We start from the raw sequence: 72,089 nt of genomic DNA, 5'->3' as shown, positions 1-72,089 counted from the left end.
AGATCTCCCTAAGGGGTTTGTGGAAAGTGAAGATGAAGTATGACTCCAAATGAATGCTACTTTTTGATAACTTCCAACAACTTTATAATGTTATAATAATAATGTTATATATAGTCCTCTTTCCACAGGTCCAAACTTGTCAAGTAAAGTTAAGAAATGATTGCTGCCTAAGCCTAAATGAGCTATGAAAAGAAACTATTCTGTGCCTATACTAGTAACTTTCTGTCAGGACAAGCACGGCAGCTGTGACATCAAAAAATTCCCCAACTAAAATATGCCAAAATAAAAACTTCCTCTATTCTATAATCTTAAACTGTGCTCTGTCCTTAAGCTTCTGTCCTGTTTGCATTCATCCTTTAAATTACTGCTATCTTGTGTCTGCTGTTAGCTATTGTCTCTGGAAGCAGACTTAAATCTGCTTGACTGTCCCGTTAACAAAGGCTGAATTTGGGCAAGCTGACAGGCCGGCCACTTCTTCTGGGTGTTTGTGCATTATGGGAAACAGATGGAAGACCAGCATGCTAGACAATATATTGCTGGCTCTATTTTCACTGCTATGAGATCAGTTACAGTGTATACTGTGTGTGGAAACAGAGCTAACATTAGCAAGCAAATGAGCTTCTGTGCTTTAAAATCTTATCAACTGATAGGTTTTCTCTTGTACACCAACTTGGCCAACATGTGTGATGCTGAGGACATAGACTACAGTGTTAAAAGTTTTTTTGGAAACAGAATTTCCGAAAACAGTTTCCAAGCTAATCTTTTCTTCTTTTTTGTTTTAACTGACAAGAATACTCTAAGCAGGACACAGCACGAACTGCAGAATAAAATAAATGCATCCTCTTAATCTATGATTTACCTGATACGTCCACCAACTTTTTACAGTAAGGAAATAAGACTGTACAGCTTTCAGTGGTTAACTGAAATACAGATAGCGGCAGAATAATGTCCAACAATATGGTGGAACAATAGCGAAAGCTTACACAGCAACAGAGTTTCACTGAACTTCTCAGCAAAAAAACAGTCCGCAACTCACATCCTCTCGCAAAATAAACGATGTGAATGAAGTAAACGTTAACAGTAACACATGCTGCTAAGTGGGTGTAGAGAGGTGTGAATCCGCTAACTAGAGCCATAAGACATTACCAATGGATCAACACACGATTAACCAAGGAAAAACTCATTATCCTCAAACTACTCATTTGTCTTTACAGTCCCACTGCATATTGCCTACAGCAACAGTCAAAACAACAATTAAAGCAACAATTAAGTTATGTTATAATGAACAGAAGTGAACAACAGAATTTTTGATCCACCACAAAGCAAAGTAAAACCTGATGATGGAGAGGGGAACTCGTCTTTAATAAAACACACGAGTTGAACAGGTGGTGATTGCTCCACCATGATTTTCAGATTAAAATCTTGGAAAATTCACTCAAGCATTGTCAGCTAATAGTACATATTTAAATGATAACTGCAATATTTTTTAGGAAGGAGTGCAGAAAGGTGACAACATCTTGCAGAGTGCTGAAGTTGCAGCCAGCTGTCATCAACATAAATAAAAGACAGACATCACAAAATGGTATGTTTTATTTTGGTATAATTTATCTGGTTAAACAGTGAAGAAAGATTTTGCTATTGTGGGGGGGAGCTGGGTGCGAGGTAGGGGTCATCATCACTGCAAGCCTTTCTATAAAACTCAAACTCATGTCACACACATTCATATTCCACACGTCACATTTAGCTGTTTACAGTATTTCACAGAACTGTGCCAACAAAACACCAGCTTCAAAATTTAGCTTCTTCCTGGCAGTGATAATAGTTGTTGTGGTGCTCTTCGTAACAGGGTGGGCGTTACTATAGAAGGAAAAACGAATGAGTAAGACATCGAAGGCATAAATAAAAGTGTTCCAGAGTCTGTAGCTCTGCTACCAGAATCTCACCTGCAACAATAATTTTTTGGAATGAGAAAATCATACCTTAACCAGGGCAGCTATTCCTATTTTTCGACATACTTACAAGAGTTGACCTCCTGTTTACGCCTGTTGTTTGACTGGATATTTTTGCCTTGATACATCCCATTTTTGCAGTGTTAGAAAGCATGCTCCAGTGCAGATTCTAAGCTTCAAACAGATTAATAGCTAATAAATAAATGAATGCTTTGCATTCGACCACGTGTTCGTCAGTTATCAAGTAAGCTTGATGTGAATGACATGATTGTACACATGTAATTTTGCCAGCACAAATGCAATATGCCTGTAGGCACAGTGCACATTTGAAACACTGCTGTCAACGCTGCCTTGCTGCTGCTTGTCAACCATGATTAATGTGAAGTCCCTCAAAAACAGCAAAATACATCAGAGAAACTTTCATGAAAAAGGTTACAGAAAACACAATTCCAGTGAATGAGGACCTTGCTGAATTTCATACAGTTTTGCCCATCTGTCCCCAATCATACCAGATGCTTCGCTTCACAAGAATTATGAGACCTTTCTCTTATAAAGAAATTGCTTTAACAGCAACCTCATACCACTCCTTGGGCTTCTTAGCAGCCATCCAGAGTGCATGGATCTGTGTGTGTCAGCTATACAAGTGCTGACACAACTAAATACAGTGCCACTCCTCCTGGATCTAACACAAGGTGACCACATGTCCTGCCACACAATCCTTCTCTTCCAATTTATTTGTGTCATCCTGCTGCACCTCTTCATGTCATTTTATTTTGGAGATTTTAGTGCAAGAAGCTGTTTGTTCTTTTTATTTTCCCTTATCTGATCGGGTTGTTAATAACAAACGTTCAGCCAGCATCATTTGCCTGTGACATTGGTGTAATTAATATTGTGTCAAGGCGATGAGAAAGTTTCTCAGTGCCAAGGGAAATGGTGACTCCAGAATAAAGAGAATGGGAGATGAGAATCAGGACCTATTATGATAGGGAACATTAGCAGAACAGCACAGAGCTGCCATCTTTCTATGAAGTGACCTTTCATGAAAAATGTGGCTACTGTCTATCACTGACCCTCATCTTTCTTTCTCTCTCCCACTCTCCTTTCTACCACCTTACTTCTTGTTTTTTTAAGGATGATGGGTCTTTTTCCACTCAAGTGTAAATTTCGTGGCACAGTAACAAATCGAGGATTTGGAAGTAAAGAAAATGACTGAAAGACATTTGTCTGGGAGAGGCACAAAATCAAATAAAGACCTGAGCTGACCACTGGTGTAGGGAGTGAGCTGGGACATTCAAAAATCCACTATCCAGACTAAAGGGCAGCAGTACAGCAAGCAGAAGGATGCAATTGTATTGGTGTATGAAATAAAGTAAAGGATGCAGTCATGTGCAACTTGCTGAATTTTTTAAAAATAATTTATTTTCCTTGGCCAGATTAAATGGCTTAGATCTGTTTGTGATATGATTCCTAAAATTCAATTTTCAGTGGACAAAGTGGAATAAAATCAGAATAATCAGAGATTTATTTTTTCAGTCAACAACAACAACAACAACAGATTATAATTTTACATAAAAGTACTCAAACAGATATTCCTTTTCACAATAAAAGCCTGATGAAGACACTACCAACTATGTATCTAAGCTATTAGATACATAGTTGGTAGTGTCTTCATCAGTTCAGTCTGTGATTCGAGTATATAATATATAGTATATATAAGTAGTGGCAAATATAGCCTTAAGCTGGTTCGCTGAGCAGAAAAGAGGACTTACCTACAGAGATCTGGTAAGCTCACTTTATCCTGAGCTCAAAACCTCAGATTTTTATACTTGTATAGCCCTGTCAGCCCTATCTGACACTGACTCATATGACCTCACTTGAAATAATCACAGACTTTATTAACGACGGACATGGTGCAGGGTCTGAAAAGCAACGTCAGTGTGGAATTAATGCCTTAAAAATGCTATTCCTGTAATGGCCAGCAGGGGCAGACTGCAAATAGACGTCCATGAGAAAATGAACCTACTTCTCTATTTATTTATAAACCTAAATCTTACTTAATACAAATGGTTATTTTGTAAATCTTGGACAACATGATGATGAGAAATCAGGATTTATGTTGATGATGATGATGATGATGATGATAGCCAAAATGCATCACATGCTTTTTCAAACGGAACAAATTGAGTTTGTGATGAGAAACAAACCTTGACACAGAAGTCGGATTCAAGCATTACTGTTTCAAAGCTGCTGTAATCGATATTTTAATATCAAGAATGGATTAAGTGTGAGAGGTATTGTCTTAATAACAAAGTGAGAAAAATGACTCTGCAGCTCCTCTGCTGTTGTTTCAGCTTTGGTTAGAGCTCTTAGAGTTTTCATGAACTTTCAGAAAGCAGCGGTCTTTAGTAAAATTCATAAAATAACTCACTTGCACATTAGTATAAATGACCTAGTGACTCAGAATTAATGTTTATATCAGTGTGTGATTGCTGTGTGTGTAAATATGCATCCCTCGTCTACTGCATTTGCCAAAGAATACAAGATTTATGTGTTCGGAACAAGCTGTGGCTTTGGAAATTGTAGGGGGAGCATGTTTGGCACATAATTACATTGCTGTTAAGCTTTCGCAAAATGAACAAAGTATTGGTACACTTTGGTGTTCCTATGAGTCGTCATTTGTTGTGTGCGTACATGCGGCCAATTGTCAGGGAACTCTTAGTTCTGCTGCAGCGAGGGAGAGAGACCAAGCCCACAAAGCAGGCCACAGGCAGCGCCATCGATCGGTCTCGTCAAGGTTCAGGGATATAGATGAGTTACAAAACCACCATTAATTACAAATCACTTCTGCCATGAAAGTCGATTAGAGTGAAGAGCAGCAAAAAGTCTGTATCAAACAAAGAAAAGTGATAGGGCGTGCACATTTCTCATCAATGGCATCTTTGACTTGGCAGGCCAGCTTACTTCGCCTTTCCTTTCCAGCTCTTCTTTCTGCAAGTCGTGTTTAATTAAAGCTGCTAGTTCCTTTGTGGTTATTTGCTGAAAGTAAATAAATTTTCCATTTTCAATATGCATGTTCCACTGACTTATCACCGAGCACATAATCAATACACCAAGACACATGATTTATTACAGCACATAATGGTGCAAATATTCAGCATGTGTTGGGCTGTATGCTAATGTGCATAAAAGCAGTAGAGCAGTGATACAGTCATGAGCAGGTGTAGAGTTTACAATGATCCACTGGCAGGTTCACAGATGGTCCTTGTCACTGCCACTTGGGAGAGTCCCTGCTGTCTCAGACAAGTTGCAGTAGAGCTGTGCTTTGCATTAAAATTGCAAACATCGCCCTCTTCATCCAAACGCAGTCTCTCCACTGCACTATTTCTTTCTTCAAGGAAAAATACAGCATTGATTTACCTTACACTCCAAATAACCTGCACCTCATTGTCTCCAGGTGTCGTCCACTCTTAGTTTTCTGTTCTCACGTCATCCTGCCCTCTGTCTTTCAGCTCTGCACCTGCCTCTGATCCTCCAGTGTTTTTTATAGTATTTTTGGAACGAGACCACTGTCTGTGATTAATGTTTGGTGTAGCTGTATATGTAAGCAATCACAATTCATCCGTGAATTCTACTCTTCCTGGGTCCGACAGGCATGCCCGGGCACATAGTGGCAGCGTCTTTTACTCTATAAAGCTGATTTCAAATACAGCCATTTCAGAAGAGATGTACTGCAGTGGCATGAAGCAAGCAGGCTAAACAGATCAACAGCTCTCACTCTCTCTCTCCCCCACCCGCTCACTCGGTCTCTGCCTTGCACTGTCTGAGCCTCTGCTTGCATTCCCTTTGTTTTATTGTGACAAGGCACAGCAAGTCATGGCTTGAATACCAACATGATAATTTCTTGACAGTCCCCCTTTATTCGTCTGCTATCGCCCTGATAAGATGATTTTCACTCTCTGGGTTTGTTTTGTCTTGGCAGAGATGGCCTGGAAGACTAAGCTCATCCTCTCTCGCTCATTTTGTCTTTCCATCAATTGCAGTTCTCCTATCTTCCAGACCACTCTGCACACACATTGCTTTGTGTACGAGAAAGAGTCCTAGCGCATAAGATGATTATAGCAAGATGCCACGCAGAGGAGAAATGTGTCCAGCCAAGCTCACGCCAAAGAGAGAATTATGAAATAATAATGTGTGAATGGTTGGATACCTTCATGTTTCTTCATCATTTAATGAAAGACAGTAAAAGTCCAATGTCCATTATTCTGAAATTCCCTGTTTCCTTTCCTATAAACACACCCCTGAGGGATATTTAGAGGGTGTTTTGTTGTTTGCTGCTGTCTAGTGTAATCACTCGTGTGTAATATGAAATAATAATTAGTATAACAGACAATAGGCTGTGGTCCGAAACTGAATGCAAAATGAACATGCTGGAAATCACTGGGTAGAAACTCAAAGATGACTCATACAGAAATTAAAGTGGGTCAGGAAATGAATCTGTAGAAGCTTATTTCAAAATATGGCCATGTTGTGTTACCAAAGCCCTCCATGCTCTCAGCAATGTGTGGTGAGCTGAATAAAACACTATAACAGGTTAGTAGTAGCCTGAAAATTGGATAAATTTTGCTCGATAAGATTGCACAATAGTCCATTAAATTATTGTGGGTCACAAAACAAAAGGCCTCACTGAGAAGTTTAAAAGCCAGTGTAGTGGGCTGGATACAAATTCAGAGCGCACCTGAAAGCAGTGCCAGGCATATTACACATAGGGCTGCAGAATAGGATTTAAACTGGATATTTTGGCACACAAAGCAGCACTCAGCACAAAGCCTACGTAGCCTCGGTACAAGCATTCCCCTTGTGTCTCCTTCCAGGTCCAGAACAGGAGTTAGCCGTTCTCATGATGGTGTCAGGTGCCTAAACTGATCAATGTTAGAAGATCATTCCCCGGGACATTAGCTCTTTGAGAAGGACAGAAAAAAATGTACATGAAAATGTACTCTGTTTACATGACTTCTGACAAGGTAAAAGGACGCCCTTCGATTGCTTTTTCCTCCTTCGGAATAACAAAATCAATAGTGCTGCACTGCTCATATACTCATCAGGCTTCATATTAAAGTATACAGAGTTATTAACCCCCACCACTTCAGTGCACAATTGATGCTCCTCGGTATTATATTATCACAGGACTTCCAGTTCTTACTCTTGTTCTTTCTGCTACTCCCTTTAGAGAACAACAGAGGATAATCTGCCTCAATTTCACCCTATCCCTTGTATCCTCCTCTGTCACACCAACCAACCAAGTTGTAAATTACAAATGCAATCTACAAATGAAATGCAAATTAATTTTCAAGAAGCAGCACTGCTAATACTGAAGGCCTAGAAAGTTGGCAGAAACTAGATATAAATCTGGTCAAAAGTTTACACACACACACACACACGCACACACACACACACTTACATAATGGGCATGAATGTGTGTAGTGGATTGACTGTGCACCATACACAGTACATTTGTAATGATTTAAAAACAAGAATTGAGAGCACAAATTTATTTTCGTTTCTCTCTAATCCACACAGCTTCAAAAGTATGTATAGCCTCATTAATATTTGGGTCTGTCTCAAATTAACATACTTAATGGTTGTATAAAAATGTTATGGTCCAGAGGTTGAACATATGTAACATTTTGAATATGAAATATAATTTGGGACAGATAAAAAAAAAAATGTAAGTACTGGTTAATTAAAATGTTTTTGGTTTTTTTAGATCCTGTATTTGAGTGCATAATAATAAATTAAAAAAGAAAAGAACAACCAACACCAATTTAATGCTGCAAGCAAACAATTAACTACTGACAATTTATGAATGGTGAACAGTTGAATTCCATAATACTGTAAAATAAGCCATGTAGAATCATTTTTAATATATTTTAATTTTGTTGTCCCAAATATGAAGAACATGCCATTCATCCTCATGCTGGATTAAGTAAATATAAAGTTGTAACACAAAAACAAATCTAGCAGATTATCCTTTCCAAAGTGAACCTAATATTGGAATTTGTGCATATTTTTTAATTTTCAAGACCTACCTACCTACTTATCAGGTTCAGTCCTATTCCCCTTGCCCTCAGTTATAACTAGAATAGTTAAAACAATGTTTGAGAAAATGGACTGAATGCAGGTCGACTGATTTAAACAAAACAAAACAAAACAAATAAAAGACGATTTGCAACAGAGTGACCCACATCTCAAAAATGAAAAATATGCACACATTTAACAACATTATTTTACAAATTCTAATTAGAATACCAAGTAAGAAAAACCAGTGAAAATTTCAGGCTTTTATCTTTTATCTAGTTTTGAGATGTTCATGTTGATTGCCACAGATATCTGTCCAGACTTTGTACCATACAAGACTGTCGATGAGCGAATGTTCTGCTGCTTTCAAATGGAATGACCCATTTTGTTAAAGGTCCCTTAGCAGCTCGACTAGAAGCTTTTGGTAGCCATCAGCAAGTTTCTGGCATATTTCTGACCGAATATTTGACCAGTTCTCCTTTCAGAATTGGGAGATTTTTAAGCATAGTCTACAAATGTGCTCAAATAGCCTCCAGAGTCACCAGATCTCAATCTAATAGTGTGCACATGACATGTGGTGGAACGAGAGATCCATAATATGCAACCAACAAATTTCTCACAACTCAAAATCCAAAATGTCCGAGTTACTGTACTGGTTACTGTAAAATTTCCAGCACCTTGTTGAACCTAAAGTAACTTTACAATGTGCTAAACTTCCATCAAACTATTTCGCTTAAAATATTCACAGTAAATCCTGTTATTGCCTGATACATTCTCAATTTTACTACTGAATCCTTATTCCATCACTATATGAATATACTGTACAATCACAATTCATTGAGCATTTTAAACTGTTTAGGCCTGCTGCAAAGTTTCAGTTAAGAGAATGTAAAAATCTTAATGTCAATAAAAATAATACAAAAATCATACATATTTGATTAAGTTACATTTTCCTTAAATATCAGGGGAACAACCTGGTGAAAAGTAAAAAAACAAAAACAACACAAACAAACAGACCAGATAAATAGTGTGAAAGAAAGAACTGCATGAAGCCCATATGTAATGAGATATTCCAATAGTGTGGCATCTGAGGTAAATTTTACAGATGTTACCATCTGCTGTGTTTCCCTCTGTTGTCAAGAGAGTGCAAGGAATGAAGAGGGAAAATGGTGCACTGTATTAAATGAAGATATACTGTTAAAAACCCAAATCACGTACTGTCTTTGACCTATTTTGATAGAAATGCTGTATTTCTGAGTACAGACATAAATATCAGTATGAAACAATTATGCGCTGTGATGTGCTAAATGCATCATAGGGTCTGTCATCTGTGTATAGATAAAAAAAAATAGCTCTGTGATTCATACAAAGGTTCAAAGGTGAGTGTCAAATCCAAATCTCTGATACCCATAAAACTGGTATGACATCCTGCAGTCGAGTTTTTCAAATCAAACAGAAGTATACATGTGTGGCTCATAAGGAATTCATGGAAACAAACACTCAGATGCAAGATTGCAGACTACCCTCATTCTGTTGTGTGTGTTAAAAAAGAAGATTTTTGGTCACAAGCACTCTGAAATCCAATGAGGGACTGTAGCAACGTATCCGAAAATAACTCGGTGTCATGCTTTGACCTGTCGAATAACAACAAGAACAGTTTATGGCTAAAAGCATCTCTAAAAAACTTTTATTCTCTCTCAAAACACAATAGAGGTAACAATACTGCAGAGTGGAACCTGGCGATGCAGAAAGAACCTGGCATTCCCTGTTCATCATGTTGATTGGAGGGATCAATTCACATTTGTTCTTTCACTGGCATATTTCAGGATTTTGTAATGGGGCTTTTACATTTAGCATTTCACAATTATCCTACAGAGAAAACTACTAGTTACAGGCGCAAACAAAATGAGGCTTTTGCTGGAGCTTCGCTTTTAGAATAGAGAAAATAGGACATTATCAGAGCCTGCAGCCCAGCCTTCTTGCAGTACCTCTCAGACCTGTTAGAGGGCAGTGTAACTCTATGATATAGCCGGGGCCACCAATGGGGAGAAAAGATTGGTTTCTCTAAATTCTATCCCTCATTAGGTTCCATGCAGTGCCTGAATTACTTGCTGCATCTATCCATTAAAGTCCCTCTTTCTGTATACTGCTCACATTAAACACAGGTACGGTGCCTCACTAGATGAATGCAGGAAGAAATCTGACCTCATTCCCAGTCCCATTTTGCTGTGCTCATTCCTGTGGAGGCATTCAATGGTTGTTTTTGTGTGATTGAAATGGTATATTCATAAAGTTGCAGAAGACTGACAGACTGAACGGTGTGTTTTTGTTTATTTTCACCAACTCCATTTGTGTCCACATCACATTGTTAGGACTGTTGCCATATTCAACACAGGGAAATCGGGGAAAATACATTTGGAATCTAAATATCCAGATATTCACTCGCTAATGTTGTGACAACTTGTTAGCTTATTCATTCTGGAGCAGGCTATGGAAGTTGATAGAGCAAGTTGAAGTTCATGTCTCCAGGCTCTAACCCTGTCCAGTTGGCTCCCTGCTTTGCCATGAAGACTTAATTCATAGAGATGCACAATCATCTCTGCAGTGAAAGTGCAGCAAGTGCACTGACCCTTTGGTTGACCTGTGCCACAGAGATTTCTTAAACCCATAACCCTAATCTAATCTCCGTAATGGTTTTGCTTGAGGGCAGCAAGGTGACAATGGTTAGCACTGCTGCCTCATAACAAAAAGGTCCTGGGTTTGAATCCAGCCTTTCTGTATGCAGTTTGCATTTGGTCTCCCTGTGACTGTGTGAGTTTTCTCTGGGTACTGTCATTTCATCCCAAAGATACGCAGTTAAGGGGCTTAGGTCAGTTGGTGAGCCTAAATTAGCCGTATGTGTGAATGGCTGTCTTCTCCAAGGTGTAGGCCTCAGCCTGAATTACATAAATGGATGGATGGTGTCTGATGAGCAATTTGTATGTGTTAATCAGTTTCCTGTTATATCAAAATGTATTATCAGATATGCAATAAAAATATATTTATTCTTAAATGAAGCAGCCAGCATTTTTGGCTTCATAAGCTGTATTTAAGCTGTATTTAGGTCTCTTCCATGCCCTTTTCAGCAAGTGCTTCAGAAAACAGTTTGGCTCCACCGTAAAGTAAACTCCAGCTGATGTATTGAGATTTTAATTTAAGTTATTTTTCTGGCAGTTCTCCTTCAGGAGGGAGAACAAAAGGCCTCCATGTTGTCCCTCTTCTCTTTCCTTGCAGTTGATAATCAATGAAGGGACAAAGCTGCCAGCTATTGACTGAACTGAGATGAATGACACTGCTCCCAAAGGGTCCATTTGAATTTTGACAGGCAGGATTCCGAAGTCCTATCCCTTCTTTCATGGTGCCAGGAAGAGGGCTTTGCACTGACACACTGAAGGTAATACCAAGTGCTGATACAGGGCTATGACAGGACCGAAATACATTAAGTTGCAGAGATCATGTGTAGGCAGTTTAAATCACTGAATATTACACTTATTGAATCCCACTTTTGCAGCTATATCTTTTCTACGGTAAAGCTGAATCGATGGTGAATTGGACTTGCAGCACAATGGTAAGCACGTGAACTAAATGTCAACAGAGGAAATACAGGACTCTCACCTGCCTAATAGCGGGTTTCCAAAAAAGAAAAAAACTGCCAAAAATCTGACATTCTCCTTTCTTGTCGCGGTACATCTGCTCATGCTTCCTCTCAGTTGTGACAATGTGAGTCATCTTCAAATGTCTACTGCCTTGAACACACACAGACATTCCTCCCCCTCTTTAGTTCAGTGTGACCTTTGTAAAATCAAGATGAAAGCTTTCAAAACATGTTTTACATATGTCATACACCATTTGTCTTACCAATGACATGGCCAGAATTATGTGGTTGCATATCAGCTTCAATCGGCAGTGCTCACCCTCTTGTGTCTGATGTTCTGTTTGGCTCCCATGTGAGGATCTTGTTAATGCTGTAGCAGGCTGGAGACTGGCAGATACACCTGCTTCTCATGGATGATCACCCTATTCTGGGCAAACAAACTAAGCTGCCTGTAGACCCAGTAATCCAGCAATATTACACATTAATAAAACTGCGTGGCACCCCAGGATTAAAATGATTTCTCCTTTACTGCACATCCCCTTGCTAAGTAAGCAGAATGGTTGTCAGGTTTATATCACAGACCTAAAAACTGTTTTGCAAGAAAATAACTGTAAAATGTATCTCTGTCTGTTCAGTGTACTGTTAAAAAGGGAAAAAAAGAAGCACAATTTCCAATTCCCTTTCTTTGGTAGTTCAGTGTATCTGTTGCTATTAAATCATTAGTGAAAGAAATAAAACATTTTTATTTTAGTATTTAGCTAAAATATTATATCAGCCGTGAAAGCTAATATTCTCTTCTAATTTACCATGAACATTTTAATTTTTTTGATTTCTCTTACCAGAGTCCTAGATCATTATTCTTAGATTCAGTAATGTCTAAAATATTCCAACTTCATAACTGGATTATAGATTAAGCTCAGCTTGGAGACTTATTGGCCTGGTTTTGAGAATCACCCTGAAAGTAGAAAGTAAGATGTCAAATGGCCAGGCAATGTATTAGTGTTGAACTGCAGTGATAATAAGTATTCATTATTACAGCCCAAACGATTACACAGAAATAATTACAATTAATTAAAATGCACATTTCCTTGCATTTCCTGGACAATCTGACCTCATGTAAAGTCAAAAGCCCACTATACCCTAAACATCCGTTTTGTACACTGATGGTTTTCTCTCTACCTGGTTGTTACATCTGATGCAGCTAACTGCTTCCTTGTGCAAATACTCGTTTGGCTCAAAAACTCCAGCAAACTGTAAAGCACCAAATTTTTTTCAGCTTCAATAAAATGATCAGTATGGCTTTCCTCCCAGTTGTCACAAAAAAGTTTAAAGTCTAGGCATCCATGAAAAAGGGCATTTAGAAGGTTTAGCAGCATTAGAAATTAGCAAGACGTTAGCAAGCTAGTTTCCATCAAAAGATGATATACTATGTTTGTCCTGAAGTGCCTCTAAAAAAATAAAACGTACAACTCTGATGTAACTTTGGGTGTAAACAAAGACCGAAACCAAAACCAGTGATGTTTGTAGGTTTGTAGGATTCGGCTAGCTGACATATGATGATGTGCTGCCTGGCAGCTAGCTATGAAGCAGTAATTAGCCATATGATTAAGGAAGGTTTTTCCCAATTAAAATTCAGGGTCCCCAGTGGGCAGAGACAAACACCACCATATAACAGGAAGAAAGTGCCAAAAATTGGGCCGAACTTCAGCCAAAAGAATATCTGAGATTATTCACCCACAACATGAGGTTTGTCTTTAATATGTTGCTGTGTGGTTCAGATTGCTTGCAAGTGAGAAGTTTGATCTTAGTTTCAAATATTTAATATTCAGGAACCCACCCGATGGGCTGTAATTACACCGTGATATGTTAAAAACGTACGTTAAATACATGCTGCACATGAACAACCACTGAGCCTGCAAATCATTACTGTTTTTGGATGGCTTGTTTCTATAAAATATAAAAGGGAACAACATATTACAACATGTTAAAAAGACAACATGCTTGGACATGGAAACAGGGAGTGAATAGTGCAAAGAGGAGATGAAAATTATATGTAATCATAGAGTATGGAAAATACTAGAAGGAATTCCTTCAAAAACAGTAACAAACTTGAAAAATGCTTAAAGTTGAGGAATCTACAAATACATGAAATTATTATAGTGAAATTGTGGACTAGGTAAGATAGAATTATGGTTCTGACATATTTGTAAAAATGTGTGATGTTGAAAGCGTCCTTCCTTTAGGATAGCCTGCTGACCCTAATCTGGACTCAAGAGATGGTCCACAGTTAAAAGACAACACACCAGAGTTTAATCACCGAGGGAGTCGATGAACAAATTTAATTAGCCTTAAACAACAAGCAGACAAACTGTTGTGCCCCCCCCGCTCTACACCTAATATGGACTTGAGAAAGGTGACACTGTTTGCAGGGTCACCTTAAATCACTCACTATTTTCCAGATGGTTGCAGCCATCTCAGAGAAGTAATTAGCTTAAATACTCCTCTTAGTTAAAATGGATTCCTGTAGTTCAGTATGGCTCACTACCTGTCTCTGAGCTTCCATAAAAGAGGCAACGTATTCCTCCTGAGATTTGGTACAGACACAATGTGATGTTCACTTAACTGTTAAGGAGAGTAGAGCATTGTCTAATTGTTTATGAGTTGGTTTGACATCTGATATCTAGCATATGAGTCACATCGCTGTCACACTACTCATACTTCATTTATCCCTTGTGCCATTTGGATGAAGCATTGTCATCCAGAAAAGAGACCACTTCCATCAAGACAGAAATGCCTCATCATAGGATAAAGGTAATCACTCAGAACAACCTGATTTGCAATGACCCATTCTTCTAAGGGGGTATGTGGAGCGTAACACTGTAGATCCCCTCACTGGACATGCCTACTTGGATGTAATCATCCAAGGTCACAATATGAACACAAACCTGTGTTTGGATAATTCAGTTAACAGAGAGAAACACAACATCAGCTTTCCCTACATTTTTCCTCTATTCCTTGCAGGTATTTGTTACAGAACCCAGAGGTCAACAGTTTTAACCTGTTGAACTAGACACTTTTGCTTAGTGCAGTGAGAAATCATACTGGGACGGTGATAGCCATCACCAGCTGATTTACATGTGGAAGCCTCAGAACCCCAACAGCATCCCAATGACATTTCAATGCATTACAACTCAACTACTGTTGATGTGTATGTGTTTAGGAATAAGAACACACTTTGTCACACTGTAAAACGGAAGATCAAAAGGTGCGATATAAGTGCAAAGCATTTGCTATTTTCATGTTGAGTCTGAAAGCCCTACTTTCCCTTTGAGTTTAAATTGAATGCTTCATATGTTGAGTTGTGTTGTTAAGGGAATCTAGGTTAAAAAAAAAAGACCTACCAACACTTCTAATTTACATCTAATGTTTGCAAGCAAATTAAACATTGGGAACTATCTATGTATTTTGTATCAAGACATTTCCTCTAATATAAAATTTATAAATTTTGTTGATCCAGACTGACTAAACTAGTGTTTGATTTTGTTGTTATGAGTTTGGCTTTGTTGGCAGAATAGTGTTTTTCATTAAAGAGGTGGTTACATTTAGGCATTACACGTATCACCTCTTTGCCATGCTGAAAATGAATTACAGCACATTTATATTCAGCTTTTGCCCTCAACCTGGGAATCACATTACAGGTCCTTAAAGATGATTCTGTACACACATCAACATACACAACTTGCCTGGGTAATAATGCTTATCAAGCATATGTAATTGGAAGCCAAAACAAAATTTCTCTTGGTGATCCTAAATGGTTTTGGCACTTGTAACTGATAGCTGACTAATGTTCTTCCATCTGTGCTGACAGTGTCACTCCATCCGACTGCACGACATATTGCTGTGCTTAGCATTGCAAAAACAACACTCAGAAGCCAAGATACCAAAGTAAAAAGGTCTCAGATGTATTTTCAAAGGAAACAATATCTTAGTATGCATATTTTCCCCCAAAGCAATGTGTGTCCTCTGCTTGTTGTTTTTGTGACAGTTTGAGAAAATGTGAGAGGCGTAATCATGCTGCAGTGTGCTATTTTTTCAAGGTTGGGTGAGTAACAATTCAGAGCTGTTGCCAGACACTTACTTCCTAATCCCCAAAACTCACTAAAACAGAACCATTTTGAACAGATGAGGTTTCCACTCCCTTTATAACAATGCATTGTCCTGTCTTTCATCTCTAATGCGAGGGGTAAATAGCCATTAATCACAGTTAAGATAAGATAACTCTTTATTGTCATTGCACAGTCATACATAGTACAGTAGTACAATGAAATTGGAAAAACTGTCCTACGTCGGCACTACATATAACACAACACGACACGATATGACACATCACAACGTAACAAACAACACAACATAGTATATTAACTTAGTATAAAAAAGAAGAATAAGTGTTGCACTTATTGCACATTAATTATTATTGCACCTTGTTATAAATATAAATATTAAATATTCACAGTGTATTCCTGCATTGTACAGAATGGGCTGTAAAGAGCATGCATGGATAAAACTGATTTTAATTTTCACCGTCTGGCTTATAAGAATAAGCGTGGGGGTATAAAGGTGAATGTCTATAAACACGATAAACAAGAAAAACCAAGAAAAAAAACCAAGAAAACAGAAATAAAAATAATAATTAAATATAAATATATGTATGGATATGTAGAGCAGGGGAATGCTTGCAGTATTCCCTTATTTCCACAGAGTGCAAGACTCTAATTTCTGTCATGATCCATTTCAGGGGAAATAATTATGCAGCTAATGCAATTTAATCCCTGCCCTTGCATCCTCCTCTGAGGAAGAGGCACATACAAGCTAACATGAAGTTGGGGCTGTTGCCTGATTACATGCAAAGTGCACAATATTAATTGGGTTAGAGGAGCAGAACTGTACTGAGGAAAAAATTAGGACATATTTAATCCAAAGAAACTGGGATTACTGGTAGAAACCTTGGGCAGAAGTATTTTGTAGGTTCACTCTGACTGCTCATAAGATGCCCTGAAGATATTTGTCATCTAAAATTTGTATGTTTTGCCTTAGTTCACATCTGTGTTGCTAATTTTTTATTCCTTCACTTTTGTTGTAACTCAGTATGATATCTATATCAAGTTTTTTCATCTTATTTTTTTGTTTAGAGTACATTTTACCTTCTATAGTGACTACACAGGAAGAAAGCATTTTATCCTTAAACTGTATCTTCTTTCAGTAGACTCCAAATTCCCCAGCCTTGGTTGGTTTCTGTTATGTGGTCTGATTTCTCTTTACATTTCAAGAGGCTTCTGTTTCCCTCCACTCAGAAGCAGATTAGGTTGGTATAAAACCTGAAAGAATGAATCAATATTTGTAGTGTGTTTCCAGCCAAAGCCTGCAGGATGGCTCTAAGAAGCCAGTGCCATTCAGTTCACTGGGCCCATGAAGTTTTGTGCAGACACTTATAGTCCTTCTTAGGGCACAGACTTTTCCTTTTGCCCAGATTGAAGACAAGATTTCTGTGTATTTCAATGAAATATCTCAACTACTACTGCTATTACTACTACTACAGATATAAAATAAACAAAAGTTTTAAACATTTTTAAGTTTGAGATTCTTATCCTTCTCACAGAAAGGATAAGAAAGATTTTTGATTGGTTCAAATCATAGAATAATAGAATAGAATAGACCTTTATTTTCATTGTACATGTCCAACAACATTGTGAGAGCTCCACACCAACTGTGCCAGAGTAAGGTATACATAGTAGACAGCAGGAATAAAGAGCAAACAGAAGAAATCTATACAATCAAGTAATATATATACAAAACAATAGAAAAGCACACATTAGAGTACATACTTTATTACTCATAGGGAGCTAACCTTGCAAGAGATGTTTTGGCCCCCATAAAGCCCTAATGTCGTCATCATCTGCTCAAGTTACAGGCATGCATGTGCACTTTCAGCCCACTTTAGCTACTGTATTCTTCTAAATGACAGGTGCTTTTGGTAAGAGAAACAGCAATAGGAATGGTAATGCACAGGTCTCTCATTCAAGTATTATAGCTGCTGTTTTTTTTTTTTTCAATTTTCTGCTGAATATTTTCAAATTGTTGCTGCAGCTTCCTTTCTTTAATTCTGTGTTACTGGAAATCCTTTGCTGCTGCATTGATGGATTGTAGAGTCCCGTAGAGATACACCTGCTCACATACCCATGCCCCAAGCTCATCCATTTTGCATATGCACCAGCATCACTTACTGAGTCATGCGTGCCTTGTTACAAAAACTGGGTGGTGTCTGAACAAAGCACACTGGCGGCATCAGTAAAGGCACGAGTTTTGGCATGTACCAACCTGCGCAATTGTGCCAACAGCAAGCATTGTCTAAGATTCAGTCTAGGATTACAGAACGAGAGAGAAGTAACGGAGACAACCTAAATCTAAAGAGAGCTGCTGCAAATCTCCCAAGATGTGAAACATTCTACTAGAGCCATACGGTATCGGTATTTTATCACTCATGTTATATCAGTAATGTCTAGAAAATTAATTACATTGTTGATTCTCTATTCACCCTGTGTAATCACAAGATCAAGTGTTTCTCTCATTTTGACATCTGCAAGATGTGTAGTTGCAGTCTCTACTAACTTACCAGTTGAAGTCTTGTCTGTTCCAGGATAAATGTAAATATATTTTGATCACCTGGTGACATTTCATTTAGCTTCAACTACCCCACAGGCCACTAGTGTGGTTGTAGACTCTGTCATGTTAAATATGAGATTTTACCTCTTGATATATTTTGATGCAGACTGTGTTCACCTTTCAAAACAAAATTTGTACAGATGAAAAACTGCATCTTTTAAATTTTAAACTCCCATAGCTTCAGCGCACTTATGCACTTCATTTCCCAACTCTGTGTGTACGATTTACTCGTCTCTTTGAAACATACTTATTTCAAGGATTGGACTGTTTATCCATCCCTTCATACTCATTCCTATTTATCCATTTCAGCCTCTGATCAAAAACTGCTCCCTTTTGTTGGCATTAATATCACCCTCTAACCCCTCCATGAAAAATGAATGCTATTATACAAGTCTGGAATATCATGGGTAATTGCTTTTTGAAAGTTCCCCCAATTTTCTTTCTGTTGTTGATAAACATGTAATGGGCTTACTTTGATTTATATATTTATTTATTAAACCACATGACCTTCAGTATTAGCTTTGGATAACTGACTGTAGAGGGCAGAAACATCCCTGTGGACCCATCTTTGAGTCTGAAGAGTGCCAGCTGTAAACTAGTAAAGAGCTACTCAAATCAGGCCTACCAGGAAAATGAGCTGTACTGATAGAACAGATGCATCAGTTTGTGTTCAGTATTTGTTCTGCTTTTATGTGTGTGTGTGTGTGTGTGTCTGTTCCAGTGTGGAAGTCTGTGCATGCATGTACTGAGAGATTGTGGTTAGAGTAGAAGGAGCAGTGAGTGTTGCTGGGTTGCTAATGTTATTCCCATCCCAATTTGCTGCTTTTGCACGTTCATTACCACTGCAATTATACTGTTGGTGTGTATAGGAAGCATGGGTAAATGAATTAGGCAGGAGCATGTTTTCAAATGGGAGTGCATACTGGAAAGTGGTGCAGTATCTAAACCTTTTAATGAGGAAGAAATTTTGCTGAGGACAGGGCTCTGCTAATGGAATTTGAACTTGATTATAGGATAGCAGACACACATTCAGTCGTCTTTATCCTCTGATTCCTGCTCTATTTACAGTATTTATCATCAAGGCACTGGCAGCGGTTGCTGCCATCTGTATAAGCTCGACTTTTATTATCGGAAATATCTAATCCTCTAAACTTGTTTAGTCAATTATTTTGGCAGAGAACACAACGCAAAAGTAATTTAAAAAGGCTAGCTGCACCTGATGATCATCTGAAAGTCAAATCTTTACATAATTTCAGGATTTTTAATGTTTGATGGGGACTACTGAAAATATTAAAGTTAAAAAGCGAAAGAGACATGAGGAAGAGAGGAAGTGGGGTGAGGAAGCGAGATACCTTTTGATTGAAATGATTCCAACTGGGAGAAGGAGGCTCTTATGTGAAATTAAATCAGCCGCATGGGTAGGAGGAAAAGCAATTAATGACCTTTTTTGTTTTGAAAGTTAAAAGTTAGAGTGAGGGTAAAAGTTAGTACGTTATCTCAGTTAATTACTGTGTCGATGGCCAAACCTTGAAGTTGAGTGGTTTCATTATTGCACAAGCTTTAATTTTGTCCAACTGGACAGTTTCATCACCCAAAGACACATTTTAACCATGTGCACTTTTTAAAATGAAGCATGGTTTAATCAAACAACAGAAAAGGGATCACCAACACTACAATTTCTCTATTTATTTTTCAATATATATATATATATTCCTATACAGCAATATGTGCACAAACACATATATTAGATAATACTATACTATGAAAGCCAGGCTCTTCACTGTTGACTTTAACACTGGTGTTTTGCAGGTACGTAATAAATATCAGCTGAGGATCTTTGGGATGTCTATTTTTCAGAAAAAAAAATAATAATAAAAAATAACATACAAACAAAACATACATGCATACAGAGTTGCACACTGGGGGGTCCTCAGCTAGTTTACAATGTCACTTGAATTTCTGAAGAAAGTTAGGTTTACTACTTCCTGAATCCGAAGTAATTTTCAGTAAGTAATTTCGGGAACATAATTGGAAAAGAGTCAATTACCCATAATAAACTTACATGAGGTAACACAATGTGCCACTGAAACACAGCAGTAATGGAGTCATTTGCTTGTTCATGTCTACAAAACACAAATTCACTGTAATATTTTTTAAAACTTTGTAGTCTTAATACATGTTTTTCTAAAGTGACATAACTCAGCCCCGTCTGTCTCTGTCTGTGCTGTTTTTGACATTCACAGGACATCTAACACCCATCAGCAGTTTGACTCACCTCTTCTACTGATCCATGACATTTAGCCTATGAACATCCAAGGATGGAAAGGATGTTTGTAAAAGACCGAAAAAGAGAAAACAAAAACACGACTACTGAATAAATGACAATCTTCAAAACACTATCATCCCTCTGTAGACACATAAAACAAGCAACATAACATACTGCTAAAAATTCCAAGGATGAATTTTAGTTGTCAGCATTGTTGTAAATGTCAGTGCTATATTGCGCAAGGGTTTCTCCTGAACAGCCAAATTGTTGACAAACTAGCTCTATCAAAGTGACAAGAAATACTCCACTTAAAAGGTTTATGCAAATGAAGGGGAATTTACTGCAACAAAGAAACAAATAAACAACTCACAAAACGTATCAGTGTAGTTCATAAGTAATTAATATGAACAATGCAAGAATTAAGTGGTTGGTTGTTCAAAAGAGACACCAAGTGATCACACCTGCTAGCTTTTATAACTCATACGGTCCAGGTGTGCTATTTTTGGTAATGCCAGTCAATTGCCCTCCAAGACATAAGGTAGGTCTTGCTGCAATGTAGACATAAAAGAAAGATTATGATGAGAGGAAAGATTATTTCAAGAAAGAATCATGATGCCATATACTACTTTGAAAAATCCCAATGCAATTTTGTATGACGTGTTTTGACTGTGAAAGCGGTTAAATATATAAATCAATATTAAATGGTGACATTGACTCACTAGAACTAAAGTCAAATGCTACTGGCTGTAAACTTATTGAAGAGTTTCACCAAGTATTTCAACCATGAAAGCTACTATAAACAAAAAAGTTGCTCTAGAAACTCAAGTTATGTTATGCAGGCCACAATAACACTATAATCTTCTTATATATAATATATTATGTATAAATAAAACGTTTAAATAGTTAATTCAACATCTTATCCAAATTAATGAGGTTTTGCTTGTATGAATGCTCTGAAAGCCTGTGGCTACAGATGGAGAAAGACATCAAACAATACTCTTTGCGACTATTTAATATAATCTCTATTTGGTGTTTGCACTACTTTAAGTGTTCATTTATCAAAGGTTATCTTTTCCTCTGACCGACGTAGTGAGATAAATTTAGGAGAAAAGAGGAAGCAAAATCCTATTAAAGGAATTAATTGTGAGTTTTCTGCAGGATGAGATCTGGGTGCTTGAGTCAAAGATGTGTGTGTCTGTGAGTGCGAAAGAGAGAAACAGAAAGACGGGTGAGTGTGTCAATGCTGACACTCATTGTATCTTACTGTAAGTGTCATTTTCCATATTTTTTTTTCTCAGTTGATTTGCTAGCAGCAAGGTTATAATGTCTCTGTTGGAATGAAATGGACTGTCAAAAGCTGTTCATTGATACTGCACAGGTTAATTTGGGTCCAGGACAATGTCTCGGGCCATCATTCACAAGGATACACACATTCATGCGATTCACAAAAAGGAGGTTCTATATTTCTTCTTGCTGTCATTGTACACTTTGCACTCCATGCTTTCAGTTTTCACGTGCTGAGATGGAGGAGCAAACCATCAACAAAAATAGCCTACATATACTAAAATATGCAAGTGGATCTGATTTAGATGTATTTGACAGTGTTGCCAGGTATTGTATAGCCATCGCTGTTCATTTGTATACCGATTTTTTCCGGGAACATGTGTCGTCTGCATTAATATTCTACAGTTGCGGATGAACAGGAACATTTACTTTAGCATGCACTGAAACAGCCTCGGGGATGCTGTGATTAATGTATCCCACTTAACTCAGTCGCATCTACACTCTCTAATCATGTTTTTTGACAGGTGGAATCATGTCATTCAAATTCATGTCTTAGTTTAACTAATATATCATATGAACGTGCTCCATTATAGGCGCTTGGGGACTGCAGTCATCCATTTGAGCCAAGGTTAAAAGATTTGATAATAAATACAGACCCGTGAAAGTTGGCAGTATAGCAAACTGGGCGTGGTGGTGATGGTAGTGAGAACAATAGGGGTGGGATGAAGCACTTTCCCTATGAGTTTGATGGCATGCATCATTGAAGATGACAAAATGTAAAAATTGTTTAGACGACCTTATTAAATATGTATGAAACTGGATTTTCAAGGAGGGTATAGACAGGGAAATCCATCACTGCATTGTAAAATGTCAAAATACTATTAAAGTATGAATATTTAGTATCATTTTTCCTGCTGCTGCGCCGAGTGCTACAGACAGGAGAACACTGAAAACACAATTTTAATATTACATGTGACTTACAAGCAAAGTTATTTTTCTTTCTTTGGTTTGCATACATTAATTATAGCCATGGTTGCCTTATATCACATGGAAAGGGTGTCATGTGGTGCTGGATCGCTTCTAGATAAATAGATCATCGTAATACCTACACTCGGTGAGACCACTTTGAGATTCTCTGCAAGAACTCATCAACAAACATGAGCAAATTGACATTGGAACAGATTTGGAACAATAGTGTTTACAACTACTCAATTAGAGAGATTAGTCAACCTCTCCAAGGTCACCAAAACAAAGGCGCGTTCATGTTGTGTAATCCCTCTAAGTCAGCTATTAATTGCTTCATGAATGTCTGAGGACTAAAGAGCATTGTCATGGGCCATGGCTCATGGAAATGTCATTAGGGTTGTAGAAAAATTTACCAAACCATTTTCTCAAATCCTTACCAATTAAGACTCTGCAACCATATCTTGCAAGCTTATTACACCACTCTCATCTTGTTTACTTTGCTTCCTATTGAATGCATATTGAGAACATTGTAGAATCACACTCTGTACTTTACTTATCAAGGCCATACCACAACCACCAACAAGAGGCCAAGCAGTCATAGTTTCACAGCAGCAAATATATATCACCTGGCACAATGAGAGTGTTCTGAAGCACGGCTATAGTACCTCTCTGTTGCGAACCTGCCAGCATGCTGTGTTGTTGTGAGTAGGGAGCCCACACTGCAGCACAGCCTGGCTTTCTTTGGGTTATGTGAGCAGGTATGGGGGCGTATTTGCAGAGAAGAGAGAGAAAATGAGAGATAGGAGCCACAGCCAGAGAGCTGTCCCTGAGTGATGCTGCTCCACTCCCAGCAGCACCCCGTCAACTCCAAATGAGAAATTTCAGACATCCAGTGAGGTAACTCTTGAAAGTGGAAATGTTTTCCCACCACTGCTGTGTCCTTTTTTGGACAATAACTTTAAAAGTTAGTTGGCTGACCTTCAAAGCCAAGGAAAGATAATGGATTCCATTCATCTCAAGGCATGTGTTAAGTTGATTGGTAGATGAAACAGTGTGAAAATGCAAGATGAAATAAGCTATGCTGGCAACCTATCGTTTGGCTTCTGTTCTTCTTCTTCTTCTTCTTTTTTGCATTGTGGCCTGTAGCTCTTTAAAATACAAAATATCTAGCATTTGTTAATGTGGGAAATTAAATATGCATAATAATTGGGTTGTGTTTCAGGCTTGTCTGACTTAATGATATGATCAGAGACATCACCAAAGCATCTTTGCTAAAATTAGCTTCTTGTCATGACCACATTTGTGTAAGAATACTGAATTGGACTAGACAGGCTACAGAAAATCACTGAAACAGCAAAAATAAAACACAAAAATCATAATAATCACAATAACCTGCGCAAGAAATCAAAGTCAGTGGTGCTATCTTGGTCACTATAGGCAATGCCTTTTGAAGCAAGCATGAAATAGTTTATTTACTGCAATCTCAAAATGTAATAAATAAGCAAAGAACCCACTGCACAAAAACGAAAGCTTACTCCCACTCAGAGATGAGCACCATCGTGAATGGTCGGGAACGGGCAGAGCAGGGAGAACACTACAGATATATAAATTCCTAACAGGAAGAAAATGAAAGTGAAAAATAAATAGTTCAGGGCTACTCCATGATGCTGAGTCATCTCTGGTAATTGCTTAAAACGAAGTTAGATTATGAGGTAGTTAAATTAGATACAGAAACATGTGGGTTCCCAGAGTACTCCATGAAACAAACTTTTCCTATCTGAAGTTGTTTTTTTGTTTTTTGAATCTTTTTGACAACCAAATGGAAAGCCAAGTGAGAAAAGTTTAAGTCTATATAAATTCATGAAATGAATAAATAATAATAAAATATTCAACCCTTTTAATGTACAGATTAACATAAAATGAAAGCTCCACTACTGAGAAAATTATAGTTACTTTTCTGTCAGTAGCCAATTTGACTAAATATGAAATACTCATATTACTGTACTATAATTCATTTTCTCATTCCCCATTTATATAGTGATTAATTAAAAAAATATGGGCCTATGCTTCTACAACGCACAGTCCAACAGTCCAACAGTAAAAGAAAATACTAAATAAATTATTGAATTCAACTACCCGGACAGTTTAATTTGATTTGTATAGTGGGCTGCTTTAAATGGCCACACTGGACTCACAGACTGTCTACTAGAAATCCTTTTGGCACTGAATGTCTCACCAAGGTGATTCTTGTTGAAAACAAGATCAGTAAAGATGTCAGTTGCAATCCTCTAAATTTGGATCTGTTTTTCTATAATGAAAAAAATGAAACTAGAGTCTGCACAATTACTTAGTTACATCAGGTCATTAAACATATACCAAATATTCCAAAAAGCCCACACATAAAAAGAAAGTCCTCTTATCATTTTAAATGGACTTAAAAGTGTTTAGTGTGCAGTTTGTGTCTTTTCTTAATTGCTGAGGAGGACGCTCTTGCTGAAAGGGTCAGCTGTCATATTAATATGTTACCTTTGAAACAAAGCCACTTCAGAGCTGCTGAGTTGGCGATTAAATAATCTGAATGTCTTTCATGCCACTGACCTACTGCGGAGACAGGTGTTGAGCATAGAAATGATTCAGTGAGGTGCTCTGAGCATGCAAGTAGTAGTAGTCAAAATCCACGTTGTTAGTCTGACTCAAAGGTTGTGGGCATAAACCTTTTACTGTACTGTGTTGGTTGCAATTTTTTTTATAAATAACCCTTTAACTAGTACATTTAACATGGAATAGATATTGATTACAGTAATATAATCCTGCAAGGAACCATCCTCATACTGTTAATTTATTTATTGTGGTGAGTGTGGCACTACCAGATTTTCCAGTGGCACTGGATAAAGTTGATCATAATCGTTTATTGTTGAAGAAATTATTGTTTGTAGTAGTGTGAATGAAGAGTTTTATTAGGTATCTGGAAATACAGTTTTTATATGGGGAATACTCAGATGTCAAGGCTGTAAAGTGCGGAGTGCCACAAGGAAAATGTTTTGGACTACTATTATGGACTATTTTTTATAAATTACATACAATAAAATAAAAGGCTTACAGCCTTTCAGTGGACTTTTGGTCTCGTTATTACTCCACTGTCCAGAAAAAAAAGGAATGATGTTCAAATTCTTGAATTCACTTTCCTGAATTCTGATAACACTAAACAAAAGTTAAAACATTAATAAAATAAAATTTAATGCCATTTACTGAATGAATGTTGCTTTTAACATTATATGGATGGTTGCAAAATTTCAACTAATGTCCATAAAAATTGTAAATGGTTACTAAATACTGTTTATTACTGTGTAAAGATAATTTAAAGTTGAAGTTGGTTGGTTGGCTGGTAATCGTGGTTCCTGTTGAGTTTTCCTCTGCTCTGTTTTTGTTTCTTTTCACCTGTGATACCATATGCTGTACAATATATCATTAACACTTTTTTAACATATGAAAAATGGGCACAAATTGGCAGAGTGCAGATGAAAACAGTGCCTCTTTCAAAATGACTAACAGACTGTGCTGGCACAACTTCATTATAGATGATACTATAAACTGGGACTCATGGCAAATAACAAGGAAACTCCAACATCATTGTGAAGTTTGCGGACGACACTACAGTGGTGGGTCTTATCACCAAAGGTGATGAGACGGCCTTCAGGGAGGAGGTCAGCGCCCTGACCCACTGGTGTCAAGACAACCATCTTACCCTCAATGTCGCAAAGACAAAGGAGTTGATAGTGGACTTCCGGAGGTGCAGAGAAGTACACACCCCCATCACCATCAACGGCGCTGCTGTTGAGAGAGTGAGCAGCTTCCGGTTCCTTGGTGTACATCTGGCTGAGGATCTTACGTGGTTGGGACACATAAACAAAACAGTGCAGAAGGTGCAGCAGCGCCTCTTCTTTCTCAGGAGACTGAAAAGATTCGGCATGAGCCCCCACATCCTCAGGAGCTTCTATCGCTGTGCCATTGAGAGCATCCTCACTGGATGCATCACCACCTGGTATGGCAACAGCACTGCTTACAACCGCAAAGCTCTCCAGCGAGTAGTGCGGTGCTCTGAACGGATAATTGGAGGTGAGCTTCCCTCCCTCCAGAGCATCTACAGGAAGCGGTGCCTGAGGAAAGTGGGGAGAATCATCAAGGACTCCAGTCACCCCAGCCATAAACTGTTCAGACTACTTCCATCAGGAAGGAAGTTCTGAAGGATCTGGTCCCGTACCAGCAGACTGAGAGACAGCTTTTTCCATCAGGCCATCAGACTGCTGAACACGTCATAGACACCTCACCTTCACTTACCAGAACTTCAACATTATGCACTCCATACTGTATATAAATGCCACTTGTTTTGCACAATATCCAACTGCCAACCTCTGTATATTTTATTTTATTGTTTATTCTATTTAATTTTTAAAATATGTATGTATGTGTACACACACAGACACACACACATATATATACATACATACATACATGTATATATGTATGTGTATATATATGTATATATACATACATGTATATATGTATGTGTAGGGATGGGTATCGAAACCCGGTTCTTGTTGAGAACCGGTTCCCACTGTTTCAATTCCTTGGAATCGTTTGCCATTTTTGCAAACGATTCCCTTATCGATTCCAGTCACCCCGAATGACGTCACCACGTTGCGGAGCGTCATTTACCTGGCAGGAAACACGGCGCCAGCGGCTCAAATGCTCAAAAGCTTGGTTACACTTTACGAGAACGGATGACAACAGGGCAACTTGCAATCCTTGCAAAGTAGGTATTTCATTTAAGGGAGGAAACACTACGAATATGCAAAAGCATTTGCTCACAAAACACGCGATAACCTTAAATGAATGTCGTGTTTTTAATTCCGCTCCGGACTCGTGAATCTCAACCCAGCAGCAGCGGTAACGTTTGCACGTCCTCTCCCGTTAATGCGGCAGGTAAATAATCAACTAACAGTGCATATTATGTTAGCGCGATCTGCCTTATTACAAAACCTGCCATTACTGTGCATTTAGGTGACCATGATGAGACAGACAGAGTCTGGCTCAGATGCTGGCAGTTCTCACTGCAGTCTACCGGTAGCGTCTCCTTTCAGGCCAGGATAGACGAATGTCACCGAGCAGTGACTCAGTTTGTGGTCAAAGGCTTGCACCCATTTGCCACAGCAGATGCCCCCGATTTCACTTTGGTAAGTGAATGTGTTTAATTGTAGGCAGGGACATTACTGGATATTCTTGTGTAATTGCTACAGAATAATTTATGTTACACTTTGTTATTGCTACAGAAGAATATTTTATTTTATTATTTTACATTTACATTTTTTTTCCTGGGGACCCTGTGACACCCCATTGAAGAGCCGTAGGCTGGATCTCTTAAGATCTCACTGTTGGGTTTGTAAGGCCAGGTTACTCCTAAATTTCTATCTTGTTCAAAGAGAAGATAAAAAACAAAGTTCTAAGCTAATCGACCTTAGTGTTCTCCTTTTTTAAAAATAAGAATCGATAAGAGAATCGATAAGGAATCGAATCGTTAAACAGAATCGAAAATGGAATCGGAATCGTTAAAATCTTATCAATACCCATCCCTATGTATGTGTGTATATATATATACACACATACATATATACATGTATGTATGTGTATATATATATATACACACACACACACACACACGTAGATATACATATTTAGTATACACATTCAGTAATGCGCATACACTCTTATATTGTACATATATTTATTCATATAATTCTCAGATTTAGCCATTCTTATATTTTGCTTGTTCTTATGTTATTGTATTTTTACACACCTCTGTTGCTTGTGAAGCTCGCACACAAGAATTTCACTCGCATGTACTGTACAAGTGTACCTGCACATGTGATGTGACAGTAAAAGTGATTTGATTTGATTTGATCAAACTGCGCACTTCCACCTTAGGGGCAGGGATAGCTCAGTAGGTAGAGTGGTGGCCCCATGATCGGAAGGTCGGGGGTTCAACTCCACTGAACGGCTACCCTGAGGTACCCCTGAGCAAGGTACCGTCCCTACACACTGTTCCCCGGGCGCTGCATTGGTGGCTGCCCACTGCTTCACTGATTTTTATCATTGATGTTTATAAAAAAACACAGAATAAAAACAAAAACACTAAACGATGTTATAAAGTCCTGAAAAATAAAACACGTGTTGAATTTGACAAAACTATACCTCAGGAGTGTGTAGGTGTTCTGTAGGTCAGTAGGATAAGTGTTTAACTAGTAAAAATGATAAACTGGTCAAACAGCTTTTCAAATTCATTGCATGTTTGTCAAAATATGGAATTACTTTTTAGATTGAGAAGTGATTAATTACCTGTTAATGTTTACTTGTTTGGTATATACACAACATTGCAATCATTATAAAAGCTGTATTTGAGGACCTGTTATGACACTGTAACTTAACATCCTGTTTTCCAATTAGAGCAAATAAAATAATAATAGGACTTCTTTTGGCAATGAGTTAATTACTTGATCTTACTCAGGAGACAAAGTAAAGTCACCATGTCCCCTTAATTTGCAGTGCGATTGCAATTAAATGCACATTTTATAAAATTACAACATAGTTAATGCACTTTCACACTAATGCACTGACATACATAGCTAAAGCTATTCATTTTTAGGAGGGCTGAGCAAACATAGATCCAAAGCTTCTCTGTGTTTGACTTCACTTTGTGTAGTGCCTGCATTCATCTACCTGTTATAGAGTGCGCAAACAATGAAAAAGCTGGAAAGGATTTCAGATGCGACTGAAAAGGTACCCAAGAGGCACGCTTTTGTAGGACTTTAGGAACTCTATATCCAGGCAATTCTCTACCTCTGTATGCTCTGAAATTGGATCAATAGCATTTAAACCCTGATTTCTGGGGTTGGATGACACTCTGAGAGAAATTTTATGCATCTATACATTCTTTTGTGAAATTCTGTATAAATGGAGCATGTTCAGGCAATATTTTTCACATGGATATTTTCCAATATTCTGGAAGTGCAGGTTCCCTGCATTACATACACCAGATTTGCTGGTTTGTTTATGATCATTGTCATGTTGTATGGCTCAATCTCTGCACAGCAAAATCTCCAGTGTTAAATGAAAAGTAACCTAGTCAGTTTTGAAGATTAACAATGGCTAACACTGAGCAGTGCTGATTTTCTAACACTGGAAAATAACTCAAAATGTTAGAAATATTCCAGTGTTAGAAAATCAGCACTGCTCAGTGTGAGCCATTGTTAATCTTCAAAACTGACTAGGTTACTTTTAAACATATAACACTGTCAAAAGTGTTAATTTAACACTCAACAGTGTTGTATTTAACACTCAGAGGTGTGGACCCATATAGACACTCTCCAGTGTTAATTTAACACTGGAGATTTTGCTGTGTGCTGTTTGTCAGGTGACCTCACATTTTAGAACCCTTTGCTATTTATAGGAGTTCATGGCTGCATTGTGCCCAGGTTCTGTCACTACAAAATAAGTCAACCACTGGCCTTGACAGCTGGTATGAGGTGTTGTTACTGATAAAGTGGTAAGTGGTTTTTACCGACCTATTCATTGCTATATCTTCACTTTGGTCTTATCTGTCCAAAGGACATTGTCCCAAATGTCTATGTAACTTCAGTTCAGTTCAGTCTTTCTTTTAATTGTCTTGTCACAAACTTTAATATTTAATTTGAAAACTTACATGATCTGTAGATTCTGAGATGTAACTCATGTGGCATTGTGTTAACACATACCTGAATGGGCCAGCTCAGCACACCTAGCTTTTATGGAGGTGGTCACACTAATGATCCTTCAATCAAAGGTATTTGATTAGCAGCACATGACTGTGACTTAACCTCTTAATTGCTATGGAAGTAGTATGATAAAAAACACCTTTTTCATGGCGTTATACTGTAGATTTACACAAACTTTTCCTAATCTAATTCCTAATCTAGTTACATAACAGGTAGTTTTTGGGTGGAAGTTTCAATTTTTCAAGTATTTCCATCATCTCACTGCTGACACTAAAGTTGTGTTAAAAAATACTTCTGTTTGACTCGACTGATATGCCTATAACTTGTGATTCTAATAAACTGCATTTCCCTATTACCCTTAGATGCAGAATTTTTATTAACCCTGAACCTAACAGACTTTCTTTTTAATCTCTATTTGGACTTTTTGTAATGATAAAGTTTTCCTGACTGTTGACTAAGTTATGTATTTAAACAGTTTTTTTTTTATCTCTTTTAAGCAGTGCGTTAAAGGCCTTGAGATTTCGGCTTATAACTGGCAATGCATCATTATTTTGTGAGAGTTAGTTTTTGTTAGTTTTTTGACATGGCACTCTTGAATCAGATTATTGCTACTCTTCTTAAAAAATCATGAGCCCTTTGTTCTTGTGGGACGTGCAGTAAAGACTAAATGGTTCCATGCTATTTCCAAACAAAAGTTTACAAATGCTCATTTGGGATGGAATTTCATGGTAATTTTGGACTTTTAATGATGTCTTTGAACTGCTCTTTTTCAGAGTAGAATGACTGTACAGCATAAATATTTAATGACTTTAAAACAGCAAGAATTGGGTGCACGAGATTGAATTTATTTTGGGTTCTTTGAAAACTTCATCTACACTTTGGTTTGAGGCAGAAAGCAAAAAAGTACAGGTAATACTTGCTAAACCCTCCCGAAAGCCATCCATGTAATGCTACCAAGTAGTTAATTCTGGGAAAAAAATATTCTAGTTTTCACCAGGACACAAAACATTATAAATGTAGAATAACTGGTCAAATATTATTTTTAAATTTGTGAATCATTTCTTTTATTATTATTATTATTTTTTAAAGGAAATAGTCCCAAAAGTTTAAAGATCATTATCTGAGTAACATTAAATGCCCAGCAGGATGTAGCAGGATGATGCCTGCTCTTGCCAAAATGAGTAGAAATCAGTGCTGAAAAAACTATTATTTAGTGTTTGTACAAAAGTACAAAAGTCACTATGAAGGATGGATTTAAATAAGTTGCCTACTTCTTTATCAGACTTATTAACAGTGATTGTAACAAAAGTACTGACACAACCAGAAAATTGTTGTAGTCGTAATGAACTGAGGAAGTGATGGCTTTGATTGTACTTTTGCATTAATATTTTAAGGCTTACTGGTATTTGGTATGAGCAGTGTGAGCATGAAACCACAACAATGAAAGTGGGTGTCTCACCGTTTTGCAGAAAAAAAAAGGTCGAAAGTTGATAGCGACATCAAAAGTCAATTAATTTAATATTAGTTTTGCATAATCATCTGATGCTGACATTTTTAAATCAAAGCTTTTGAAAACTTTATTTTAAACTTGTAAGACAATGCCTTCATAGTCAACTGTGCCCAGTCACTGCTAGGAGGAGACAATGATGGATTCAGTAATCACCACAGTAATGTTGACCTTTTAAGGGATCGCCTCCTTGTCGAACAAAAATAAAACTACACACAGAAGCAAGCTTGTCTTCTGTTAATTGTTAAAGTCTAGGCTCAAATTAGTAATTAAAAACTCACCAAAGCTTGATAATGTTGTTGTATCTTTGGTGCTCTAATGAAAAGGCACCAAAGAGAGAGACAGATTCAACAATGAAGTGGAAAGATCCTGCAAGTTAATAGTCATCTCTTAAGTGGTTGATTATAAGTACTATCTTAGCTGTAAATTCCATCCTGAATGCTTTTCTCCAGTAATTTTGCCTACTCTTTTTTATCTAGTAGCTAAACACGTACCAGTACTCCCCATTAACCTTAAGATTTCCATGTTAGATATTCCTCCCTGATACTCAAATGTACACACCTTTTATAAGTTTCTAGGATAGTAAAAAGAGAACGAAAGTTAATAGCGAGAAAGAAAGAGAGAAAGAAGACTGAGTAGGCTTTCATGGAGGAAAGACTATTCCCTAGAGGAGACGTGGACTGAATGGCGTAAATGAGGGAAGCATGGCGGCCATTCCTGTAGCCTCATTACAGTAATGGAGATCCATCCGTTCTGTCAAGGCCCCCAGAAAATCTTCTGTGACATAAATGCCTTCCTTCTCATGGTATTCTACATCAACAGGGAGAAGAATAAAGTAGAAGCACCTTCTAGTTTCATGATGCACAAGAAGATTTGTGCATTTGGTTGAGTATTAAGGCCCTGATTAGGGTCTTGTAGTCTCTGTCAGAGTCCATAACGTTTTGTAGGGGTTGATACTGTGGCCTTGGTGGGAAAATTGAGATACATATGCTTCCGGTAAAGACTGGTCTCATCGCTGTCGAGTCTCAGGCAACAACTACGCTGATCATCTTGTCTGTGGGGGGAAAAAGGAAAATCTGTAGGTTGATTTCACATTCTTTTAGTTGATATTATCCACTTAGAGATACCAGGACTCTTACCAAAGTAATCCATTGCAAGATTTTGAAAATAACTTGTTACTGGTGGGTTGGGGCGTGGCTCATGCAGTGTACATGTGAAAACAAATTTGCTAAAGTCTCAGAAATATTGAAAAGAAGATTATTTGCTAAAATATATGTATGTTTTTCTCATTTGACAATCAGGAATTACCTGGATTGCTCTAATACTGGGGAGCAAGTTACGATACAATGTAAGTAGTACGTTTTTTTATTATTTAGAAATACATTTATTGGTTACAAACTTGGTCATCATACTGTATGATAAGAATGACTCATAAATGGATCATGGATCCATCTGATTCCAATTTAGTCTTCTTCACAAATGAAAGTTAGTTATGCTTTCATCTGTTCTGGGACCAATACTTTTAAAATTATACATGCTTCCCATAGGGAATATTATTAGAAAAGACTCCATCCATTTTTATTGCCAAGCCGATGATACTTAGTTATATGTATCCATGAAACCCAACAACACACATCAATTACTTAATCTACAGGCATATAAAATTTTCTTCTCTTAATTCAAATACAACTGAGGTTAATATATTTGGCCCTAAAAATATGGTGTCAGACTGGATATTTACTCAGGATCTTTTTTTTCATTTGTAAAATATAGTTTACATTTGAAACATCCTGTCTAGAAGTGATGCTCAAAGAATTGTTCATGCATTCATTAGTTCTATGCAGAATTATTGTAAATCATTATTATAAGTTTGTTTTAAAAGGTCCATAAAAAGTCTCAGTAGATGAAACAGATGGCGGTCATGTCCTGAGCCTGGTTCTGCCAACGGTTTCTTCCTGTTAAAATGGAGTTTTCCTTACCACTGCTGCAAAGTGCTTGCTTATTGGGGTTGCTTAATTGTCAGGGTGTTCTTCAATACTGTAGGGTATTTCCTTCACATTATAAAGAGTCTTGAGGGGACTGTTACTGTGATTTGGTTCTATATAAATAACTCTGAAATTAACTGAATTGAACTGAATATTGGATATGTAGACACAGAACATGTCTTTGTGAATCACAGTCATGTATGAAATGTGTTTACATGTGCACAAGCCTGATTTCTGCTCTTGCAGCTAGCCACAAATTGATGTCGACATAGCCTTATCACCAGGTTTGCATATGAATACTCCTGACTGCTTCATTAATCTGTCAACGAAAAACTGTAAAAGATGAAGCACAATTCCACCTCTTCAGATTAGTGAGGTTCTCAGAGCAGCGATCCTTTTGCATAGCCATTACACGTGGCTGTAGCTATTTATAGCAACCACCCTGTCCTTTATTATTTAATTACTCATGCACCTGCCAACTATCACAACCCATTATACTTTATCTCAATCAATGTCATCACACTTTGGAAACATAATCAGTAACAATTTGCGTATAAACACTTTGAATAAGCCAGAATTTAGAAAGAGGTTCACAACCCCCCCCCCCCCCCCCCCCCCCCCAAAAAAAACTAACCCAAAACAAAACAGAACAGTAAATGAAACCTAGGATGAACTGTTGAGACAATGAAAATACCAAGACTATACACAAACAATAGTAATAAGACTGATTTTACAAAAGCCTTTTCTAATTAACAGGAAAATACTGTGTGTGTAAACAGCCTAATTTCTACTTCAGGTCAATTCACATTATTTTAATCAAAAGGAGAAGACTATTGTCTTTTTTAAGCCACTGAACTCATGGTATTGTGTCTGGGTGGATGAGTGACACATGTATTGTTAGGCAGCACTGTTTGACTTTTTTGTAAACCAATAAATCCTTTGCTGGCTGTATAACTTCTCAAGGACAAGTTGTATGGGACTTGAGGGAGTGAATATCACAAGTTCAGATAGGACCCAGAAGCTGCCTGCAAAAGTAATATCTTGCAGCAGTAAATGGAAAAAAGGGAGCATGAAGAGGACCACGGATGCCACTTATTTGGTGTCTTTGATAATAAATGCAGCTCTCTTCACTCAACAGCTCTGTTTTCATGCTCACAGGAAGGTCAGAACTTTGAGTAATACACAGTAAAAGAAGAAAATTGCGCATTGCAGTTTTGTTCTGCCTTATTCTTCTTAGAAAATTAGCCATGAATATCTGACCAATTCATAAATGCATCCGAAATGTACACGTGCATATGCATATGTCTTTATCACTCGGGCTCCAGGGATGTTCTTGTCTAGAGAAGTTAAGATACCAATTCAGTCACGTTTAAAGCTTGGAACTATTTATTTTTCATTGATAACTAACACCCTGTATTCCACTGAAAAGAAAAATGCTTTCAAACTGTATGCTGATTCATCCTCTCCAAGCCTATCCATACCACTTCAGCGTACTCCATCCTATCCCACACCTCCTCCCCCGAGTTCACCCAGCTTGCTGTACCATTTCCATACTGTGTTCACATTCCTTACAGTGTGGCATTATCATCAATAGTCATTTAGAAGAGGGCTGCTTTCCACTCCACCAGATGCAATGAAGATTCATAGCTACCATTTCACAGGGTTGGGGGAGATGGAAATTGTGCACATACACCACTGGCTGTTGGGTTACTACTGTTTGGCCTTGCAAGTCCTGTGAGGTGGATGGGGACAGAAATTGAAGACAAATGCTCAGAACTGTAAATGAGCGGCAATTCTGAAAGATAAGAAAGTGAATGCTGTGCATTCCAATATTTGCACTGAATATATATGAAAGATGCATTATGTATAATAAAGATATATAATAAAGATGGAGATGTAAATGCATGCTTTGGGAATCAAACCACTGATTAACCTGCAGCACATTATAAAAGCTGGTCAAGCTGGCAAGGGGGCCATATAGTTAGAGATGCTTGAGCTGGTAAATGATTACCATACAAATCAAAAGTCTGGACACACTCACCAATTCATATACTGTAATTAAGATGATATAGGTCTTAATATGTTCTCACTGACTCCCAATAAAAGAAAAGAAAATGACACTAATTCAGACTCAGCACCAAAAAACTTATTTGTTCAAATATTTTTTTAAAGAAAAAAAGTATCACATAGAATATCAACAAAAAGATTAGATTCAGTCAATGTAATTAAAAATATTCCACACATTAAAAGAATGTGGGTGGCATGTCACAGTTAAAAGCCTAAACTCTATTATCAGAAGTAAATAGGTTTACAGTGGCTCTCACCTTTGTCATTCGCCATTTCTGTAAGTGCCTTTTTTAAAAATATCATTTTAACTCCACCTGATAATGAGGTTATTTTGTGAAATACTAATTCTTGGTCATTGAAGGTTCTAATTAGATAAGCTTGGCAACTGTTATCCACTTCTATTAACCTTTGTACAGACACCGTATCACTGTTGTAGAAGCTTTAAAGTAGCTAACATCAACTGTTGATAAAACAGCACTTTCATTAATGGTATGGTTGCACTGAAATAACCCAGACAAGACTTCAATGCACTGTTGAGGTTTGCATTATAGTGTCTATAGTATGGATTTGAATGAGAAAAAAGAACCTAGAGCAATGGGAATGATTGAGCATAAAGACACAGTCAATAACCTGTTTTATACTCTAAGTATGAAGTACATTTTGACAGTGATATGTAGGATATTCCTTTAAGAGCAAATAACTTTATTTCCATAAAGAACAAGTAGGTTATAGCTAATTGATGGATGAAGGACGTTTTATCATTTGTTCGTTATTTTTTTTTCACACTATTTCCTATCATACCCATAAACTTTGACCACAGATTTGGACTCAGCACATGGGTTTTTAGCTGCCACCGCGTTGTTTTTGTGGAACCAGAAGTTACCATATTTGGGCCAGATAGTGACTTGCTATGTTATAAGCTATGTCTAAAGAGCTTGGTTGGCAAGCTGTATTCACAATATCCATAGACAGACAAATCTGCTAATGAGTTCTAATTACTGCTAATTAGTATACCAAAAAATTATAGAATTTCACTTGCCAAAACTGTAGCGCAAACACCTTGGATGGGCTGTACGACACAGCAGGCTAGAGTCTTTGTCAGATAACTCTATTAAAATGCTCTTACCGGCAGACATCAACAACACAAATGCCACGGAGAGCTGGAGTTCAGTAAGTTGAATTAGAGGAGGTGAAGCCTAGCCAACAGCAATTGGCTACAGCTCCCTACATCAAAACATGTATCAGTCAAAGCACTCACATCCCTAACTGTAATCGTTACTAGTATAATTCCTAAATGGGTTTTAAAAATATTTATCCACTTTGAAGTCATTGGAATAAATAATATATTCAGAGACCCAAAGGCTTTTTTGTAACAGGCTGTAAACCTGTTTTTTTTAAAAATGCCATTCATTTAAACATGGAGCTCTATGGGGACTGACTCGCTGTTGGAGCCAGCCTCAAGTGGCTGGCTCCAACAGCGAGTAACTGCAGTTTTTGGCTTCATTTTTTCGTCCTGGAGGTCATTGCTTGATCAGACTTAGATGTTCACAGGCTTAACATCATAACTCGGCAGAGACAAATCCATGAATAAGTTTAAGGATTGCAATGCACGTAAGAAAGTAATGTTACAGTAATTTAAGTACTAACACAATGGTAATTATGTTTTTTTCGTATATAACATAGTTAATATGAATTAAACATTAAAAATCAACATTTGTTTCTCTTTTCAGAAAACTAAATGTGAACTGAGTTAAGCTGTTGCCAGATATGTTAGTGTACATTTTTTTTGTTAATCCACAGAATCCCATGTTGCAAACTATTATTTATATAAAGTTGAATCATGATGAACTTCAATGGGACTGAGCTACAGAAGTTTAGAAGGGCAGCAGCTGCCCCATCTCTCCTTTCTATTACTGCAGCTGATTATAATGCTGACCTTGGTGGGAAGTTTGTCACCATGTTTAGAATGAAAATTTCTAGATGTATGAAAAAAGCTTTACTGACAAGCTTGGTTTCAAGTAATGTAATGACTTTTGCTCTATTTTGTTGGTTTGTGAGAGTCATTTGAGACCTTCAAATCAGGTCTCATTGCTCCCCAATTTTACACCGATCAATTTAAAACCCCCAGTGACCACTGAAGAGGTGACAAAGCTTTTTAACCTACCTAAAATGTAACATTTTATAATATATTAAAAAGAAATTATGCTCTTTGCAACTCTCCTTCACTCTAGGTTCTTAGAAAAATTAGTTCTTGGAGCCAGCACATGGTTAAAATAATGAGATATGTATCTCTTGTCGTTGATCTATGTACAGATAAACGACAACAGAGAGTGTGAGTTTTATTCTTGTACACACAAGAGTGTTTGGGATATGAATTATGACCAGCTTTCAGGAGATGCTTTACAGCATGTGCTGTGTAAGTGCACTGGACTGTCAGAGTGCTTTATCATTTTCAGTAAACGCAAATGCAACTTACAATTTTACAGTTTTCACTTGATCATTTTTTGAGGATACTTTATTAGCATCAGAGAAAACTGGGTGGAAGATAAAATGACGTAGTGTCAGGAAATAACTGAAAACTTTTCAAAGAGGCAATTAAATTTGACGAAGATTTTAATGTGTAAATCTCCAGTGCACCGCTTCAAAGCTGAAAGTTTGGTATATCTAAAGCAAAAGCACTGTCCAAATAGTGTGTGTGAATTGATGCCTGCCTCATCGTTCCACCTTCAGGAGAGTAGAAGAAACGAAACAAGAATAATAAAAATGAATGATAAAATGCTAAAGAGGTAATTTACCTGGGTAATGACCTTTCCCTGCTTCTGATGATTAAGGATGAGGTATGGTGATGAGTCCTGATAAGGGAAATGTGAGCCTGATTCTATGACTGTGCATAAAGCAGAAGGAAAAGGATACCACCCCAACTATCACCCGGGTTGGAGAACAGAGGACTCTCACTTGAGATCACTTTCACATTTTCACCCTACAGCATTAATTAATAGTCCTTTTTCATGGGTGTTGTAGCATGCAGATACAAAGATCACTCCATTTGCTCTTTTCCTGAGACCCACTGTAATAAGTCAGCTCCAGCCCTCTAATAAATCTCTTAGAGAACTGAAGACTAAGTAATGACTAAAACTGGTGCTCTAGCTCCATAAGGTGTTGCATATTAAACTGTTATACTTACTGAAATAGCGTGAAAGCTGTGTTACAAATGTCAGAAGGTGGAAATGAATTGGCATACAATCGTCTCTTCTGGACAGCTGTGTTAACAGACATGAAACAATATAATTATATCCTTAATAGATATACTATACTAACAATAAAGGCAGGTCTAAACTGCTAAGCCTGGAAATGCATAAAAGAACGTGAGCTTCTTATTTTGGAGGGAGTGAATAGCATTGCAACTTTTTATATGGAGCTACACTTCGTTCTGGTCATCTGTGCAGCGATAGCATTCACTGCTCCACAGGGAGAGTGGCAGGCTTCACCTTTGACCGACCTGATTTGATTTTGTCAAATGTGTTCCCTCGCCCCGCCGAGACCAGACCAGCTGCTCATCTCTCCCCTGTTTCTGTTCATCATGTTTGAGCCACTGAAGAAGAGGGGAAGAATGCAGGAGACCAGCGTGAGAATAACAGGTGGAGGTTGAGTGCGTGTGGGGGTGCGTGAGTGGACCGAATCAAGTCTATCACAGTTGCCTGTCTGAGAGAGATGGTTTTATCATCCCTGGCACATCAGCATGTGTTTGAAAATCTGGTGTAACTTTCTTAGTCTCTCCCCTCCCACTCATTCTCTGTCACTTTGTTTTGTCTGCTAGAGCCTGTTCTACCAAATCCCTTGACAGTATGGCTGGAATATCACTGAATCAGTCTATATTAAGCTCTTATATATATATGAAGCTGTTAGTGAAGTGAAACCACAGCATATGAGACTGATGTGGGTGAGCTGTAATGCCTCTGGTAAGGCACTAGCCTCTCTGGTGGAGATCAGCATGAGTTACTCTGGAGAGTTGCAGCTTAGACTTCATTTATTACTGCACAATAATTAAGAACAGGAAATGCACAGCATGGTTCAGAGGTTTACTCACAGGAAGGATAGCCAAAGGAGAATATATGCTATAAAGATCATGTAGGTTTTCTCTGGGTAGGGTGAAAAAGGAAGCAACACAAGGAGAGAAAGAAAGACTGAGGAAAAGGAGGTTTGTTGGGAGGCGGGAAAGAGTCATTGAAGTCCAGTGGAGCTTTACAACACAGCCTGTGGGACTGGAACACCTCTGCACAGCATCACATTTCACACTGAATTCTTCTCACCAAGTTATTTAAACCTCTCGAGGCTGCCACATATAAAGCAGAGTGCACAGTTTAATGTGGAAACACTTAAGACTAAACTATTCAAGAACTATTCAAGTCACAGATTTTTAGAATAAACGCTTGAAGAAAAATGGTAAAAATTTAATCTAAAAGCTATAATTTCAAAATCGATACTTCCATAATACATGTACTTCTTCTGATAATCTTTATAAATATAAATATGTAAGAGCATAGACTTATCTTAGAACAAATTTATTGGATTAAAATCAGATTTGGCAGATGAAGGGACTTTAATTTTTCGTGTAGCAGTACAGCGGGAAACACAATGAATAAGCCCAATAGTAATTCGTATTGTGAGCTCCAGTAGATTTCATTTCATTGTGCATGGGCTGTGGTGAGCTGACCTGTGCTGCCACAATCTTTGTGAAGCAACCAAGTGAATTCTATAAAACATAACCAGAATTTACATGCACAATCGTGGGTGATTTTCAAACCACCAACCAATATAAAGCTGGTATAAGGGTGGAATTTGGCAAATGATACTAAATAACATCATTAGTTTAAATTCAAATTGACTCCTACCAGGGTTCTTCTAGAAGCAAATCAATTTACTAATCATTGAAAACAATCTTTTTATAATTTTGAAGCATGACCTGAACTTTAATTTCATTATTTAAACACGAAAACTGTACATACAGAATATCTCATTTTAGTGACTTTGCCCAAAAATAGCATTTAAAAAGTTTTAAACTTTCAAACCATCTTTTCGCTTATATAACTTATAATTTAGAATTCTTTGAGTTCTATGTCTTTTCTTTACAATTTCAGTGCTGCCACACGGTACCTAACCAACTGGAACAGTGACGATGGATAGCACAGTCTGCCCTGCACCGCTGCAACGTCTAACATCTACATCTTTCTTCATCTGTAAGACTGAAGTCATCACACAGTAACTCTTTTCTCCAATTGTGTGCCAAACTGCACAGAGCAGTTTGTGTATTTGCTGGTATTTGTTGAGCTGTTTGAACTGTTACATTTCAAAGTACCTGACACTTAAAAATAAAATAAACAAAGTTGTAAATACTAAAGTATGCGACTGCAACTGTGTCGACATCTGCACACGTGTCTGACAGGGATGCGTCAGGGTGGTACAATGTAGTGACTTTACTATCTACAAGTCATTCGTTGGAACGACTGCCAGACTGTAACACATGAAAAATAAACTTATATATAAATAACTTATATTTTTTAAGACATCCATAACAAAAGCTGTCATAGTCTTAACATGTATGATCCATTTCAAATTTGAAGGTTTGAACTCATTTTGAATGCCTTCTGTCTGTTGGGTATTCAAGTCAAATTTAACGACAATACCCCACATCGTACCCACATTGCAAAAATAAACAAGCCCACATCTTGATGTGGATAACATTAAGCACAGTAAAATGCATGGTGTTAGAGGTGTACATATGTGGTGCAGGAAGCACACTTGGAGGCAGAAATTCTCTTCACCCAATGAGCTAGTTTTTTAGGCTTATAAACCTTAAGCCCCTCCCCAAAATAAGCCATGCATTAATTTGTGGCACCTGGTATTTTAAGTGTTAAAAGCAAGCTTCAGAATTCTTAGTAACGTCAGTCAAGGTAATTATAACTAACAATAACACAGAACTTCTATTTTGTCAGGTTTCGCTTGGACGAACATCGTCTTCCTTCAATGTGTAGCTCATTTTTCAGTTAACTCAATAAATGTTACGTACAAATACACAAGTTTGTTTAAGAGGTATAAAAGCGTATTTGAAAGAATTAACAAGCTCCACTCTGTTTTTTAGTAGAGCTCCAAACGCTAATGCAAGAGCAGCTCGACTCGCTTGTCAGGCTCCTGCCATAGAGTGCAGGTTTAGCCAAATTGCACATTCGAGAACTACCAACACATGGAGCTCCTCTCTCATGTTCCCATGTTACAGCCTTTGTCAACAGGAGACGTCCACAAAACGACAAAAATTACAGATTCAACAGCTTGTAGTTAAGCTAGCATCTCGAGATGGCAGCTCACTGTGGCCACACGATGACAGCAATTTACAGGATGGAAGGAAACAGGCAATATGAGATCCTTTATAGGACAGAATGGGGAGAGACTGCTTTTTCACATCCATGAAATCACATCACAAAAATGATTTTCTGTCTCACACATACAAAATTAATGTTTAGACTTCGAAGAAATACATCAGGTATTTCTACAAATTTTAAACATAGAATAAATTATGTGGGGCTTCACACAAAATAACTGCAGGTGTCAGTGTGCAGGATTAATGCGCCAGACAATGTTAAACACATTTAAGGGATATTTTGATCAATTTTTATTTATTTTATGTGGGGATTCAGTGGTGCTCATATGTCATCTGATTCTGTTGGTGGGAGGTTGTAAGATCACAGATTTATTGATTGGCTGCTGTAGAGTTGCACATTCCCTTATCCATATAAGCTGTAATATTACTAAGAACCATTAATCACACAGACAGAAATAAAATGCAGCCAGACATCCTTTCCATAGTACTAAGAGAGGGGCAACACTGAAGAGTGAAGGTCTGAATGAACTACTTCATATGCTAACATCCAAGTAGTAATGTTCAGTATATATTTTTCTTTTCTTTGTCTGACGTAAGTGAATTATCTATTATCTGGTCTGGGATCATGAGCTAGCTTATGGATAACATGCTGAATCATTTGTAAATAGGCATTTTTTCTTGCCTTTTCATACAGTGTTTGATGCCCTAAATCAGACCTAAATCCATACAATGTGCAGACTGGATTTCTCTGACTGAAGTGGTGCTATTTATATGCAATCACATGATATTACAGCATTCAAACCAAATCTGTTTCCCCTCCCCCAACTGCTGTCAACTGTTTTGCCGATGAGATTAAATACATTTAAAATAAATACATTGCCATCATCATTATTTAGACTGAATAATCTTGTGTTTATTTTGGGAAAACATCCCCAAAACATTGCTTTGCATTCCTTTAAGAAATGTATTTAGACAAAGGTTTTGGGCATATTTATTCATGGGATAGAGATGAGAAATCTTTGAGGTGTTGTTGCAGCATTGCTAAGCTGCAAAGCTCTGAACTTTTTTGCTCTCTGTAGAACACACAACTAATGATTTGTGTTGTTTTGCCAGCAGCACACTATGCTCCAGATTAGTACTGCTCACAAAGTCATTGAAACTACAGCATATTACATTGATTGTTGTGTTATAATTTTTATAGATTTTTTTTTTTCACTTGTTCAGTTCAGTCTTTTGACAGTTAACATTTGTTTTGATCTCATGGCAGAGTCACACTGTTATGTTGTACTGCTGCTCGTTGATCTTTCAGAAAGATATGGATCACGGAGTCTGTCTTGTCAACACACAAGAGCCTTCTCTGTCTCGTTCTTCACCCATCCACTTTACTCCTTATGGTTTGAAAATGTCATTTATTGCAGGCTCTGATTGTAATTTCTGAATTTTAGCTTGGTTTCTGAAGATACTGTCCAGTATGTGTTAATTTTATGCAGGGTAAACACAGAGACTGGGCTATATATGTGAGGAAATTGGTGTGAAATCAACATATCTGCAAACACAACTCCCCTGGAGCCTTTCTGTGATCAATTATTTATGTACTGAAGAGAGCCAAGAAACTATATTTAAAGATCAACTTCTTTGCATTTTTAGTTTTTTATCTTTAAAGGAAATATGTGTATTGAGTATTTATGTTGATGCTTGTGATGAATGTCAAATGAGAAAAGCAATGCAGTTCAGGAAAGAGGAGAAGGAGATCAAATGAAAAGGAGAAAAGCCTCAGAGAGTTGCCAGGATGTGAGGTTAAGGTGGTACCATGCTGACTGAGCATGTTGAGTGTGTGTGCTCCCGTTTCCAAACTCATCATCTATCTGCCTCCTGTCGTTCACTCGCTGCTGATGGACTACAGTCATCTGAAGAGAAGGAGGAAATGTCACCCTACTGTGGCACTGGAAGGCAATCAAGGATTTTTGTAACTGGATTAGAGCAACCTGGCAACAAACAGAAATAAATTACTGAATGTGCAGCATTTCACTGGTGTCACAGTGTGTAGGATAACGATGATACCCAGTAGCATTCGATAATTTTATACTATACACGAGGACAATAAAGGTAAACAAAAAAAAGAGTGGGACAGGTAAAATGTAACGTGTGACGACCATCATCCTAGTATACACACTCACCTAGACAGTACAAATAATGTGTGAATTCAACAAGAAACAGTTTTTATGAATATCCTCATGCCATTAAAGAAAAGTCCATATACATTTGGAAAATAAAACTAAATGTTTCCTTGATATACATTTTACACCAGGGAGCACAGATGGGTTTTTTTTTTTTAGCCATGCTAGAAACATGGCTCTTGGGATTTCATTGTTTGGCTGCCAGTCAGTCAGTCAGTCGAGACTTTGATGATTCGCTTTTGAAGTCATATTCTTTACTTGCATTATTCTTTGGTTGGTGACCTAAAAAAATTGTCTTCTTACCTCCAGCTTTTTATAACCTTAACATTATGATGCTGATGCTAACGATAAAGCTAACAATAAGCTAAAAGCACAGCTACGTCTATGTAAACCTTTTTATATGTTAACTTTTGATCCTACCTGTCTTTAAACAGACTTGCTGAATTAAATTAGGGTATAACAGCGCTTTCTTACGATGCAGATGGGGGGAAATGTTTGTTTATAAAATAAAATATAAAATTTTAATATCAACTGTTGATTCTAGTTTGTTATAGATAGATTGTAAAATGCATTCAAGCTGACATTATATTGTAAGGATAATTAATTGAAATATAGTGTAAACATTTTTTCTATAACGTCAAATGGTGGAGAGTCCCAGATATAAACCTAGTGGGAGTATCCCCCCACAGAGGGACAAAAGGACCCCCTGATGATCCTCTAATCGCCTGAGCCAAGGTGTGAAACTGGGTGCGGGTCCCAATCAGCCAGAGTTTCGGGTGAGTTCATTGTGAAACCTGGCCCCACCTTATCATACGAATTCCTGGGATCAGATGGCCCAGGATGTGAGTGGGCGTTAAGGCGTTTCGGAAGGGATATAACAGCTCTAATAGCCTTGCATGCATTTGTATTAGAGCTTTGTTTCATGAAAATGTATCTGTGCCGAACAGCAAAGAAGTATTTATAAACACTTTAAGACCCATTTGTCATTAATAAAGGTGAATTTGTGTGTGTGTGTGTGTGTGTGTGTGTGTGTGTGTGTGTGTGTGTGTGTACGTGAGTGGGGGGAGGGGGGGGGGGTGACAGACACATCAGCATCCATTATAGAAAATTATAAGCTTGTAGGAAATCCGTTTCTTAGAGGACGCTTGAAACAGACCACACATTTGCATTTCTATGCCATTAAAATAATTACATTTACTTAAACTTACAATGAAGTTTGTTTTTATTTGATAGCCTCACATTAGCCTCACATTTGAATTATAATTATTCCCTTTTGTCAGATGTCTCTCTTGGGCGTTCTGTTGTGATAAAATGCATTTAGGGACGTTTGTCTGTGAACCCAATGTATCATTCTCCATTTTTCTGTCTTTCTGTAACTTTACTGCAATTCTCGTACCTGCCCATCTCAGGCAGATCGAGAATGTCAAAGAAAGAAAAAAAAAACAAGAAAGAAAGCAGGGGTGTTGTCAGCGGAGAGACAGCACCGACACTCTAAGGAAAGAGTGAATAATTGATACAGACTCTAAAGAAAAGACTGTGGTTTTGGTGGTTGAGCTGTCAGCATACAGTGAAGTAAGGACATGATGCCAAGCAACTTTACAAGCTGTTGAGGGGTCCCTCTTCAATGAGATGGTAATAACCAGTTCTCCCAAGCCCTGCACGCAGACGCAACGTGAGAAAGATAGTTTAGAGGAGATTGTCTTTGTTCCTGGGGTTTTATTAAACTACACAAGGCTCTGTCACCATGATGTGCCTGTGATTAAAAGGCGTGCAACTCTAGCACATCAACTTCTGACAATCTCTTACAGCTGAACTAGCTGGTCTAGCTGATATTTGTTTGCACTTCAGTACAGAATGTGCAGTGTACTATATATTCACAGTGGTGTCTGCAATAACAGTGTTGTAGAAGGAGAGTAGGGGTTTCTGGCACAGTCCTGTGCAATGAATCAAAAAACACTCTGGTAAACAGCATCTAGTGGCTTCAGGGTGTTGGCAGCAACAGCGGACATGCAGAGTATCCACATGAAGTGCAGTGATGATGCTTTGACAGTTTTTATATTGTTAAAGGAGAAGTACAGATTATTTAATAAAAAAATCTAATATGATTTTCAGCTGGAAGGAAAAGCGTTTTATGTAAGCTTCAGAAGAATATGTTTATGAGCCTGTCATTATGATGATGAAGAAGATGATTATTATCATTGTTATTAATATTATTATGTTATTAATATTATATTAGCGAATAAGACAATTCCTTTAGGTCATCTCACTCGACATTACTTCTACCATAGAACCAACCCTAAAATTAGTTTTGCTTCTTCAAAGAGGAAAGCTATATATAAAGTCTGAACAGCCACAACATAAAAGGAAAGTGACACCAGCATTTTTATATTTTTATTTAAAACATTAGATATACTATGTTAAATTTTAGGGTCAAAGTTAAAGAAAAATATAAGCAGGGATGCATGATGAGCAGCAAGAAGTGGGAGCCAACCTAAGCAAACACAGGCACGCCTTTTTCTACATGTTTTCAAACGTTTTCAGATGATGACAATTTAGCTATTAATAAACATTATTATGCATTCTTAACTTTAACTTTCTTAACTTTAGTGAACAGCATATATGACTATAATCTGGATTCTTTCTCAAAAATACAATCCCACACACTTCTTGAAATGTCACTGTTTGCTGCTGAGTTATCACATATATAAAACTGCCTGGAGATCAGTGTACTGTAGTGTATTGTAGTTATCCGATATTTGAGCCGGGAAGGTAGTGATTGCAGTTTAGACAGGATAGAAAGAAAGTGGGACAGACTCACTGGCTGAGACTGACTGGGTGGGCAAACTCACTCATTTGTGGGTGATTAGGAAAAATCCTTGTTCCATCTCTTTTGGGATGAAGGATATTGGCACCATGCTCTGTGCTAAAGTGGCCTTCTTGAGCCAAGCATCATAGTGTTTTTCCAATCGGGCTAGCCCTGATTTGTTCTCTCTAAACCATGGCTACCATTTTGGCTAATGAATTTTTGTGACACATTTTCTTTTTAAACTGGTAACACACTGGCATATTTTATTTGTATGTATTATTTTATCATTAAAATAAGCTGTAATGTGCCTTAATATAGATATTAAAGTGTCTTCATGAACATAAACTGAATGAGACAGTTGTTACAACTAAAACAAAACTAGCACATACGTCTCTTAATCACACATTTTCTTTAGTGCTTAATGCAGTTATCTTAAAGTTCAGTTGTTACAAAATATTCTAAATACAAAACAAAAAACAAAATAACTGTAGCATCCACCCTTTGTATAATATATATTCAAATTGGACTGAACCAAAACAACAACTCTGATTCAAAACTATTGTGACGCCACTGCTGCACTCAGTTACAATTATTGGCATGCATTTGTTATAAGTCACCAATACAGTGGTTGGGGTAGGTGTTGCTACTGTCGAGTAGCCATATTAATGTGTGCATGACTATGAGAAAAGGTCATTTTGAGCTTAAAAATACAGAAGGGAAGTCAGCTAAAGGGAAGGAAGAAATTCTCTCAGCACGTCACCACATTAACCTCACATCTGTCTAGCATTAACATCCACCTCTAATGTTCTCTCTTTTTTTCTTCAAGACCCTTTAAATGATGGGGCCTTTAATCATCTTCATTGCTGTACAAAATGATGAATCCCTATGGGTCGATCACACTGAACAGTGAGAGGATATATATCCTCACCACTTTGAAAAGAAAGGATAATGCATCTTGAAATCTATCTATTCTTTGTCCTTAGGTCATTAAAACTGTTTCCTATTGTTTAGACAGGACATATTTTAGTATGTATTACAATAACATAAAAGGTGACATAACTAGCTGAAAGTAAACCCAGGCCATAGTGTTATTTTTTGTAAATAAAAGGTAATATCTACAAAGTCTCTCTTCCTGTCACAAATTATGTTTTACATGGTAATTGCTGCTCCAGTTCCTTTAATCTAGACCACACATCGTGCGTCCTATGGGAGTCGAGATACACAAAAGCGAATCATGCTAAACTGTAACAGCAGCGGACTAAACACATTTGTAATGTAATTAGGTGTCACGTTATTAGGCACACTAAGCCACCAGAGGTTGTACAAAAGCAATTTAATAAAAGTTGGAACTTAATAACAAATGCAAACAAATGCAATGAGTTGAATATCACAAACACATATTACAGTTGCATTTACAGGTAAACACAGAAAACATATTAAATGTTTAAAGTGAGACGTTTTACTATTTTATGAAAAATATTAGTTCATTTTGAATTTGGTGGCAGCAACGTCAAAGATATTGGGACAGGACCTTGTTAACCATGTGTACCATCTCCATATTTGAGAATTGAGGTGACCATCACCTTTGGGATAGAAATGTTGTCTTATCCTTGTCTGACACTGGATTCTACAGGGAGTGCAGAATTATTAGGCAAATGAGTATTTTGTCCACATCATCCTCTTCATGCATGTTGTCATACTCCAAGCTGTATAGGCTCGAAAGCCTACTACCAATTAAGCATATTAGGTGATGTGCATCTCTGTAATGAGAAGGGGTGTGGTCTAATGACATCAACACCCTATATCAGGTGTGCATAATTATTAGGCAACTTCCTTTCTTTTGGCAAAATGGGTCAAAAGAAGGACTTGACAGGCTCAGAAAAGTCAAAAATAGTGAGATATCTTGCAGAGGGATGCAGCAGTCTCAAAATTGCAAAGCTTCTGAAGCGTGATCATCGAACAATCAAGCGTTTCATTCAAAAATAGTCAACAGGGTCGCAAGAAGCGTGTGGAAAGACCAAGGCGCAAAATAACTGCCCATGAACTGAGAAAAGTCAAGCATGCAGCTGCCAAGATGCCACTTGCCACCAGTTTGGCCATATTTCAGAGCTGCAACATCACTGGATTGCCCAAAAGCACAAGGTGTGCAATACTCAGAGACATGGCCAAGGTAAGAAAGGCTGAAAGACGACCACCACTGAACAAGACACACAAGCTGAAACGTCAAGACTGGGCCAAGAAATATCTCAAGACTGATTTTTCTAAGGTTTTATGGACTGATGAAATGAGAGGGAGTCTTGATGGGCCAGATGGATGGGCCCGTGGCTGGATTGGTAAAGGGCAGAGAGCTCCAGTCCGACTCAGACACCAGCAAGGTGGAGGTGGAGTACTGGTTTGGGCTGGTATCATCAAAGATGAGCTTGTGGGGCCTTTTCGGGTTGAGGATGGAGTCAAGCTCAACTCCCAGTCCTACTGCCAGTTTCTGGAAGACACCTTCTTCAAGCAGTGGTACAGGAAGAAGTCTGCATCCTTCAAGAAAAACATGATTTTCATGCAGGACAATGCTCCATCACACGCGTCCAAGTACTCCACAGCGTGGCTGGCAAGAAAGGGTATAAAAGAAGAAAAACTAATGACATGGCCTCCTTGTTCACCTGATCTGAACCCCATTGAGAACCTGTGGTCCATCATCAAATGTGAGATTTACAAGGAGGGAAAACAGTACACCTCTCTGAACAGTGTCTGGGAGGCTGTGGTTGCTGCTGCACGCAATGTTGATGGTGAACAGATCAAAACACTGACAGAATCCATGGATGGCAGGCTTTTGAGTGTCCTTGCAAAGAAAGGTGGCTATATTGGTCGCTGATTTGTTTTTGTTTGGTTTTGAATGTCAGAAATGTATATTTGTGAATGTGGAGATGTTATATTGGTGTCACTGGTAAAAATAAATAATTGAAATGGGTATATATTTGTTTTTTGTTAAGTTGCCTAATAATTATGCACAGTAATAGTCACCTGCACACACAGATATCCCCCTAAAATAGCTAAGCTTTGATATTAATGAGTTTTTTGGGTTCATTGGGAACATGGTTGTTGTTCAATAATAAAATTATTCCTCAAAAATACAACTTGCCTAATAATTCTGCACTCCCTGTATTTGCTCAACAGTTCTGGGTCTTCTTTGCAGTATTTTTCATTTCATGATGTGCTAAATGTTTTCAGTTGGAATGCACACAGGTCACTTCAGCAACAGGACTCATCTACTATGAAGCTATGCTGTAATAGAGCTAATATGCAGTTTACTTGCTGAAATATGCAAGGCCTTCCCTGAAAAAGTCGTCATCTGGGTGGGGACATGCCCCACCCAGGGGGACATGCCCCAAAAGGTTTGCGGGTCATGGGTTGTTCCATAGTTTGTACACAGATTTTTTGCATGATGGTTAATGTAATGTATGTTTGCACTGATTGCCGATCACGCTTCAACTGAGTCGTCCTCGGTCAGAAGGAATGGTACTCCACAGTGATGTAGTTCAAATAACTTTACTAAGGAGGTGGCAGATGACATTAACAGGCTCCAAACGCTCTGCTCGCTTTAGTAATGTCCCACGAGTTTCCTCCATAGACACTTGCAGTTGAGTCATGTGTTGGAGGACACTGCTCCAAACTGATTCCATCTTCTGCCATCTCTCATCCTCTTCATAGTCGGAGCTGCTTGAACTACTTGGAGCTCTAGATGGCTCGGGTGGCTCAGTTAGGTTGTGCTCATAGTCCACCAGATGTCCTGGAAGTTTCTTCTCCCGCGTTGGACGGGGGCTATTCGATGCACCTCTATCCTGAGGGTTTGCCATCTCATTAACTCAGCCAAGGCGAAATCCGGCTCGAAGGACCACTTGTAATGTATGTTTGCACTGATTGCCGATCACGCTTCAACTGAGTCGTCCTCGGTCAGAAGGAATGGTACTCCACAGTGATGTAGTTCAAATAACTTTACTAAGGAGGTGGCAGATGACATCAACAGGATGTACAGCGTTGGTAGGGAGGCATTACAGTATTCACATGCAGGTGAAAGGGGTGTGAGTGTGTATATGGGTGTGTGTGTGGTCATCTGTAAACAGAAAGAACAAACATTTGTATTAACCACTATGGATAGCAGTGTACCCCTTCTACAGTACTGTGGGTTTCCAGCGTAATGTTATACAATCTGCCATAACCTCATGGCCACTAGATGGCACCCTAAGACCATAAATGAATTTCTGGCTCGTATATACATTGGCAAACCAGACCTCTGCAGATTACAACGCTTCAGAGAATAAACATAGTAAATAGTTACATCCGCCTACAACCACAATGCTTGACAGTAAGTCATATATGGAATGAAATATGGGCTGAACACAAGGCTGCCTGTAGTAGGTCAAAAAACGTATCTTAGCGATAGCAACGGGACTAGCTTCTTACGTAGCAAATTACACAGATAAAGTCAAACAAGCATCACTCTCATCTTACAATACTCACATGGTAAGCACACACACAGTATTAACTCACACAGGAATGCAAGTAAATACGTTATCCTCCGACACACCTCTCATCTGTGCAGAACTGCGCTGAACACGTTCCCAACCGGAAGTACAGATACCGAGGTGCATCATGGGTAACGTAGCATAAACAGTTACAATGAACAAGCGGACTTTTAACAGTTAACCTATGTCTATCTTTACCCAAAGAAACACTGCCTTTCTAAAATGCTTATTTTCCACTCAGTCATGTTACTGAACTGTTCCCAGTTAACCTAAATGGTGCAGAATATTCCCCCTACTGTTTCTTTGTAATACCACTTGCTTTTTGAGCCTTTTGTTGCCCTCCATTCTAACTTTGTCTGAGATGTGTTGCTGCCATCAAATTCAAAATGAGGGAGATTTTTACTAATGTACAGTTTATGAGTTTTTAATACTCAATTTTTCTATTTACTCTTAGCTAACTCTGAACTTAACTCTAAATAAATGTTGTTTTTTGAGATTTGCAAATCAACACACTCTGTTTTTATGTAGATTTCACACAGTGTCACAACTTTGGAACTTTGCTTGTGCTTGTATGGAGAATGTGATGCTACTCTAGATTATTGGCTTATATTAAGCAGTGTTTCTATTGAAATATTTTGAGGAGATGATGAATAAAGAAAATGAGAGAGAGAGAGAAGGCTGGATGAAGGACAGGAAGGGCAGGAGGAAGTGAGCAGCTATGAAGAACATGAAGAGTAGAAAGGCAGTTGGTTCAGAAGTCATAGCTGTGGAGGTACAAAGATGTCTTGAAGACTGCTTAACAGAATCTTTGAGAGTGAAAGCATGCCTGATAAATGGAGAAGAAGTGTACTGGTACCGAAGGGAGAGAAAAGGAATGAAAGTTGGTAAAAGCAAGACAATAAGTGTGTGAATGAAATGGAGACAGGTAGAGAGGTATACATGCAAGGATATTGAAGGTAGACAAGTTTAAATACCAAGGTCAACCATTCAAAGCAATGGACAGTGCACAAGAGAAGTGAAAAAAGAGAGTGTAGATAGGGTGGAATAGAGACAAGTGTTGAGGTGATTGGTGATTTGAGATGCTTGAGATGCTAGGAATGCTAGGTAATGGCCTGCATTTGTATAGCGCTTTTCTAGTCCCTAAGGACCCCAAAGCGCTTCACACTACATTCAGTCATTCACCCATTCACACACACATTCACACACTGGCGATGGCAAGCTACATTGTAGCCACAGCTGCCCTGGGGCGCACTGACAGAGGCGAGGCTGCCGGACACAGGCGCCACCGGGCCCTCTGACCACCACCAGTAGGGTGAAACTGAAGGAGACAGTTCAAAACCCCTATAGGGAGCAGCCAAAAGAAAAAGAATACAAGAAAAAGATTAGTGTACTGTTGTACAATCTGGCAGTACCATCAACCACAGCTTACAGAAAAACATTAAATTCAGTCAGCATACTGTATCAACCAGCAGTGGTGATCTGATCCTTCTGATAACTCAAGTATAAATGATACCAGAATTAATTCTATCCATCCATCCATCCATCATCATCATCTGCTCATCTCAATTCAGGTTGCAGTGGCAGTAGGCTAAACAGGGCATTCCAGATGTCCTTCTCCCCAGCAACACTTTCCATTTTCTCTTAGGGCATCCTGAGGTATCTCCAAAACACATGAAATATATGATGTCTAGAGGATTTTCTCGATCTACCCTAGTGTCTCTTCCCAGTTGGGCATGCCCAGAAAACCTCCAAAAGGAGGCACTCAGGAGGCATCCTAACTTGATCTCTGAACCATCTCAAGGGCTAATTTAACACAGAGGAGCAAGGGTTCTTCAGTAACGCTGAGCCCAGCCGTTCAGTCAAAACTAATTTTAGTCATTTGTATTTAGGACCCTGTGACAGACTGGTAAGCTGTACAGGATGTACTCTGCCTCTCGCCCTATGGCAGCTGGAATAGGCTCCGTAAGGTGAGCATAGTAAAAGAACTTTAATTTTTAGAACCACTAGAGTATCTGTTTATCCTAATTGTATGCTGGAAAAAACAAAACAGCAAAAAATCCAAAAAGAACCTTAGTTACTGTCACGATCTGGTTACAGGGACTCAAACGCAGAGCGGTTAGGTGTCTCCAAGGTGTAGTTTATTTACAGTGCCAGTGCAATATATGTACAGTGAAGGGATCCAAAACTCCGGGGAATCACAGGGTAGCTCTCTCACACTCGCTCACGTCTTCTTTGCTCACACTCACACACGTTCACACGGCAGGGAGGTCGCAGGTCCGGGGGGGGGGGGGGGGGGGGGGGGGGGGAGATCTGAGGCAGAAGAGAAGGAAAGTCACCAACTAATCACAAATCACGAATCATGAAGCACAAGTCCACAGGAGCTGTGAGAACACTAACGTCAGTAGTACAATCATCCAGCGACGAGAGGATCTGTGTTCCAGCCTCAAATAGTGCTCCCGGTGATGACAGGTGATTGTTGTCAGGTGTGTGTGTGTGGGCCAAGGGCGGGAGCCCACAGTGAGCTCCGCCCAGGCAGAGAGGGAGAGAACAGAAACAGCAAATGCAGCCTTGTGGGGCCGACCGGGCAGGCACGGAGACCATGACAGTTACTGCATTAATAGAATAGAATAGAATAGAATAGAATAGAATAGAATAGAATGCCTTTATTGTCACTATACAGTTGTACAATGAGATACAGAGCATCTCCTACTCAGTGTAAACATGCTGGGGGGGGGGGGTACAGTTCTGCAGCGCTATGTACATATGGACAGTATTAACAAAGGGAAAAACATATATATGTAAAATGTACAATATACAAGACGTAAGTAATATGTAATAAATAGTGTTATGTATATACAGTTGAGTTATTGCACATGGAATTGGTATAAATAGTGTTATGTATATACAGTTGAGTTATTGCACATAGAATTGGTATTGCACAGTGGTGGTCCATAGAGGAAGTGGGAAGTGGGGGGCTGTGTTATCTGTGCATGTGTGAGTTCAGGGTGGTTATCGCTTTGGGGAAGAAACTGTTTTTGAGTCTGTGGGTTTTTGTGTTGATGCACCTGTTGCACTTCCCTGAGGGAAGCAGGCTGAACTTGTTGAAGCCAGGGTGGGAGCTGTCCTTGATAATGTTTGCTGCTCTGGTGAGGCAGCGGGAGGAATAATGTCCATCAGGAAGGGGAGAGGGCAGCCGATGATCTTTTGTGCTGTCTTGACCACACTCTGAAGCCTCACTCTATCTGCTTTGGTGCAGCTGCCGTACCATGCAGTAGGTTAGCAGGCTCTCAATGGACGAGCGGTAGAAGGTCAGCAGCAGGTTGGAGTTCAGCTTGTACTTCCTGAGGACTCTCAGGAAGTGCAAGCTGTTGGGCCTTCTTGATGACCACTGAGATGTTTCCTGTCCAGGAGATGTCAGCAGGGATGAGGACACCAAGGAACCGGAAATTGTGGACCCTCTCCACACACTCCCCGTTGATGTAGAGGGGGGCCAAGTTGGTGCTGTGTCTCCTGAAGTCAACAATGAGCTCTTTGGTTTTCTTAGTGTTCAGTGCCAGGTTGTTTTCTGAACACCATGCTGCCAGCTTCAGGACTTCCTCTCTGTACTCTGCCTCGTCTCCCTTCGAGATGAGTCCGACTACCGTGGTGTCATCATTAACTAATAATTAGCAAGTATTAATTAGTGTAACATCCTGAGAGTTCATGAGGTTTTACATCATCTATTTTTTCTTGTCTTAATTCAGACAGTAGCTTCCAGTATTTACTTTTTTCACTGACACGTCTGACTGAATGTATCTAATTAGCATAGCAACATTTGCTAATCAAGATTTCATATAAGTACAGCTGAGATGAATTGATGAGTCCCTAGCAATAATTTTTGACTCGATCACTGTGAAATACTACAGGAACAGATCACCATCTGTTTTATAAGTCATCCTAAGAAGGAGACTGTTGCAGTCTAGCCAATACTTGTTAAACATATTTCAGTCTATAAATGGTGAGCCAAATGTCCAAAAGCTTTTATGGCAAAAATTATTATATACAATCTATTAGATGCCTTTTGTTTGTGATGTATGAAATAACATTTGACTGGAGTAACAACTCCTTGTGCCTCCTATGGCTCTGCATTATGGTAAGACTGGGCATTGCGTTGTTTGTCAAGATGTCAAGTGAAACCTGCCCTTCCCTTTCAGTGAGTGGTAGATCACAAAGGGTGTCACAGCTATTTGTGTGCGCTCATGCTCTTGTGTGAGTCTGCTCAGGTAATTACAGCATCTGTTAAGAGCTTTGCTCATTGTTTTTCTTCTCCACATGGTCACCACTCCAGAAAATCAATTACCCAGGGGAATACTAAATCACAAAGACCGATTTATTATTCTATTGCAAAAAGCAGAAAAAACCTGGATAAGAGTGGGATTTTTTTCTCACTTGCTCAAGTAAGGGTAAATATGTTAACTGAGAAAAATATAAAGGAGTGCTTAATGTAAAAATGTGGATAGTAGTGAAAAATGAAACATTTTTAAAGCAACAATTTGTAGTACTACCGGAAAATGTTGTGTAGGAACTGAACTTGTACTTAGACAATGTTAAGTAGTTAGCAGTGAAGTAACTCTATAAGTAGCAATGCAGTTTTCTGCACTTTGTTATTGTTTTCTTAATTTTGAAAGTACTTTTACTCAGTATGTGAACAGATTATATGAAGATCAGCAAATCTGACAGCTCTTTGTTTAATTTTTAACAGCCCTGCAAGTAGACCATATTAGCAGACCTAGTCTCTGTTTTCACAAGACATACAGCTATTTCCAGGATCACGACTTGCATGACTCAGAGGTAGAAAAAGAGCACTGGAGTTAGTGATGTGTAGTTGATGCTTCCATGCTGGCTGCTACTGGCTGTTGTCCTTCTCTGAGGTATTTCAAATGTCAGAGTTACATAGATTCATTACTTCAGTAATGTGACTTGGTGAAACCAGATTGTTTAGATGGATAAATGGTGTGATTCACATTAACTGTTGATTAATTGTACTCATTTATTGTGCCGACAGAATAGTCTTCCTCCTACCCTGACCTCAATCTTCAACGTCCTTTGTAACCACTGTGATGACTTTGAGTTCTATTTTCTCCTCTCTGCCTCCTCTTTTGCTCCTACTGCAGTGCTTTTGCGAAAAACCCATAAGCCGATTTAAGTTTCCATTTTAAAAATAATAATAAAAAAACCCACATTCACAATAAGAAAAGTGAAAAGCTTTCTTCTTCTGGAACAGCACCGGATTGCCTTTATGGTATGCCTGAACTCTTTTTATTTCGGCAGTTCTTTAAACTACCGTGTCTAATTGCGATGGCATTTTTAATTAAAAGTCAAGGATATGTGGTTGTTTGTGAAGGGAGACTAATCTGTTCTTGCCTCCACCTCTTCCAGTGCTAGCTATCTCCCATCTATCTGCCTAATGAGAAAATGGAGAAGGCAGTGCAGGACTTTTTGATATTTGCCTTTCTCTGAATAGATTTCTGTGAATTCCCGATTAGCAACCAAGCCTCAGACTATGCTGTTCTGTAGCTCAGGAAACTTATGGATTACTAAAGATAACAATGAAAAAGTTTCCTCTGGCTCCATATTTAAAATCCTCTGGATGCTGTTAGCATCTTTTTATAATAAACGTAATATAGTATGCATTATATTTCATATAGAAGAAAAGTGCAGGACTTTATTTATTTGCTATCTATTTATTCACTGATGGTTTGTACTATGTATTTAATGTATGAAAGGTTGTTTTACAGAGCAAATATCAGTAATACGAGGTGGGACATGAACCATTTTTATTCAGCCTTTTTTGCCTTCATTGGCTGCTTTTGGACTACTTTTATTTGGAGCAGAAAGGTGGCATTGTGAATAGGGAGACAATTAGTCATGCAGAGGACATTGGTTCAAGCCCCAGTGCTGGCAAGCATCCGTCTTACTGAAGTATTTCAGAGTAAAAATGCAGAATCTCAGCCAATTTCCTATACCTGTCTCTCAACTCTGACCTCCTGGTGAGAGGACAAACATAGTACAAGCACAATGATCAATGAAGCATCCAATTATTATTTAATTTCAGCTTTTCTGGTGGCTGCCAAGCTCTGTCATCTTAAATTTATGCTCCATCTTTTTTCTTCTTTGCTGTTTGTTAACCCCTTTGGGTTTGTTGAGTGAACAAATGTTTCTCTATCATTCTGTGTAAGGTGCTCAGTTTAAACACATGTAAATATTATAGGTACACAAAAACGTGTCGTGTTGTTACAAAAAAATAATAATAAAAAATTAGGAAAAAAACAGGAATGACCTGATCATTCAGTACTTCCTAATTAGTGTTTATTCAGGACGGTACAGTAGATGATAATGATTATTTAACCTAATAACGAGTTGGCTGGGAGATGCTAAATCAATTATCAGTTAGTTTAGATTAGTATATAATTATCTGCATTTCTATCAGATTCCCAAATCTCTTTATGAGTCATTCCTGACTACTCATTCAGTAACTATAACTCCAGCCCAAGCTCTTTTTTGTGTTATCTGAAGCAGTGAAACATCGCTCTAATTAGTAATTCCACAGTTCTGCATTACTTAAGGATTACTTACCATTTACGTGTATGTGAAACATCATACTTATTAGAGCAGATTTATTTAAAAATGAGTAAAAACAAGCATAGATAGATGTTTATTTTAAAACAAATATCAAATCATATCTAATATTTCACTAAAATAACATCATTATCATGATTTATGGTTCAGGAATTATAAGGGAAGTGGAGATAAAAGACTCATAAACAAGTAGGTTATTTCTGGGTTACTAAGGTTACTCATGCTTAATAATAATTTTCATACTTAAAGGCTAATCTTTTTCATAGTACTGGTTGCTTTTTAACATAATAAATAACTTAGTCTTACACTGAGTGAAGAGTTTAGTTGAAGACTGAAGGCCACTTGAAAACGCCTTCAAACCACTGGGTAGGAACTGGATTAATTCTCAAGGTATTTTTGTTGTGTATATTTATGAATCTTTTAATATTTCTATAACCGAATCTACTTCGAAAGAAGAAACAGATATCGTTTTTTTACACACCGTGTTTAGCAAGACAATAGAAGTTTATATTACACAGGGTAATTTGATTCCTTCATTAAAGCAAGCGCCAACATCGTTTTGTCTGTAACTGTGGCTGTGCTTCCATGGCTGCACTGATAGCAGAGGTCCATGCTGCTCCCCTCCACATTAAAGGCCCCAGTGGGGATGCAGGGCCACAGCTGGGACTCAGCAGAGAGAAGAGATTAACATTGTGCTCCACTATTCTGCTTCACGAAGGGCCCAATGCCCAGCCTTAAAGCCGAGGAGGCAAAGCAATGCCTGTAGGCAAGCAAACCCCAGAGGTGGCCCACAACCACAGCAAAAATCCATTTGATTCCAGCTTGCACAGGCATCAGCCAGATACAGACTCTAGTGGGTTTTACAATGGCAGCCTTGGCACCTTAAGGGAAAATGTCACCTGAAGTTCTGTGGAGCCCAGATTAGACAGCAGGTTCAGAACATCCTTTGTCAAGAAAGGCATTGTTTCCCTGTCATGAGTTTATAATATGTCAAAAACTATTATTGTGTTGATATCATTTGATCGACATTTCACAGCATGGTTAGTGTTGATCTAATATACCTACACACAAAAGAAAAATACAAACAGTGCATGGACTCATGCTGGACACAGTAATCTTCACCTCAAAGTTCAAACATGGCATACTGAGTTATTTGCAGTAAAGAGAGAGCAGGTTGGCAGATGATGACTGATGGACAGCTATTCATCAGCTACAGAGGGAGCTGATCTTGGCATGCAGCTTGCCCATCAGCAAGCTATAGATATGAGATGAACTTCTATAAATATAGAAGTATATAATTACACACCGTGTTTGTGCTTGTTTTTCATGCCCATTTTGAAAATTGTAAAGAAAAGTGTTGTCGCAATAAGCAAGGGTTAATTGAGTGAGAGAAAGACAAAAAAAGCCAGCCAACAACATGGATATTTTTGATTCCAGTCACAGTGTGTTTGTTTTTGGTCATCGTGTGCTTCTGTGGATATTTCCAGTCTCTTTGTAGCCTCCGTTTTAATCGTTCCTATCTTTTAATGGACATTTTCCATCTTTTATTATTTGTTTGTTTTCACTGAAGTCTGTGTTTTCTGTAGTTTTGGGATCTATTTGTGTTCATTTTGTATTATTTTTCATCCATTTCCATCCACTTATAGTTGTTTTGAGTCTCTTTGTAGTGATTTGCTTCTCTTTGTTGTCAGTCTGTGTTTCTTTGTAGTCATTTTGTGGCTCTTTTTAATCATGTTGAGTTATTTTATGCTCCTTTGTAGTTGTTATATATCTGATTTTGGTTGTTCATTTGATTTTACAATAACAATGTTCAAGAAGAGGACCTTGGCCATTTGAGGCCATGGAGAAATTCAAGGCTTATATATTAATATTATGTGATAAGGTGTTACACGGTGGAACAAAGAGCTAGTGGGCTGAGTGGCAGCGGTCTGTATGGCTACTGTATAGAAGTGTTGGTAAAATAAAGCTTGAAAAAGTATCCTATAGAGAATGCAGATCAGATGATGCATGATTTGATTCAGCATCTACGATTTTACATCTAGATCTGCTGAGATTATCACAGTCTGAGCTATAGACTACTTAGTGTCAGGAGTGGAATGCTTATATAACTTACAGTGCCAGTGGCTGTGGGAGCTCTGAAGTCTTGGAAGATCTTGGGCAATGTTTAGCATCCCTTTGATCAATGAAGGCAAGAAAGCTTTGTGACAGGCTAACAACATATTTGATGAATGGAAAGTACAAAAAGCTTCCTAATGTTACAAGATGTTATACTGCCTCTTTTCTTAAGAAACAGTGTGGCTAGAAAATGGCTTAGTTTTACTGGATAGAAACAAGAAAATGAGTACAACAGGAACCATTTGCTGAGTTAAATGCACAGCCTAAGGACAGTATTAAAACTTGCGTCGGGTATTGCTTGGTGCATCAAGGCAGAAAATGGTTGAAGTCTTCAGCCAAAACCCCCTCAAGTGGCAAAAAACTAGCTCATATCCAAAACTGATTATGCTCTCTCTTTGACCTCTATAATGTTCATTTAGCACCATTAGATACACCATGCTATCACAGCAGCGTGGTGTGTTCTGTCTGGCACTTATTTCAACATGCATGAATCAACTGCAATCAACAGAGTACTGTCTGTGCCTTTTACATTTGTGCATATCTGTGCCTGTAGGGGTATAGGGCAGAATTCGTAGGGGCAACTAAGGGCAGAAAAGTCTATCCTCTGCTGTCTATCCTGGACTTCCAGTAGCCTGTCTATGATTGTGTGTTGTGCAGGATGCAGTTGGTATAAATTCTCCCAACTCTTCCAGGCATCTGAGCCCACTCGCTAGCCTCTTTGGCAAGGAGAGAGGGACCAGGTGTCGGCTCTCGTACAAAGGCTTTGATGCCAGAGTGCAGTGAGATGTCGGATTTGGAAACCCCTTTTGCATAACAGTGTGTGTGTATGTGTGTATTTATGTATTTGTGAGTGTGAGAGAAGGAAAAGTGGTTGGAGACGGAGACTGTTCACTTCAAGCAGTGTCTGCAGTTTCAGTACAACTTAGGATGAACACCTTAAGTTGTACTCAACACCTTGTCAAGCTTATCTTAAGGATGTTTATCTAAAACACTTAAAACACGAGTGTTATCTGATATTACATCATGTTGTGAAAACCACTTAAATAAACAGGCATTTCACTCTATATACACCACAGAATAAAGTATCAGCTACTGAAATACCAACTGCATGCAAGCTTAAATATTTTACATGACTTATTATTCAATCCCACACTGCGTCATTTTTAAACTTACAGGTTAATAAACAGAATGAAATCAGTGCTTTTACAACACACCTGAACACTGAGGAATGTAATTTATTTAACTGTACTGTGCTGTTTCACAGCTCTGATTTTTATGGCTTTTCTGTACATATTCTGAATTGAGTCTTTGAGTGCAAGGTGACTCACATAGCTGTATTGTCATAAAGTGCCTCCCAAATTTGTTGATTTCATGGGATGGAAATTGTTTTATAATGCTTATCTAAGAGGTATAAATTCATATAGTTAACTGATAGTTGTAGAGCCAAGTGATTATGACAGCGCTTGGCAGGCTATAGACGTTATTTATCTCTGCTACTGGCAATTTTGCTCAACGATCAATCATCACGTTGCATTTGAATGTCTTCAAGGTGATCTTTTCCAGTTAACTTAAAGTCTTTGTTTTTTTTTTTTGTTTTTTTTTTTGTTTTTTTTTCTCTTTCTTTTCTTTTTTCTTTTTTCTCTTCTTTGACTCGACACCTGTGACGTCTCTGATGAGTGAGACGGGTAAAAACGATTCAGTCAAAGCTTCTTATGCTTTCATATTTAATCTGAAGACCATCAAAGAACTGTTAATGTCCTGCAGAGCTTGAACAGCAGGTCACAGACAGTGATTAATCAGCTTCTAATATCCGTCACTGATGCATTAATGACTAAATAGCAGGGGAACGCATTATTGAACATTATTATTATTTGTCATGCTAATAATTATGTAAGAACTTAGGAAAGTGGGTATATGGTGAGGCAATTGGATAAGTGGTCCATGCAGATGGCTGCTGATTGCCACACTCCCTCTGTAATGCGTGCGGTTGTCAGTATCTAACCCTCTGATATGAAACTACAATAACTGTTTCTAAGGCCACCAACAAGAGGTGTGGAGGTCTAAATTAAACCCTCCTCCTCCCAATCCTCCCACTCTATTTACTACATTGCTGTGTTTACCACGATCATATGATCCTGGCTGTCCTGAGTTGGCTATTTGCCACAATAAGAACATATTTTCTGTCATGTTCAGCTAGCAGCAATCTCACAAAAGCAAACGCGAATCTTTGAAAGCTGATTTTTAGTGTGCAGTCATAAGATTACATCTTTTTAAACCTTGTTTTGCTTCATATACGAGGAATGTGTCTTTAAAAATACTAATAAGAAGACAGAGCCAATATTGCAGAAGCTATGCAGAGCTAAATGTTAGTAGTAGTGTGCTTTCTACGGCTCCGAGAACCCCTGGCTTTCGGTATTGGGCAAATGCGAGTGGAGTGATGAGGCTGTGGCTGGCAGGGGTTGTATGAAGCTCCGCAGGCCATCTATTTGGTTTGAGCTTTAATCTCTGTAGCAACAAACTGGAGCCCAAGGCCGTCTAAAAATTATTTCTCTCTAGCTTTCCTTTTCTGTCATTCAGAGCATATCTTTTAACATAACCGAAGTTCCTCACTCATTCCCTATTAGTGTCATTCAAACATGCAGCTGGCATCTAGTTGGTAATGAGTTAATGATCGATGTGTGTGTGTGTGTGTGTGTGTGTGTGTGTGTGTGTGTGTGTGTGTGTGTGTGTGTGTGTGTGTGTGTGTGTGTGTGTGTGTTTTCCCGTCCCGTGGAGCAAACACAAGTGTATCCAGCCTGAACTCTTGTGTCTCGTGTTGTGACCTACAAATTGCACAGCTCTACATTTCATAGGACATTACATTACACTGACTTACATTACCAAGCAAGTGATACAGTATCAACGCGTGTGTCGTATCCTCAGTGGCAGAGAAGTGAGTAAACGAAGTGAGGTGGGCATTGGTACGAATGGGAACTCATAAGAATTTATCATCATCATCGTCGTTGTTGTTGTTGTTGTTGTTGTTGTTGTTGTTGTTGTTGTTGTTGTTGTTGTTGTTATTAGCATAATTAAAATCTCTGTTGTTGATAAGGATTTAAGGTGTGACAGCCTTGGCTTTGACCAGGACCTGTTTATCCCTTTGTACTGTCTTGCAGGTTCCTGGTGCGATTAGGAGCACCTGTATTCTCCCCGGAGCGTTTAAGATCTGACTGCCTCACCCTTCATTCACCCAGCATCCATGTTATTTGATTGGTTGGTTTCAGATGTTGTACTAGAAATAACATCTTGCTATAGTTCAGCCTAAAATCTTTAATAAGACTTAATAACATACAAATAACAAGGACTCGATCTGTGTTTGACTCGTTTTTCATGTTGTTATGTCAGAATGAGGTACTGTCTCCGATTCAGTTACACCATAAGTGGCTCTATATCGATTTCATGATGCTTTTTATATTGTCACTAAAAAAAGGGTTTTCTACTCACAGGAAAATGTAAAATGCATCATTTGGTTCGCTCCCTTGATGATTCAGGGCTCACCTCAAAGGCAGCGGATGTGTTATTGCCATTAGCGAGTCCCCTAGGGTTTGATTCGTTTTGCTATTTTTGTAGTCATCCTGTTCTCTCCCTGTGTCAACACGTTTAGGTTTGATGAATGTCAGAACTCTCACCATGTAACTTCATATACCAGTGCTATAATACACAAAAATACCTTTCATAGAACCAGAACAATTAGCACATTACTCATCTTTTTATTAGTTGCAGTTATATACCATCTGTTTGTTGAGATCTTTAAAAAGAAGCTAATTTGCAGTCGGTTTGGTGTTACAAGATTGTTGCAGTCCCTGAAATACATTATATAGACAAAGTGTTGGTCCACTCTTCTTAATCTTTAAATCCAGATGTTTGCAGTCTTATTGCCACAGGTGTGCAAAACTAAGCGCATGGCCACGAAGTGTAATAAACTTAAAGTCTTTGTAAAGGGTTATGTTTTCGGCATATTCTATTGGTTGGAAAATCACGCCTTTTTCTAGTTCGCCAAGTGACGGCAGTAAGATTTATTTTTTTCTGAACACACCAAAGCCAAGGGCCATTAAGGATGTGCGCACTTAGTAGTACATCAAAGCTCAGATAGCAGTGTTTGACGGGCACTCCCTCATTGCCCTAACGTGGTCGACAGACTCACTCCCTAGAAGGTGAGAGAACGCTTAGCATCTCAATGAGGTTAGTTCTGTCACGGGTCAGCACTGTGCTGCTGAGTTCATAATGAGGAGGAAAGGTGGATCTGTTATTTGGGTATTCTGGGTTGTGCTTTCAGCACCTATGCCACACTGCCCTTGAAAGAGACATTCTCATTATAGATAGTCAGGATGTTGCAGAATTACATTGGAAATTAAATATGCTTATTAAAGGTGATAGATAAATGGATTATGTTTTAATTGCTCCTTTATTATGAGTGGTTGATTGGATTGTCCTTCGCAAGCTATTGATCTTGGGGCTGAGGTTGATTAAGAAGTGGACCGAGCAGACGATGAGTCATTTTCAATGTTTGTGGATTATATATATTTTATATTTTTCTGGCTGAGCTACCTGGAAGACCAGCTGTGGGGAAAAATGTTTTCTGGTTAAGTGAAAACAATAAAAAAAAACTCCACACTGCCATAGTTGTCGATATTTTGGATTAATTTGCAGTATTTTAATATTATGGGGATGTTTGAGGACCTGCAAGCAAAGCTTATGTTGCTTTTTCAATGTATAACAAATGCTACAAAATGATTACTGAAAACAGACATTCAGTGGTTTGCTAAATATTTGAAATTCACACATGTACATTTATATCATACTTTTCACAAAGTTTTTATTTTCAGCTACATTTTAAAGTGGATTCAATATGTTTCAAATATCTCCAAAACAAAATAAATTCAGTCCATCTTTCATTTCTTTGTTGTTTCCAAGCAAATGGAGAATAAACAGTTTGCAGGTCCATGTGGCTCTGAAGGCAAAGGTGACTTCTTACTATGACCGGGGGAGGGTTGCAGGGGTTATATACAGATTGCCAGCATGACTAACATTTCCTGCATCCCTGAGCACAGTCTGTTCAGGTCACACACCCAGAGACAGTCCCTCACTGAAGCTAACCTAAAAACAATGACCTGTGTGATTTTGAAACCCCCTCAAATAACTGCAACAGAGGGAGGGAGAAAGGGTTATCCCTCAGTACTGTTTTCTCTATTTCCTAGTAAACAGACCTTTAATTTGTTTTGCTGAGATATTTTGATCTCTGCAATATATTACAAACTGAGTCTGGCCTTTATTAAATCTATGTAGTATTACAATTAGATTATTTACTTTTATGATGTGTGAAACAGATTACCAAATACCACTGTCAATGCCGTTGTGCTTTTAATAACATTATTTAGTTGCTGTACAAAAACAATGAATACATCAGAGTATGATGTAATAACAAAAATATGGAATAAAAATATTTACTGGACATTAAAAGATTGCTCAGATCAGGTAGTTTTCTTCCCGGCACTACAGAGTAAAAGGCACTTTCTCCGGTCTCTGAGCATTGTACAAAACAATGCCTTTTAGCTATTCTCAAATCACCGTCTAACAGACTTGATTACTACCCTACTGCCAAAAGGCGGGCTGCAGGATACACATAGCTTAACCTAAAAACAAAAATACTTGTTTCATATTCCCTGAAATTCAGTGGTGCTTTTGCCATGCTAAGCAGTATTTTACAGCATCTCAGCTATTCTAGTCAGTAATGCTTGGGGATGTTACAAGTGAGATTCAAGTACAGTAAATCTATTATAGCTTTATGTTATTTAAGAAAGATGTACACCATTACACTTAAAATGTCAATAAACAAACAAACAAAGGAAAAGAAAATCCCAAATCCTTCCAAATATTGTTTTAATCACTTACTGTATCGGATAGACACTACACATAAAAGTGAGTCATAAGTGAACCATGTGCTCTGTGTATAATTACTGAAGGAGTTCAGAAGACTGCTTTTCAAACATAAGTGCTTGCTGTATAGCTGTAAGAATGGGAAAAGTTAAGGGATCCTTGTGGGATCAGTGCTCACTAGCATCCCAAATGACTATTCAATTCAATTCAATTTTATTTATATAGCGCCAAATCACAACAACAGTCGCCTCAAGGCGCTTCATATTGCACAGTAGATTGTACAATAATAGATACAGAGAAAAACCCAACAATCATATGACCCCCCATGAGCAAGCATTTGGCAACAGTGGGAAGAAAAAACTCCCTTTTAACAGGAAGAAACCTCTGGCAGAACCAGGCTCAGGGAGGGGCGGGGCCATCTGCTGAAACCGGTTGGGGTGAGAGAAGGAAGACAGGATAAAGACATGCTGTGGAAGAGAGACAGAGATCAATAACAGTTATTGTTCCACGCTTTGTGTTTACGTCTTTGTGCAGAATCCGTGTACCTGCTCACATTTAAGGTTTTAGTTGTTTGGTGGTTGTTGAAATTTTGTGAGGTTTAACCTGAGATTCTGGCATTTTGGGCAAAATAAATTTATATTAAAAAATCTATTCAAGATTTTAATGAATCAATATCCCGTTATCCAAGCTAGAATAAATTTTAATTGATAAATCGATAATCAAAATCCACCCCTACTGAGCACTAAATCAAAAGTCTGAGAAATCAGACAGAAACTCTGTGTAAGGCCCAGGTGGACGATAGATGATAACAAGTAAGACTGGTTTCTGAGTTTCACAGCTGGGGTGGACAAGGCTAAGCATCAGGCTTTCAAGTGAATTAAAAGTCTTTCTGGGTCTTTTGTCGATTAATAGGCTGGTGTGAAAAACTGCTGCCACACTGCCCCTTCTGCCTGTGCTTCGAGATTTCTGGTAGTTAGAATGACTCGGGGGTGTTGATTCATTTAAACTAACATAATCATCCTGCTGCAACCAGGTTTCTGTAAGGCAAAGTAAATCGATTTGTTGATCAATTATTAAGTCATGTACTAACAGAGACTTGGAGGAGAGAGACCTAATATTTAATAATCCACATTTCACTGTTTTACTCTTTGGTTCAGATGTGGATACTGTATTCTTCTTTCTTTATAATTTTTTATGTTTAAGTTGTTTGTTGCTGGTTTTTAGTTTGTTTTTTGTCTTTTTGGAAGCTGACACAGTCTCTATGGAGATGGGTTTTTGGGGGGGTAGCAGGAGGAGAGAAGCTGCAGAGAGGCGTGTAAGACTGCAACTTCCTGGTCCCAACTCTGGATAGTCATATTTTGGGGGGTTTAATAAATTTTTCCATATTTCTAGAAATGAGAGCTGCTCCATCCAAAGTGGGATGGATGCCGTCTCTCCTAACAAGACCAGGTTTCTTCCAGAAGGTTTGCCAATTATGTATAAAGCCCACATCGTTTTTTGGACAACACTCAGACAGCCAGCAATGTAAGGAGAACATGTGGCTAAACATGTCACTCCTGGTCTGATTGGGGAGGGGACCAGAGAAAACTACAGAGTCCGACATTGTTTTGGCAAAGTTACACACCCATTCAATATTGACTTTAGTGACCTCCGATTGCCGTAACTGGGTGTCATTACTGCCGACATGAATTATGATTTTACTGAATTTACATTTATCCTTAGCCAGCAGTTTTAAATTTCCCTCAGTGTTGCCTGCTCTGGCCCCTGGAAGACAATTGACTATGGTTGCCAGTGTCTCTAGCTTCACATGTCTGAGAACAGAATCACCAATTACCAGAGTTTGACCCCCGGCGGGTGTCAAGGTCAAGGTAACTTTATTTATACCCAAAGGCAAGGTAAATTTGCTTTACAGAAAAATGACAGCATTTGGCATCCCTTTAAAAACACACATACCTAGTAAATATATAAAGCTCACTGTGGCACATATATAGTAATTTTAATATTTCGAATCAAAAACAGTTCTTATTTAATTCAGTGACAGCAATGGGGACAAAGCTATTTTTATAATGCTTTGTGTGTCACCGAGTGGGGAAAAATAGTTAGACACATGAACAGGTTGGTGGTGTACCTGGGGCTTCTGTTTAAGACTATGCTTCCTCCTCACCGTCACCCAGCCGCCCTTTTTCCCAGCTGCTTGGGGTCTGCCAGGGGACAGCTAGTGGGGCCTACGCTATCTTCGGCTGCACCAGCTACAGGGGCCTGGCTAGCTACGGGTGAATGAAGGGTGCAAAGCCGAGTCTCCAATTCAGTAATCCTGGCCTCCAGAGCTGCAAATATGCTACATTTGTTACAAGTATTACTACTGCTAAAGAGGCCGATGTCACGGTCTGGCTGGCAGACCGTGGGGATGTGAGAAATGAGGACCCGAAATGCAGGACTTGGCGCTGAAGGCAGTGCGTTTATTTACAGTGGTGACAATCCCAAACAACAACCCGTGTTCCGTGCTCTGTCTCCGTTCCCTGTGTACTGTCCGTGTGCTGCCTCCTGGTCGCCACAATTCCTCCTGAGGAAACACGCACACAAAAGGCAGCCGTGAGTACAAAACCTAACGGCAGACTTGCACTAACCTTGCACGATAAACTAAGACTGACGGGAAGTCACTCAACGATCCAGCGTCGAGGAGCTCTCAGCCACACTGTTTTGAAGCTCCTCTGACGAGGCTTGATCGGCGCCAGGTGTGTGTGGATTCCTGGGTGGGACCGGTCAGCTGGCAGGGCCACACCCACCAGGCCTAGAAGTGCCTGCCACGACCGCACCCTCACACACATGCACACACCCATAAACACCTGACAGTACACCAACACGGAAAACAGGACAGCAGACACCCATAATAACAATAACCACAATAATAATGATAATAACTACAATAGTAGTCCAGGCTGCTCACGGACCCCGAATCCCTGGAACTGGGTCCGTGACAGCCGAGGAGTAACTAAACATCTGACACAATGAGCAGGAAAGTGCAGGAGGGACAGGTGAAGAGGCCATGCTGCTAGCGAGTCGGCTACGAGCTAAGCTAAGCTAGCGAAACAGTAAAGACACAGTGAGTGAATACTTTGGCTATAAATTAGGTAGTGAGTACACAGAAAGTGTGCTTCGGATGAAGCACGTGAAGATTATGCTATGAAGAAAGAATATATGTAAAACTTTTTAAATAAATCGCTGAGCAGATAAGCTACTTAAAAACACCACCGTGTTTGAGCAGGAACTATGTGAATGAAAATCTTTGACATTCACTTTGTGTGTATTCTATATCCAACCTGCTTGCTGAATGACCAGGTTTCAATTCCCTGAGTGATGTTCATCGCTCTAGGCTGTCTTCAATTGCTCAAGCAGAAAATATTAATGGTACTGCCAAATTTCCTTACAATAACAAAGTGAGCTGCAGGCAAACACAGCATAGCAGTTCCTGGAATTGTTTGCTCTGTTTGTACAAGACTTGAAAGTTTACTAGACACTTTTTGAAGAAACAGGTTTACGACAATGTTTCTGCCAAGGTGAAGGGCAGACAAAGAAACTTAAGCACACTGAGATGACAGAATAAGGAGGGTGGAGAGCATGAAGAAACCAATAAAACAAATCTATCATTACATTGTCGCACCCCCTCACTAGAAACACAGGCTCGCCATTGGGGGAATTGTTATCATTTTATTTGAAGAACCAGAAGAGCACTGGATGGGGCTAAAACAGCAGCAGAAATAATTAAAAGTGCCCTTATCATTCCTGTTTTCTCCAAGCCACATGGGAAAGACAGCAGTAAATGTCACTGCCGAAAAGTTCACTTTGAATTGTACGTGTCAGTCTGCTTATGAATCATTTTATTGGTCTGGATCCCACCTCAATTTGCAAGCTAACATTTCTGTAAAATAAATAAATAATTAGTATAGGATGTCATCATAAAATCTTTAAATTTGCAGGTAAATGTCTTTACAAAATAATCAATTTCTAACTTCCTCCTCATTAATTTGTTCCACGAAACAAGTAGTGCTGAATAACAACTGCAGTTTGATATGCATGGTTTGTAACAAAATGTCACTGAAGATTGAATATGCACTATGCTTATCACTGCACGCAATTAAAAAAAAACAATATTTGATTAGTTTTCATGTATTGTAAATACACAATTTAACTAACTATATGATTTTCTTTCTAAAAGAGATTAAACTAGTTTCTGGTATACCACCTCTTATCTATCAACCCACACTGTTGCTCATCTTATATACCATCATTAGGACTGTGTTACTGTAGTTAAACTGTTGCATAAAACCACTGAATGCATTAACCAGTGAACAGCCACTGCATTGCAGAGTGCAGAGGTGTTTTTTATTTGTTACATGAAAACTGTTTCAAGTAGAATACATATACACAGAGCAGGGGAGTGAAAAATATTACAAAACAAATCCTGAACTTTGTTCTTGTACAAAACTGAAAATACTGCCTAGTGTCTTAACTGTTGCCAAGCGACCACATTTAACTTGTATTCAGCCATGGTTTCTGAATGATTCATCGAAGTTCTAAAATATGAGTTCACTCCAGGCCACTGCAATAAGTTGGCTTCAGATTCACCTTTGGTTTTCTGACTGTCATTTGCGAGCAGAATTTAGACAATGTACTTTTATTATAAAAGCTCTTAAGACAAAAGAGTGATTATTAATTTTGCCTTTAAGTGGAACAGAGAACTAGCACTGGATTATCATTTTATCATATATTTCTTTATTCTGTCACACATATCATGCATTTTTTTACTATGTACTACAAATGATCACAAGCATCTGATGAGTCTCTGTCAATTTTTCATGCAGTTACAGTTATTTTCTAATTTAATTATCCATCCATCCATCCATCCATCCATCCATCCATCCATCCATCCATTCATCCATCCATCCACTTCTGCTTATCCCTTTTCAGGGTCGTCAGGGGGCTGGAGCCTATCCCAGTCTTTGGACTGTGGGAGGAAGCCGGAGTTCCCAGAGAGAACCTACCCAAACACGGGGAAAAAATGCAAACTCCACACAGAAAGACCCCAGCTGAACTCAGGAGCTTCTTGCTGTGAGGCAACAGTGCTAACCACCGTGCTGCTCCTAATTTAATTATAAAACTGGAAATATATTTGTAGTGTTGCTGTGTTTGACGTCACCCTTTGGTGTTTCAAGTCCGTGTTTTAGTCCTTCAACTAAGAACAGTAAATTAAATAACTTACCAGTAAAGTTCAGTCGGACACTGTGATTTGCATTTTGCTTTGG

The 72,089-nt window shown here is 38.4% G+C and overlaps 1 long non-coding RNA gene across 1 annotated transcript; it reads left to right on the top strand.

The window, feature by feature from the left end:
• Positions 1 to 27,675: 27,675 nt before the first annotated feature.
• Positions 27,676 to 41,668, top strand: LOC147324428 (uncharacterized). Its single transcript, XR_015130537.1, has 3 exons — positions 27,676 to 28,128; positions 33,511 to 33,557; positions 41,400 to 41,668. It is a non-coding gene; the product is annotated as an uncharacterized LOC147324428 (long non-coding RNA).
• The last annotated feature ends 30,421 nt before the right edge of the window (positions 41,669 to 72,089 follow it).

The sequence above is a fragment of the Aulonocara sp. 'chitande type north' Nkhata Bay genome, linkage group LG7, assembly GCF_057382095.1.
Source record: "Aulonocara sp. 'chitande type north' Nkhata Bay isolate Kocher_YH1m ecotype deep benthic linkage group LG7, A_spYH_male_GT1.1, whole genome shotgun sequence".
Taxonomy (NCBI): domain Eukaryota; kingdom Metazoa; phylum Chordata; class Actinopteri; order Cichliformes; family Cichlidae; genus Aulonocara; species Aulonocara sp. 'chitande type north' Nkhata Bay.
The sequence above is the reverse complement of the archived record's forward strand: the minus strand, read 5'-3'. Positions and strand labels throughout refer to the sequence as shown.